The sequence below is a fragment of the Ipomoea nil genome, unplaced genomic scaffold (assembly GCF_001879475.1).
Source record: "Ipomoea nil cultivar Tokyo-kokei standard unplaced genomic scaffold, Asagao_1.1 scaffold2396, whole genome shotgun sequence".
Lineage (NCBI taxonomy): Eukaryota > Viridiplantae > Streptophyta > Magnoliopsida > Solanales > Convolvulaceae > Ipomoea > Ipomoea nil.
The window spans coordinates 40102-104335 of NW_017618824.1; the positions used below are offsets into that span (position 1 = coordinate 40102).

Consider the following 64234-nt stretch of genomic DNA (forward strand, 5'->3'; position numbering starts at 1 on the left):
TTTTTATTAAAAAAAAAAAAAAATTGTCTACACCTATAAACATTGTTGTATGATGTTAATTTTGTTTTTTAACTTTTTTATACCTATAAACATTGTCTACAATAATAAGAGTTGTACTTCAACCACTAATGTGATTTACCATGAAGTTTTTAATAATTTGTAAATAAATTACCGATTAGAATATAATCATTTATTATGTGTCAATTGCAATAGATTGAAATAAAGTGTTTAACATGTAATATGTGTATTTTACATCATAACATCGTGCACAATCATTTAGTTTTAAATAATAACAAAATGTAAAATTAAAATATAATTTATTGACCGTGCATCGCACGGGTACCATGCTAGTATTCATATAAATACTTATATATTTTAATTTTTATATATTCTTTTTAAGTTTATATTTGTAATATATTTTTTTCCTTTTTTTTAACAACAGGTTACTACGAATAGCGAACTACTGTTCGCAACAACAATTTAATTTGGAGTTGCAAATAGTGGCACCTTGTTGTTGTTCATAGTCTCAAATTGCTATTGCAAATAATAGTTCTTTGCGTGATGCCTAGCAATATATATCAAGTATAATTTTTTTTAATATATTATTAATATTAATATTAGATTTTTATTTTTATGAAACCTGTAATTATATTTTTAAATATTTTATTTGATCAATTTTTTAATTATAAATTTTATTGTTCAATATTGTTATGAATTTCTAATGAAATAGTTTTTTTTTGTTGATGTTTATTAATAGTATATATAAGTAATTAGCATATAAGTCTCAGTATACTATGTATAAAAATAATAATGTTGAGAATGTTGATGTGGGTGAAGAACTATATAATAAGAAGAATTTTATGATATATTATAAATGTTTTGTAAGGAAATTATAAATGATAAGAATCAAAATCATTGAAAGTTTGTAAGGATATATATTCAATTTAGAATTTCAATGAATTTTGTAGACTTTTTAAAATAAGAAGTTGATAAAAGTCTATGAATGTTTTTTTATATAGACTTTTATAGAGTCTTATAAAGTTTTAAAATTTTTTGAACGACTCTACGAAAGTCAATCAAAGTTTATTAAAATCTATCATTTTAAAAGTCTTTAAAACTTTACAAAAGTCCTGATTGAATACACTCCCCTCAGTTTTTTATTTATTTATTTTTTTTAATGCTACTGACTCTATTACAAGTCACTATTACATTATAGTATCTGTTCAAATATACTTTCTCAACCTAATGAAGCACAAAGAGTCAACAACGCCTCCTCCATTGAAGCTAGATCTCATGACTCCCACATTGGAGAAGTCACTATATGCCATCTTATTTGGTTAAAAAATCAATATAAGTGTTTGGTTAAATAGCTTTTTGTAATTACTCCAAAATGATAAAATTCAAAAAGCTGCTCAAATCAACTTTTTCAATTAGTTTTTTTTAGAAAGGAAATTATATCAAACAACTATCAGCTAACAGCTAATTTATCAAACATCTTTCTACAATCAGCTAATGTTATCAACTAGTTATACCCTCTAATTAACTCAATCAGCTATCATTAAATATCCATTTACTAAATTGGGCCTAATCTTCTAATAACTAATGTACTTTCCGACCTAAGATGGAGCTGTATTCCACAATTATTTACATATGCATAAGTAAAACTTTCATGGTATTGGGATTGAAGAAAGAAAAGAAAATGAATGAAAACTGTATCCTTTATAAATTAGTCAGGACATGTCAAAGATTAGTGAGAAGAAAGATGAGAATACGTGTGGTATTACTCATATACATATTCTTATAGTCCCACTTTTGATTCAATCTGAACCGTTGGATAGCATCTTCAGTCTCACTCACAGCTCCTATATATAGATGATAATTCGACGTTCGCTACTCACTACCAATTCCTACTTGTATACGCTAATTAAGTTACCTTTGTTAGTCAATCTTTTGTTTTTCCCTTTTTCCCATCAAAACCATCCATCTTTCTCCCTCTAGCTCTTCCATGGACGGCAGTGGTGGTGGTGGTGGTTACCGGTCGTTTTCCGTCAACTTCCCGAACCCCATCCTCCCACCTTTCCCACCGGTGATTGTTCACCGAAGATACAATCATCAAGAGATTCTTCCCTTCCCTGAGAGATTTGGTTCTTCTTCGTTCCATGGCAGCGCAAGCAGTACTAACAGCCTGCTGCCGGCGGCCGATGCCGCGACAGCGTCTTGGCTGAGTCATCTCCAGAACGTGAACTTTGGGGGGAGCCGTGGCAGCTTTCCCCACGGACTGGTGGCGCCGCCGCCGGCGAGCTGGGGTAACCAGAACCCGGAGATGATGAGCGCCGCTGGCAGTCCTGAAGAAACAAGGAGAGAGAAAGGACATGATGAGCGCCGCTCCTCTAATGGCGTCGCCTTCATCAAGGGCCAGTGGACTGAAGAAGAAGATAGGTAAGTGATAAACAACTGATCACGTCATCAGTCAATAATTTTTGTTTTGTTTTATTTTATTTTTTTTACGATGATCGAGGTTTCACTCAACCATTCGACATGTGTGAAGGCTTCTGATTAGGTTGGTGAACGAGCACGGAGATAGGCGATGGAGTGTGATCGCCACCAAGATTGTCGGCCGTGCCGGAAAACAGTGCAGAGAGAGGTGGCATAACCACCTTCGTCCTGATATTAAGGTTTTGTCTGAAACCTAGTTTTTTGTCCTTTAATTTCGATAATTTATGCTTTATTTATCCAAAACACAAGCCTTAATCTGATGAATTTCATATAGATTTCATCAATCACTCCTAAGAATGGAGATTTCAGAAATCCATTCATTAAATTTTTTTTTTCATTAATTACTCTAAATTTCTTCACCATTCAATGTATTTTTTTCCTTAAATAAAAATTATTTCTTTTTTTAGTGTTTAATTAAAGATATCTGCTTTTCGCCTGATTTTGATCGTCTTTTTGCAGAAGGAATCGTGGAGTGAGAGAGACGAGAGGCTGTTGGTGCAAGTGCATGAGCAGCTGGGAAACCGGTGGTCGGAGATCGCGAAGCGGATTCCCGGCCGGTCGGAGAACTCGATCAAGAACCACTGGAACGCCACCAAGAGACGGCAGTTCTCCAAGAGGAGAATGAGGTCGTCGTCGTTGCAGGACGCCGGGAGCAGCCGCGCCGGCGGGAGGAGGAGATCGGTGGTTCTTGAGAACTATATAAAGTTTAAGTACTTCAGTGGCCTCAGCCTCGGCCAGCCCGGAACTTCGCTCGTTCCAGAGCAACCTTCAATCCAACAACAGGTTAACGTCGACATTCCGCCGCCGCAGCCGCTGCCGCCGGCAGCGGCAGCAGCGGCAGCTGCGGCGGGCGATGAGCAAGACAGCCGCGATTCTCCGTCGATCTTGACGGAGACGTACGACGATGAGGTGAACTTCATGCAGAAACTGTTCGGTAACTCGTCGTCATCCTCGACGTCGCCGACGGCGGCTAACAATGGCTCCCGGAGCAATAACACCGCCGAATTCGCCGCGTTTGGGTGGAGGACTAATGAAGTAGACAGCGTGCCGGAGGAGGACAGCTGGAGCACCTATCTGGCGTCCGATCCAAACTTATACGAAATGGGCGGTGCTGATCAAATCAACTCCTCAACTCCACAAGCTCCCGCCGCTAACAACACAAACTCCGGCGCCGGGTATGGCAGCGCCGCCGCTTCTCACTGTGGAGCCCCACCCTTGAACCGCTGGTCTTCCTCCGCCACCGCCGCCGCAATGGATATGGATTTGATGGACTTGGTGTCTGCAGCTTCTTCTTCTCGCTGCCCCCATGGCTATGGAAGCTGCTGCACCAAAACCCCGCGCCAAATGTTCTAATTACTATCTTAATTACTAATTAATGGTGTTTTATGTTGCAATTAGCAGACTTGTAAGCTATATTTAATTTGCTTAATGTGTGTGTATGTATAATATAATTATATGTGTGGATGTTATCTTAATTACCCATATGATCATCTATGACCATCTATCAATGTAATATAATATATATCAATATATGTAATGAAACTAGCTTCTTATTATATAATAATTATGTTTGTATACCCAGTTATCTCCGCCAAAAATCGATCAGACTTGAATCTTAATCAATTGTTTTAAAAAATAAAATTTATAATCACATACACATCAAGTCTCTCGGCTACAATTTGCCAAATACTTAAGACATTTGTTTTAGTGACATGATGTCTCATTTTTTCTTTATCAAAACTACTATATGTACTCTCATTCTCTATTTCTAATTTTTACTCACATTTTTAAAATTTTTTTATGTAGACACATTAACAGAGGTCCACATGAAAAAAATAACATATCAGTGCCTACTACATCAAAGAATAAATTTGAGTGATCCAATAAAGTTTGAGATTATATGTATTACTAACCACAATTTTTCCACTTAGAATCCTATTCAGACGATGCTGTGGAAATTAAATTTAATTGCAAATTTCAATGCTAATGACATCATTATAGTCATCCATTTTGCAGTTGGTAGCAAAAATGATTATTATGACGGTGAATGTATTGCCGGTCAGATGCCTAATCTATATAATATGTATATATTTATGGTAACTAGCTAGCCACCAACGGTTTGTGGTTGAAGAGAACTAGAGAAGTACTGTACTTGCTCTTCAATGGAGTGTGTTGTTACTCAAAATCAACCAAGATATAGTATTTGCTAGATGATTGCACTCAATTAATCCCAAACATTAGATAAATTGTTAGATGTGTTTCAATAGATAATTACGTTTATAATTTACTTTTTTTTTTTTTTTTTTTTTGGTGTAGTTCAATGTTTTCACAGTTGGACACAGTTATTAGGACTCTATGTATATGAGTGTGTTTAGAACTTCTTATCCTTGTCACACTGTGACTCTCTACTTCTTATCATTGTCACACTGTGACTCTCTATTCTATATATTCACATCATCTGATCTCATTGTAAAATCAGAAAATATAATACAATCAGTTCTCATCTGGTATCAGTTAGCTAGGGTTTTGTGATTCATAAAATCAAGAAGATGCAGCGCTGCGATGGCAACCTTAATTACCGTGGAGGTCAGCAACGTGGCTTCGATGATCCGTGTCAAATCTGTAAAGGTTTCGGCCACACAGGAGTCAATTGTTTTTGGCGCTATGATGATCCGTGTCAAATTTGTAAACGTTTTGGTCACACGGGAGCCAATTGTTTTTGGCGCTATAATGATCCGTGTCAAATTTGCAAAAGTTTCGGTCACACGGGAGTCAACTATTTTCGGCGATATTCAGGGGCTCCGGGTTCTCAGGCTAATTTGGTGTTTCAGAATGGTTTAGTTGCTAAAACCTCGTCAAATTCTCATACTTCGGTTCCGGACACTAGAGCCACAAATCATGCAACTCCGAACATCGCTGCCCTTTCTACATCGGAGAAGTACACTGGTAATGACACTTTATGTGTCGGTGACGGTATGGGTTTATCTATTAGTCATGTTGGCCATGCCTCTTTTAATACCCCTTCTAGATCATTTACATTGTCTGATATACTTCAAGTTCCGCGTTTGTCTAATTCTTTATTATTTGTTCAGAAGTTTGCGTCCGATAATAAAGTCTTTTTTGAGTTTCACCCCTCCTTTTTTGTTGTGAAAGATATCAATACCAAGGAAATACTTCTTCGGGGCAATAGTTCGGGGGGACTATACACACTTTCATTATTTAGTTCGTCTCCGTCAGCGTTTATTTCCGCTCGTACCTCAGCTTCCACTTGGCACAATCGTCTGGGTCATCCTCATAACCGTGTTCTTAGCCATATACTTCGTTCTTGTTTGGTTAGTGGGTCTCGTGATAATATTCGTTGTCATAATTCTTTATGCAATGCGTGTCAATTAGGCAAATCTGCCCGTTTTCCCCTCCCCCGTGTTGCTTCCTCTAGTTCTCAAGTCCTAGATCTTATTTAGACAGACATTTGGGGTCCTGCGCCCACTTTATCTACTTCTGGCTTCCGTTATTTTGTGATCTTTGTGGATGACTATTCCCGTTATACACGGTTCTTCCCTATGAAATTAAAGTCTGATCTTTATGTCATCTTTGATAAATTTCGTACTCTTGTTGAACGGTCCTTTAATTGCAAAATAAAGGCCATTCAATCTGATTTAGGTGCTGAGTACAAAAAGTTGCATTCTTTGTTTGTTCAATTAGGAATTCAACATAGACAATCATGTGCCTATACACATGAACAGAATGGTCGTGTTGAACGAAAACATCGTCACATTGTTGAAACTGGTCTGGTTCTTCTAGCTCATGCCTCTGTTCCTTTGAAATTTTGAGATTTTGCCTTTGAGACTGCTGTCTATTTAATTAACAGAATGCCATCTTCTGTATTAAATAACTCCAGTCCTCATCTCCTGTTACATAAATCCCCTCCTTCCTATCTTTTTCTTCGTGTATTTGGGTGTTTATGCTACCCTCATCTTCGACCATATAATCGTCATAAGATGTCATACAGGTCTTCTCCATGTGTCTTCCTAGGTTATCCTGAGTCCTTTAGGGGATACAGATGCATGGACTTACATACTAATAAGATTTACACATGCAGGCATGTCAGATTTGATGAAGAAGTTTTCCCCTTTGCTACTAAAACTTCTTTGCAGGATCTATCTACTCTGTTTTCTGGACCTTGGGCAGAATCTGTTCTCAGTCACAGCACACCTATTCCTGCCGTGTCCAATGATGAGCTGCCAGAACCGCCGCTACCTGCTTCATTCGAACCAGCCGTGGATCCCGGACAGGCTGCCTTGTCGGGTGATCCTGTGGAGCCTGTTGCTCGCCGGCGAGGCCGTCCACGTGGGCGGTCCATCAGGCCCAATGTCCGTATTCACTCTATGGCCACTCACAGCAACGCAGATGCTCCTCTTTTTGCTCTAGCAGCTCAGGTGCATCCCACGGAACCCACATGTCACTCTCAAGCTGTCAAATATCCTGAGTGGCGTGAAGCCATGGACCAAGAATTCAATGCTCTCCTGCATAACCACACATGGTCTCTAGTTCCACCCACTGCCGGTATGAATATTATTGGCTGTAAATGGGTGTTTCGTACGAAGAGAAAGGCTGATGGTGCTATTGAAAGGCATAAAGCCAGGCTGGTTGCGAAAGGTTTTAATCAGGTTCCAGGTCAGGACTTCTTCGACACTTTTAGTCCAGTGGTAAAGCCTACGACTGTAAGACTCCTTCTATCTCTAGCTTTATCATCTGGGTGGTCTATCAAACAGCTAGATGTTCATAATGCTTTTCTGAATGGTAATCTGGCTGAAACAATTTATATGAAGCAATCCCCTGGTTATATTGATGCTAACTTCCCGAATCATGTTTGTTTGTTAAAAAGATCTCTGTATGGGTTAAAACAAGCTCCCAGAGCTTGGTTTAATCGACTACATACGTTCTTACTATCGGTTGGCTTTCAAGCATCCAAAACAGATGTCTCTCTGTTATATTACTCTAAAGACTCTGCTTTGGTTTATCTATTGGTGTACGCGGATGACATTCTTGTAATGGGAAGTGATCAGGGTATTATGTCTCAGCTCTTGTCCAAACTGTCTGCTACATTCAAAATCAGAGATCTTGGTGAACCAAATTTTTTTCTGGGTATTGAAACAGTTAAGAGTGACAAATGGGATTATTTTATCTCAACAACAGTATATGAATGATATTTTAAAACGGGCTGGAATGTCTGAATGCAAACCCCTTTCTACACCTATCTCTGTCTCGAAAACTGTCCCCTTCAATTCAGATCTATATGATGATCCCACACAGTACAGGAGTCTAGCTGGAGCACTGTAATATCTCACTGTCACACGACCTGACCTATCCTTTGCAGTTAATCAGTTATGCCAGCATATGCATGCTCCCACCATATCACACTGGGAGCAGCTCAAACGGGTACTCGGGTATGTTAAGGGAACATTTGATCATGGTTTACGCATACGACGGTGCTCATCTAGAGACATTCATGCTTTCTCTGATTCTGATTGGGCTGGTTGTCCTGACGATCGAAAATCCACGAGTGGTTTTGCTGTTTTCTTGGGGAGTAATCTTATATCATAGGTTTGCAAGAAACAGAGAACTGTTGCCAGGTCATCTACTGAGGCTGAATACAAAGCTCTTGCAGATGTTTGTGCTGAGGTTCTATGGATTATGTCATTATTGCGTGAGATACAGATTCCGGGTATTTCCATTCCAAAATTATGGTGTGATAATCTAGGAGCTACATATATGAGTGCCAATCCAATCCTTCATGCGCGCACCAAGCATGTGGAGATTGATTATCATTTTGTTCGTGATCGAGTAGCTTCGGGCGATATCCAAGTCAGCTTCATCTCCACAAAGGATCAACTTGCTGATATCTTCACCAAAGCTTTGCCTGGACCTAGATTTTCTTCCTTAAGGGATAAGCTACAGGTTACTAGTATACACTGTGCTTGAGGGGGAGTATTAGGACTCTATGTATATGAGTCTGTTTAGAACTTCTTATCCTTGTCACACTGTGACTCTCTACTTCTTATCATTGTCACACTGTAACTCTCTATTCTATATATTCACATCATCTGATCTCATTGTAATCAAGTTCCGAAAATATAATACAATCAGTTCTCATCACAGTGACTTATTCCTTGCTGGATTGTAGGCACTTCTATTGAGTGGACAACTAGCCTGGAGATTTAAGGTTGCTCTATACCCAAAGCCAAGAATCGAACCCTTGACAACTTTGGTTAAGGATAAATGAGTCCATTCTACTCAACCATACTCGGCCCCTAGGTTACATATTCTCTTCTTGGTAGGAATCGAATCTATACCATGCCTGACGAGGGCATATTCTCGTTTTAGAGGAATCGAACCATGCACTATGCTTGCACCCTGAAGTTGCCCGTAAAACAAAACTATTAATTTTTTTGGGTTAGTCGACCAATTTAGCTGTCTTAGTACCCATATAGAGTATTTGTTAATTAGTTCATGATATAGGAAAACACTATATTCTCATGTATGTGCCCAATCAATTTATATGATAGGAAATATCGTGTTCTCACGTGCCAAACCGTTTTACGTAATAAAATATCACGTTCTCATATATCAAAATTTTAATCATAACTCGATAAAGTCATCGCGTTTCAATTCAAAAACATAAATACCACGTTAACATATATATGCCAAACCGCTTTCAAAAAAATAAATACCACGTTCTCATATATATGCCAAACCGCTTAACGGTAAGAGAAAACTATGTTCTCGTCGTCAAAACTTTTATTATCAACCCAATAAAATTTTTGTCAATGGAATAACATGGTTAAATTCGATGAAGCACATAAATGAAGGAGTGAAAAGTTTGTAAAGAATCAAATGTGGGAAGCCATTTGGAGTGTGAAACATAGACAAGTGTTGTTGCCACTCCAACAAATTAAATTAAAATTAAATTAGTTGTGGTGAAAATTAAAGGAGGGAGGGATTAAGAGAACATAATAAGGAAATGAAAACAGATGGCCTTCGATCCATACGATGTGGGGGAAGATTTTTTGCGAGCTTTCTGTTAGTCCATCGTCAATTGCATCCTTTTCTTCTCTTTTCCACTGTCTTTATGCTATTTACTTCCAGCCTTTGATTCCCGGATTTCCGCTGTTTTCAAATGACAAAGAGACAACCTTTTACGCTATTTTATTATTATTATCTTTTTTTTTTTTCATTTGTATTCATTAATCATTCTATGTGCCTCAATGTAAACTTATCTTTATATAATGTAGTAGTATAAAATTACTATATTTTTTGATATGCATGAAAGTCTGCCGCTGCTATCCAAATGTGCATTGCTCATAGCTGATCGGTTCAAACTGAGAAGGTCAATAAACCGCTCACAGAGAGTGGAACTTAGAACGTGCATTGTTATTATTGAGTTAACTGTAAGTATGGCTAACTAAGCTATAATTGTTCCAAAATTACTATATTCTCCACCCATTGAGTTATAGATATCCAATTAATTTAAAAGGTTTAAGTAATTTGTCGACTTAAAACATTTTCTTTTAAAGAATGAATCTTTCTTTTAAAGAATGAATTTTAATTAAAGAGTTGAATTTAACTAAGCGTTAATTGAAGTTCAATAAAGGATTTTTGTTTTTCCGATCCCCTTTCCGTTTGGATTTTAGCAATAAAGAAATTAAAGTAGGAAAAGAATTTCTCTCCAATCATTCTCCCTTTTCACATACACCATTTTATCATTTTATGTGCTCTACCACTCCACATCATTTATTACTTTATTCCCTTTTCTATAATTATAATTTTAAATCCAAATAAGTTTTTTTTTTTAAAAAAAAATACATACATAATTTTCAAATTAAAATTTTATGAATTATTTAATTGAAACAAATAAAATCACATTAAATTAAAAGACGAAAACATAAATAAAAATGAAAAATACATAAAATTGATTGTGAAATTAAAATATCGATCTTCTTCATGATATAGTCACAAACCTTTATGTGGTCTTCTTCCTTTATTTGTGAAGTATCTTTATACAATAATTATATTGAAGACATATTGAGTGTGTTAGGTTCATGAGTTTAGCTATTAGGAATGAGAATAAAAGTCATTGTTATTGTTTGGTTGACAGGTTTCTAGAACAGTACTATGAGATTTGATTACCCCCTTAATTACAAAACTCACTCCTAATAAAATAAGGGTTCCATTCCATTATTCTCCCTCCTAATTGGTAATTTGATTTTTAATTAGTTTGGATTAATGCTTTTATATTTTTGTTTTTATTTTTTATTTTTGTTCATATTGGTGCTTTAGATGTCTTTATATTATAATAAATTGTCTTGATTTTTTGTTATTGTATTTTTAAAACCTTTATCCCCATTATAGAGTCATACATAACCAAACAGCAATATTGGTAATCATTAAAATCCCACCATAGTACCAAACATGCAAAATGCTTTCACCAAAACCCATTACCATTACCAAGTATTTGATTCCCATTCCGATTTTGATTCTATGTGCGAACCAACGCACCCATTGAAAGGAAATAGAAATGTAGAGAAATTTTGAGGGAAAATAAAAGTGTATAGAAATTTTGAGAGTTAAGTAAATAGGGAGATAGAAATTTAATTTAATTTTTTGGGGTAAGAAATTTAATTTAATTTTTTTAAAAAAAGGAATCTTAAACGGCCAATTGACCGTTGAACTCCTCCTCAACGGGGTCAATACGACCGTTGCTTACTGATCGTTCTCAACAATCAATATGACGTTGCTCAATGTCATATTGACCGTTGAGAATAAGTTTTTTTCTTTCTAAAAAAAAAAACGCTAACAGTTCATCAAAGTGGCATGTGCAAGAACCCATTGTGCGTGCCTACAGATGCCACTAGCCTAGGAGATTTAATCTCCCTCCCCCAATCCTTATGATCTCCACTCTTTTTTTCCCACATTGGATCAGAAATGCCACAAGACAATTTCGAGAACACATGTTTAATAAATTTAAGAAAAGAAAATGATATTTTGACCCTTGAATTATAGTGATATAATCTCTGTTGCTCCTTTCAATTGTAGACTTAATTTTTTTTTTCTCAACAGTGTGTATAACCATTCTCAACGATCAATATGGTGTTGCTCAACAGTCATATTGATCGTTGAGGATAAATAATATATATACTTTAAAAAAGAACTGATGGTTCATCAAAGTGGCATGTGCAGGAGCCCATTGGTGTGTGCCTGCACACGCCACTCGCTCAGGGTCATACATAACCAAATAATAATATTGGTAATCATTCCAATTCCACCCTAGTAAAAACATGCAAAATGCTTTCACCAAAACACATTACCATTTCCAAGTATTTGATTCCCATTCTGATTATGATTCCCATGTGCGAACCAAACACACCCATTGAAAGGAAATAGAAATGTAGAGAAATTTTGAGGGAAAATGAAAGTGTAGAGAAATTTTGAGAGTTAAGTAAATAGGGAGATAGAATTTTTTTTTTTTAAAGGAATCTTAAACGGTCAATTGACCGTTGAACTCCTCCTCAATGGTCAGTACGACCGTTAATTACTGATCGTTCTCAACGATCAATATGACGTTGCTCAACGTCATATTGACTGTTGAGAATAAGTTAACAAAAATGCTGACAGTTCATCAAACTGGCATGTGCAAAACCCATTGGTGCGTGCCTGCACATGCCACTCGCCTAGGAGATTTAATCTCCCTCCCCCAATCCTTCTGATCTCCACTATTTTTTCCCATATTGGATCGGAAATGCCACAAGACAATTTCGAGAACACATGTTTAATAAATTTAAGAAGAGAAAATGATATTTTGACCCTGGAATTATAGTGATATAATCTTTCTTGCTCCTTTCAATTGTAGACTTAATTTTTTTTTTCTCCTCAACAGTGTGTATGACCATTCTCAATGATCAATATGGTGTTGCTCAACAGTCATATTGACCGTTAAGGATAAATAATATATATACTTTAGAAAAGAACTGATGGTTCATCAAAGTGGCACGTGCAGGAGCCCATTGGTGTGTGCCTGCACACGCCACTCGCCAGGGTCATACATAACTAAACAGGAATATTGATAATCATTCCAATTCTACCCTAGTAACAAACATGTAAAATGCTTTCACCAAAACACATTACCGTTACCAAGTATTTGATTCCCATTCTGAATATGATTCCCATGTGCGAACCAAACACACCCATTGAAAGGAAATAGAAATGTAGAGAAATTTTGAGGGAAAATAAAAGTGTAGAGAAATTTTGATAGTTAAGTAAATAGGGAGATAGAAAATTAATTTTTTTTTACAAAAAAAGGAATCTTAAACGGTCAATTGACCTTGAACTCCTCATCAACGGTCAGTACGACTGTTGATTACTGATCGTTCTCAACAATCAATATGACGTTGCTCAACGTCATATTGACCGTTGAGAATATGTTTTAAAAAAAATGTTGACGGTTCATCAAACTGGCATGTGCAAGAACCCATTGGTGCGTGCCTGCTCATGCCACTCGCCTAGGAGATTTAATCTCCCTCCCCCAATCCTTCTGATCTCCACTCTTTTTTCCCATATTGGATCGGAAAATGCCACAAGACAATTTCGAGAACACATGTTTAATAAATTTAAGAAAAGAAAATAATATTTTGACCATGGAATTATAGTGATATAATCTTTGTTGCTCCTTTCAATTGTAGACTTAATATTTTTTCCTCCTTAACAGTGTGTATGACCATTCTCAATGATCAATATGGTGTTGCTCAACAGTCATATTGACCGTTGAGGATAAATAATATATATACTTTAGAAAAGAACTGATGGTTCATCAAAGTGGCACGTGCAGGAGTCCATTGGTGTGTGCCTGCACACGTCACTCGCCAGGGTCATACATAACTAAACAACAATATTGGTAATCATTCCAATTCCACTCTAGTACCAAACATGCAAAATGCTTTAACCAAAACCCATTACCATTACCAAGTATTTGATTCCCATTCTGATTCTGATTCTCATGTGCGAACCAAACACACCCATGGAATGGAAATAGAAATGTAGAAAAATTTTGAGGGAAAATAAAAGTGTCGACAAATTTTGAGAGTTAAGTAAATAGGGAGATAGAAATTTAATTTTCTTTTTAAAGGAATCTTAAACGGTCAATTGACCGTTGAACTCCTGCTCAACGGTCAATACGACCGTTGCTTACTGATCATTCTCAACGATCAATATGACGTTGCTCAACGTCATATTGACCGTTGAGAATAAGTTAACAAAAATGCTGACGGTTCATAAAACTGGCATGTGCAAGAACCCGTTGGTGCGTGCCTGCACATGCCACTCGCCTAGGAGATTTAATCTCCCTTCCCCAATCCTTTTAATCTCCACTCTTTTTTCCCACATTGGATCAGAAATGCCACAAGACAATATTGAGAACACATGTTTAATAAATTTAAGAAAAGAAAATGTTATTTTGACCCTTGAATTATAGTGATATAATCTTTGTTGCTCCTTTCAATTGTAGGCTTAATTTTTTTCTTCCTCAACAGTGTGTGTGACCATTTTCAACGATCAATATGGTGTTGCTCAACAGTCATATTGACCGTTGAGGATAAATAATATATATACTTTAAAAAAAGAACTGATGATTCATCAAAGTGGCACGTGCAGGAGCCCATTGGTGTGTGCCTGTACACGCCACTCGTACAGGAGATTTAATCTCCGCCCCTAACCCTTCTCCACTTGTTTTTTTTTCACATTGGATTGAAGATTTCATAAGGCAATTTCGAAAACACATGTTTAATAAATTTACGAAAAAAGAAAAAGATATTTTGACCCTTGAATTATAGTGATTAATCTTTGTTGCTCCTTTCAATTATAGGCACACTACATTTTTATCTTACTTATTCTCAAAGTGACTAATTTTACATAAGCTTAACATAACTATTACATATAGACAAACCTCCACTCATGATTCGTGAATTATCTTCTATATGTGATGTAGTTAGGGGCTTAGGGCACGTGCATGTTCATATCACCAAAGAGTCGGTTTCTCCTAGTATAAACACTATTATTATTTTTATTTGTGCAGATATGGAAATATCATGCATTTCCATCTTCAGTTACCTTTGGAAGTTGGACCTTCAACATATATGGCTTCATCTTCAACAACAAAATATCAAATTAAATGTTTTACTACATACCCCGGAATAGAGACATATACATTTCTTTAATTTGTCTCCTTCGGATGAAAACAATTAGGGCCGTTTACTAACAAAAAACTGTTCTCTATTATTGTTTTCTAGTTTTCAGTTTTCATTTTTTGTTTTCCATTCTCGGATTTTATGTTTAGAAAATTTGTTTACTAACACTTATTTTTTTCAATTTTTTTTTTTTTAGATTAACGTTATAAAATTAAGACAAATTTAATTTCGAGTGATTTTTAGATATTATATTTAAAATATTTTTACATATGTTTGGCTTAAGTGGAATAATTTATTTATTTTTTTACTTTTAAGTCTAATATATGTACGAATTTTTACATTTGATATCCGAACAAAATTTATATCTGTATATAATAAAAAAAAAAAACTAATAAATATATCTGAATCAACCTAAAATTTAGTTTAGATAATATTAATATTTTTGAGCTAATATATATATATATATATATATATATATATATATATATATATATATATATATATATATATATATATATATATATATATATATATATATATATATCTTTTTTGGATATATTCATTTGAATGACATGTATATGATAACTAGCATTTTGTACGCGCGATGCGCGAAAACTTATGCCCAATATTAAAATATTGTTAAGTAACAAAATTTAAAAAATTAGTTAAAATTATATTTCACATTTCCTTAAAGTTATGATACTTTTGAATTATCATATATTTGAATATAGTGATCAAAACAATATATATATATATATATATATATATATATATATATATATATATATATATATATATATATATATATTATATAATAATAATTTACAAATAATACTAAGCTAACATCCACATATATGATATATTGATATGTATACACAACTAATATATATATACATATTATTTATAATTAAAATTTAATATTCATTTAAATATTTAATTAAAATATAATTTATAATTAAATTTATTGTTATATGATAATTTTAATAAAATGATAACTAAAAATAAGAAAAAGATATGATAGATGTAGGTGTATGGTAAGATTGGTGGACATATTAAATACTAACGGTGTAAGAAAATACTGCGTTCTCATATGTCAAAATCTTAATCATGCATCAACTCGATAAAATCTGCATTGATAGACTAACATCGTTAAATTCGATGATACAAAAACACCGTGTTCTCTCGCGTTTCAATTCAAAATAAAAAATAAGAAATAAAAAATACCAAGTTCTCATATGTCAAACCGCTTAATTAATAGTAAGAAATTATCACGTATTCGTCGTCAAAATTTTACTTATCAACTAGATAAAGTTTTCAACGAAGGACTAACATTATTACAGTGGATGAAACAAATAAATGAAGGAGTGAGAAGTTTGTTAAGAATCAAATTTGGGAAGCCATTTGGAGTGTGAAACAGATACAAGTATTTGTTGCCACTCGAACAAAATTAAAGTTGTGAAAAAGGGGGGAGGGATTTGGAGATGATAAGGAAATGAAAACAGATCGCCTTCGATCCATACGATCTGTTAATCCAACGTCAATTGCATCCTTTTCTTCTCTTTTGCACTGTATTTATGCTATATACTTCTGCCCTTTAATTTGCTTCCCGGATTTCCGCTGCGTTCATATGACAAACGGACAACATTTTGCCCAATTTTATTATTATCTTTTTTTTTTTTCCATTTGTATTCATTAATCATTCTATCTGCAGTTCTACACCAATGTTAGATATTAATTACCCTTAGAAAAAAAAAAAAAAAAAAAAAAAAAAAAAAAAAACCCGCACAGACTTTGCTCACCGATTCACTAGACAGTACTTAGGTTCGAACCTCATCAAACACAATGTGGGGATTATGCTCAAAATGGATAAATCCCTTGTGCGCATCTGCATTTGACCCTATCTGCTAAGCATACATCTTCCCCCTCTGTCAGACCTTTGGGTTGGGATTTTTTAAAATTTAAGCTAAGTAACTATATATTTTAATTAATGGAAAGAAAATGATTCACTATTAGGTAAATTAATATGTATACACTCATGTTTATATAATATAGTAGTATAAAATTTCAATATCCTTTGATTTACATGAAAGTCTCCACTGATATTTGAATATGCATTTTGGATGAAACTCGCATCATAACTTTAGTCGGCAAGAAAATACAAGGAGGTAAATTGGTTAAGTGGCCCACAGGTAACTGGCTTAATCGTTATGCTATGGACCCGTGTCCAGCATGAATTGGTTGCACCGTTATCTTCCATTTTTTTTTTTTAAATTTCACGCCGCTTCGTTATAGGAGTATATGTTCATAATTTTATCACTATATGCTCATAATTGTAAGTTCATAATGTCATAGCCCTGTGTTCATAATTCCATAACTGTACATTCATACTTCCATAACTGTACATTCATAATTCCGTAACTGTAGATTCATAATTCAATATAATAACTGTAAATTCATAATTTTTGAAGCTCTATGTTCACAATTTTAGAGCTCTATGTTCATAATTTTATCACTATATGTTCATATTGTAAGTTCATACTGTCAGAGCTCTGTGTTCATAATTCCATAACTGTACATTCATAATTCTATAACTGTACATTCATAATTCCCAAGCTGTACATTCATAATTTTCGAAGCTCTATGTTTATAATTTTATCACTATATGTTCATAATTGTAAGTTCATAATGTCAGAGCTTTGTGTTCATAATTGTATAACTTACATTCATAATTCCATAACTGTACATTCATAATTCCATAACTGTACATTCATAATGTCACAAATAAATAACGCCGTTAACGCCGAGACAAAATCAAATTTTTTTTTTTAACTAGAATGCCGCGTTTTCTCTGAAAACGACGTCGTTTTGGACTCGTGTCCACAATGCATTGTGGACACGAGTCCACAACATAATTTGCGTAACTGGCTCAGACCAAGAAGGTAATAAGCATTTCTCACGAAGTCGAACTTGGAACATTGTGGTTAGTAAACTAATTATCTAACCAATTAAGCTAGAATTGCGCCAAAAATACTATATTATTGCCCCATTGAGATTCAGATGTCCAGTTAATTTAAAAGGCCTAGGTAATTTGTTCACTTAAAAAGTTTATTTTAAAATAATGAATTTTAATTAAAGAGTTAAATTTAATGGAAATTTTCTCTAAGTTATAGAGTACTTGTAGAATTCGTCCATAAATGTTGGTTATATTCACTTTTCGTCCCTAAGTTATTATTGACGTTTCACTTTTTGTTCTTTCGTTCTCACTTTTCGTCCTTGAGTTATACTAAAATTACAAATTTCGTTCTTAATGTTTTATTAGTAAAGGAACGAAAAGTGCAACATTAATGATAACTTAGAAACAAAAAGTGAGTATAATCAACACTTAAGGACGAATTCTACAATTACCTTATAAGTTAGGGACGAAAAGTGCAGTTTTCTCTAAATTTAATTAATCCTTTATTTGAAATTCAATAAAAGGTTTTTGTACCCTTTCCTTTTGGATTCTAGCGATGAAGAACGAAGAAGACATGGGATACAAGGGGTCTTCGATCCACTGTGAATTCTTTCTTTGTTTTCGAATTTTTGGCATTCAAATATTTTTTATTTTGGCTTCTCCCAATACATTATTTTTTATAAAATGTACATTATTCAAAAATACATTTTTTTTAATAAAAAGTACATTATTTTAAAGTATATCATTTGAGTACTGAAACTATATTATTTTGTACAATATCAAATATTGTACATTCAGTACACAAATAATGCATTTTTATTGAGTTCTGTAATTTTGTATCTAAAATTGTGAATATTCAGTTCTAAAATTGTAAATATAGAATTCAAAAATTGAGAATATAGAGGAACGAATTCGGAAGACAAACGGCAAGGAAGGAAGCAATATTTAAAAAATAAAAATAAAAATTAGCCGGCGTCGTTTTGCTTCAAAACGACGCCAAGCTGGACCCGGTCGACATCATAATTTACCTTTTCTACCCATTTTCTGGACTTACTCCTTCACACTCTTAATACATCGTTTATTATTTTATTCATTTTCTTTAATTATTAATTTCAACTTTATAATTATAATTTCTAATTTTAAATATAAATATAATTTAATAAATTAAAAATAAAATATATTTTAATTTTATAAAATTTAAGTTATAAATTTAATTCAAGTAATTTATATATTAAAAAAAAGAGTTAATTACCAATTTGGTCCATCGACTATTACGATTTCACCAATTTGGTCATCAACTACTAAAGTTCTCCAATTTAGTCTCTAACTATGCATTTTTACCCGGAATGGTCCTAAAGTCAAACTATCATTTTAAGGCGTTAAAACTGAGGACAGATTTGTAATTTAGGCTCCACCGAGTAATTTAAATTGAGGAGAGAGTTCCGACCGGCCGCCTAGTTTTCACCTGCATCCATCTCGCCACACCCGCCGACATCCCCCACATACACAACCTTATCCATCAGATGGTCGTTTTCGAGCGTCTCACCCACCTCTTCTCCGCCACCGAAGCCACTCTCTCCACCACCCTCTTCCCTGCCGCTAATCCCATCCCGTCATTTGCCTCTTTCACCGTCTTCGTCTTAGAAGTCTCCCCCAATCCCTTCCTGCTCGCCCCTGAAAACCCTCATTTCACTCCTATCGACAAAATCATTACTCTTGACCTCAAAACCGATGATCCGGATGCCGAAACCTTCCAGTCCCAAGCCTAACGGCGCCACCGTTGCCGGGTACACCCTATTTTTCCCTAACTACTCCTCATTTCTGGCAAAACCTGGGTTCTACATCGAGGATATATTCGTCTGGGAGGCCTACCGGAAGAAGGGATTCGGGTGGATGTTGTTATCAACCGCGGCGGCTCAGGCGACGAAGATGAGGTACGAGAGAGTTGAATGGGTAAGAATACTATTGAAAAACTGGGTTCCTCTCAAAGCGTTCGTCAACGGCAGGTGACCGTCCAATGGCACCCCGTCGGAGATCTCCCACGTGAACTCGTCGGGGAAGGACTGGTAACTGTATTGCTCCACCTCCGTGTCGAGCTTCTTCATCCACCCTAGATCGAGGAAGAGCTTCGTGAAGTCTTCTCCCACTTTATTCCTTTTTTTTTTTTTACGCTGTAGCCGAATTTCTCGTTGTTGTGTTTCTGCGGGGATGAACTGGACCTCTGAGAAGAAGACGTAGCCGCGCTTCTGGGCGGCGTCACCGACCAGAGAAATGAGGAGGCGACGAGTCTCCTCGTTGGCCTACCGGGAGTTCTGGGCAGAGAGGTGTTGCTCTAGGAGGTCGTAGGAGATGGCAGTTTGGGGAGTGAAATTACAAATCTGTCCTCAGTTTTATTGCATTTAAAATGATAGTTTGACTCTAAGACCATTTCTGGTATTAAAATAAAACATTGTTAGGGACTAAATTGAGAAATTTTGGTAGTCGAGGATCAAATTGGTGAAATTCTCATAGTTGAGGAACCAAATCAGTAATTAACTCTTAGAAGAAAAAAAAAGCTCAACGGCAAAATAGCCATTGAGTGAAAGAAATGAAATAAATTTCATTTCAGCCTCAACGACAAAATAACCGTTGAGGCTAATTTTAATTTCTGTTTTTTAAAAATAATTAAATGGAACATTAATGGTGGGAGATAGACTGTCCCCCACCATATGTGAGTGCTTCATAGTGCATGGCATCACGTGTCACACATCATTTTTTTTTTCTTCAAAAACAAGTTCCTCTCTCTGGGGAAAAATCGCGTCATTTGCATATTTACCATTCTCAACTGTCAATATGACGTTATTCAACAGTCATATTGACAGTTAAGGGTAAACAATATATATTCCTTAAAAAAACACTAATAATGGTTCACCAAAGTGGCACGTGCTAGCATACACTAGTGAGTGCCTGGACGTACCACTCGCCTAGGAGATTTAATATCCGGAGATTAAATCTCCCGCAGCTAACCCTTCTTACATCTTTATTCCCATATTGGAGATGTCAAAAGACAATTTTGAGAACATTTGTTTAATAAATTTATGATCAATGATATTTTAATCGTTGATTTATAGTTATATAGTCTTTGTTTCTACTTCCAATAATAAACACACTGTTATAAATATTATTTGTGGACATTATGTATAGTTTGTATAACGAATGTAAAGGTATTATTTATATATGTCATTATTGCTTTCCGTTATGATGATAGTGTATTGATCAAGGGATGCTGATGAATGAAATCTGATTATCCTATATTCTATTGTCTCTTGTCTTCTTTCGCTCTATCATCCAATATTATCTATTCTGCATAAGTTCATCGGTTATGAGCTAAAGGTTATCGGGTATAATCTCCCACAATACGTTATCAACAGGACAAGTCATCATACTTGAGACAAATATAAACGTATATAGTTTTTCATTATATAAAATACTCGGATCCACATGAACTCCAGAAGAGTGATAAAATATTTGTCCAGAAGATTTGCTCCAGTGACAAGTTAGCAAATGTATACCTACAAAATATCCATAAGATTGATATGTGTAGGTAAAGAAAATTATTATATTTAGTGGGAGCAACAAAATATAAACTATAAATAATTTTATTGGTCCAGATGATCATGAGAAAATATGATAAATTCTAATGACAATCTTGAAGATTGTACCATATCTGTAACACCCCCTAAAAACAAGCTATTTAAAAGCCTTAAAACATGCATATAACACAACTAAACAACAAACACAGCGAAAGACTAAAAGATAACTGGATAAACATAAATCCAAGTCATGGGGTGTTATGCCACGTTCACCAACAAGGATGAACGCTACGGCAATATCTGCATTGTTTACAACTATCCAAAGTCTCAAAAGGTCTACAACTAGATCGGCACACAGGCCATAAAACCAACGGGAGAAGCTATGCTAACAGGCACTAGACTGCGCACTCGCCTAGACATCACCTGAAAGAACACAATAAAACATGGGACGACGCCCGGTCAGCAAATAATGCTGGTAACCCACCAATACATGTGAATATCATACATAGATAGATATAAGTTGTAAAGCCATTTTCGAAACGGAATACATAAGTGTATAAGTACAAAACCAAGAGTAATAGTCAACACAAGACTCAACACTCTCAACAAGGATACGGGTACACATCCCAAACCACAAAGGATACCACAACACAAGGATAAAGACACGACTGATGGCAACACATGCCTTTGTGACTACACACGTCACAAGAAGAGAACTCACCACATCGGCTACACAAACCCTCGTGACATCACCCATCACGAGTTGATATGCCTTCCTTATGCCCGGTTCCAAACTTATGAGTACCCCCAACCTTATGTCTAGTTCCAACCTTTACCTCCAGGACCCCTGTACACCAAGTCCAACCTTTTCCCTCCAAGGACCGTCGTCCCCTCTCCAACAGATCTCAAACAGAACCATCGATTTCATAGTACACGAGGGTACCGATCACACACACGGCAACACATGCCACCCAAGAATCACGCTGTAACACCCCGTGTTACGATCCCTAAAACCAATTAATCATTTAACCAATTACCCAAAAGAAAGAATTAAATCACAACAATTAATTAGGAAAGGCCCACCATAGTCCATGGGCCCTTATCCCTAAACCCAATCCTTAGTCCTAAAAGGAATAGAGTTAGCAAACCTATAGTAATTAGGCCCTAAGTAAGACTCTTAGATATATAAATAGGGAACATAAGGAGGCACCTAGAATTCCCACCACAATAATCCTTCACCACACAAGAAGCTCCAAGAATTCCCCTAGGAGAAATCAAGAAAGAAGAAAGCTTCAAGAAAGACCCTTCGTAGCCAAGGAATTAATTAAGGCTAAAAGGTAACCCATGTCTCAACAAAACCTATTTTCATAGCTATGATTCCCCTCTTAGGATTTCCCCATATTATTGTGTATTGATGATTTGTGATATTATTATTGATGATTGGTGGGATGATTCCATGGGTGATCTTGATGAGGAGAGGTTCTTGATAATTATGGTGTTCTTGACGATTATATAACGTTCTTGATAATTATATGGTGTTCTTGATGTTCTTAATGATTATATGAGGTTCTTGATAGTTATATGATATTCCTACCGAATCTTGATTTTGGAAGATGAATTGTGTTCTTGTTGATTTAAAAATAATTAGAACCCTAGGTATATCGTGGAATTCGTATGGTATTATTCTTGGTATATTGGGTGAGAATTCGCATGATTGGGTGTTGATTATGTTTAGAAAAGCATGATAGGTTATGTGTCATATGTTTCTTGATTTTGATCCGTTAATTGTCTACGTGTGTTGTCAATTACGTTTGAAAGTGTCTAAGCATGGTTTCGGGTTCCACAAAGGTTCCCGGGGCATTTTTGGTGAAAAAGAGTCAGTGGGGGTAGGTGGGGGTAGGGGACCCGCCACCTACCCGCGGCCTATTTGGGCAACGCCGGCAGCGGGCAGCCGGCGGGCGGGCAGCTGCCCGGAACAGTGCCGCCGGCGGGTGACCCCTCACCCACCGGCTACCCGCTGGTTTGTACCCAATTTGAGATTTTGGCTTCCCCGTTTGATGTTCCCCCGATCCCCGTGGTGTCCCAACGGACTCCGTCTATCGTGCCTGTGTCTAGTTTGATATTTCGGGTACCGTTCGTAGGTTGTATGCGTCTTATATATTGCATGCTAGTTGAATTGGTATCCTGTTGACCTAGGTGAAAGAAGTATGAACCCCTTAGGATTATTCTTAGTATGTGAAGGATCACGCATAGGTTTTGTTATACGTTTTCTTCCCCTTCCCAATGTGATGATGTGGGTTGCATGTGCTTGCTATGTGTTATGTGTGCATGATACCCCAATCCGGTTGCGATCGGATTGGTTATTCCTGAGCTGCGGTTCAGAAGCTGGCTGCGGTCAGATTTACACTCTCGGGCTGCGGTCCACCGTTTGGTTGCGATCTAACGTTTCTACATGAGCTGCGGTTCATATTTCCTGGCTGCGGTCAGATGACATACTCTTGGGCTGCGGTCCACCGTTTGGTTGCGATCAAACTATGATGAGCTGCGGTTCATCGGTCGGTTGCGATCGACCCCTTCGTGTTGCGATACGGGGCAGGGTGCTGCGGGGCCGTGTCAGAGCTATATGCGCTGACCCTCATGTATGGGCATGCGATTGGTCCTGTGGCGCCAACAAAGTGTGCTATGTGATGAGATATGGATGAGTTGTTGTTATGAGTACCTTGGGGATGCGACTATGGGATTTATACTGGGAATCGTATATGTTGGGTTATGGTTATTAATTGTGCTTATCTTACCTGTCTTGCCTGTTGTAAACTGTATATGCTTGGTATAACTGCTGTCTGTGCTTAGCCCTATCTGTTGAGTCGATCCCTGTTTTAAAAGCTAGAGTCTCGTAGGATATATCTTCATGCTTCAAATTGGTTTTCGTATATCTATATATATGTCTATATGTATTGTATTTCAACGCGTTGGAGTGGGTTACCAGCATCTCTCGCTGAACAGATATATTTGGCTTTCAGGCACAGACGAGTAGATCACTGGAGCGCGCTAAAAGCTTGAGGCGTAGCTTAGATAGTTTTCCCTTTTCGGCCTGCGTGCCATGATTTAGTATTGATACTGATTGAGGTTTTAGAATTTAGCCTGTGCACCCGAGTTCTATAGCTCGGGTGTGGCATAGCACCCCGTACTCTTTGTATCGTATTTTGGGATTTAATGAGATTCTATTCTTATTATATAAGTTTTAAAAGTCTTGAAAATCTGGGGTGTTACACACGTGAACCTTACACAAAGGTCACAACTCCATAATCATGTCACGGCCACCACGAGGACCGCTGCAATACCTTGGTGACTAGTGTCCCATACCACTAATCGTGCAATCCATGTAGAGCCACACACACATCACACCTCAACAGGAATCAATCAACGGATCACAACGAAGATATGAAACCATACTCAGTCAAGGAATGGTTCACAGCCCAACAACAACAACGATGAATAACACAAGTTATCATCAACTCATAGGAAGGTACAAACAACACACATGCTAGCATTTAAACACCAAACTAGCAGGCTTATCAAATGGGTAAACCAAAGATAGTTCCGAAGAACACACAAGACTCATCACAGTTCAACGAAACACGATGTTGAACACTTAGCACGATTCAAGACACCAAAACCTACATGGAATCCTACCATATAGTTCTAGACATATGAAACATCAAGAAGACACTCAAATAGTTCCACAAAAGAACATTGGGAAGTCCAAAGACCAAATACCGAGTCAAAAGAATCACGGGGAACAAATCCCAATCAAACACCACAGTGTTCCCCGCGGGTGGACTCACGGGTAGGCTCCCATCCGTGGTTCCGCCCGCGAGTACACTACCCACCGGCTTACGTTCCCCGCGGGTGGGCGGCGGGTTGGAGCTTTACCCGCCGTTCCGCCCGCGGGTACATACACTTGCACAAATAATCCCTTCGGGGATTTTCATCTCCAAACTCAAATTCAAGTCCAAAACATGCCAAATCTCACCAAATACAACAAAATGACTTGAATCAAAGGAAATGCCAAGCAATGGCACAAATGAACCCTAAACACAAGCTCTAGATATGCATTTTCACAAGATCATGCATCAACACTCACATTTCATAGCAAAACACATGTAGAATCCAAGAAATCACATATAGGTAAGCAAAATAGGTTTTGTAGAGCATGGGTTACTTCTTGTAGACTAAAGACTTCACTTTACACCTCAACAAGCTCCTCACTAGGCTCACCTTCCAAACCCACTTCAAGAACAAACCAAAAGATCATAAAGATCCTATCTTTAAGAAAAGACACCTTAGATAGAACCAAAAACACAAGATGAACTTAGATGATACCCTCCTAGATGCCCAAATATAAGAAAGGTTGAATCTTGGAAGCAACTCTTGAAGTTTTGGCAAGGTTCCAACTTGGCTTGGAAGAAAAGCTACTCACATTTTAGAGAGAGGGTGGAGCTAGATTTTTAGAAAAGTGTAAGGATAGAATGAAGGTGGTCTACTAGGTTAAGTTACATTACCAACAACAAGTGAAAGGTCAAGAATGCCCTTACTAACATAAGGAAGTGTAAGGAACAAGGGAACTCCTTTCAAAGCTCAATGTAAAACTTTGACTTTGGGGTTGACTAGTCAATTACTAGTCCCCAACTATTAAATTTCAGGAATTAAATTACAAATTGAAATAGGATTAATTACTCAATTAATCCCTTAATTGAATTTGGATTTCGGGGTGTCACAATATCCCTTCTCTACAACCTTTTGAAACAATGATTTTACTTTAAGTAATGTAGAATTTGAAGAATGTTATCTTCAGGGGGAGATGAGAAGTACATTCACTCGAATCAATCCTGTAGATTGGACAATTCTGTATATTGGACAATCCTGTAGATTGTGTCTTAAAAGGACTAATAGATTACTTTTTGCCGTGTATACATTCACTCGATTCAATCTTGTAGATTGGTCAATCCTGTAGATTAGGTCTTAAAAGGAGTAATAGTTATACTTTTTTTGGCAGCATATACACACCATGTATTCTTTTCCTTGCTAGGTTTCTCCCATTGAGTTTTGCTAGTGTGGTTTCTAACGAGGTATGAGTATGATATATTAATGGGGGAGTTGTCTTTAAATACTTAAATAGTCACACCCCAAAATCCTGTAGATTTTGTCTTGAAAGCAAATACTTAAATAGTCAAACACCAAAATCCTGAAGATTATGCCTCGAAGGCAAGTACTTAAATAGACAAACCCCAAAATCCTGAAGATTATGCCTTGAAGGCTTATGGTTGTACTCCTTTTCCCTTAACTAAGTTTTTCCCACGAGATTTTCTTAAGTTCAGATTTTTAACGAGGCAATCAGTACTGATAGATACCCCAAATCAAGCAGCTGGTCAGGTGTATAAGGCAAGGCAGTTAAATTCAGGCGGGGATCGATACTTAGCAAATGGGGATGCCATCCATAGTTCCCGTCCACCATATGAGTCGCCTGGGGATTACAGCAACCATCCTCAACAGCCAGCCATCCACAAGAATGCACGTCTACTCCGACGAGGATCGACCGGCTCGAGTAGATTGACTAGGCTCAATAGCCGGCGTGTCCTCGATTGGGTTCATATATGAGACATGGTTGGGCGACCAGCCTTGGTAGTCGGCGTGTCCTTGACTGAATACCTCGCCAGGCTTCGGATGGGCGACCAAGTTCCGCGGGCGGTGTGTCCTCGGCCAGGTACCACTTAGGAACTCAATCGGGCGACCAGGCTCCGCGGTTGGGGTGTCCTCTCCCGAGTACTGCGGACCCCTTTACGCATTTCCTTGGCAATCAGGGCGTCCCTGGCTGGGTGCTCCCCCAGAGGCGGTTATAAGCAGATTTTACGGAGATCTCTTCATTTATTTAAGCAGTTTCCTTTATTGTCTTAGATAGTTATGGTAGTTAATAGGTCGGATTCCTTAATTGAATTGGCTCTGTGTTAGCCCTACTTCCCTTATAGAATTTGCTCTACGTCAGCCTTACTTTCCTTATAAGAATCGTGTACCCTAGTATAAATATCCCCCTGGATCATCATGTAAGGGGGGGGGGGGGGTGGATCTCCGGCACACGAGCGGCCAAAACTGGTATTACAGCAAGCTAAGGGATAAGAATCCCAAGACATATGCTAAGGATATCCAAAGGGCTAACCAATTGGCCGACACAGAGGAGGCGGTCAGGCAAAAGCGCAAACAGGAGGTGTCCTCCCACAAGCGCCTCCGGGCGGATAATCCTCGTGATGGTCGAACGGAGGACGCGGGGAATGTTCGTGTGAGAGCTCGTCGGGTTCAAGACCGGCTGGGAGTTCCTGCCTTTCAGCCGACGGCGCAGCCCGTCCTCGAAGTTCACACCTAGCTACCCCCACCTCCTCCCATCCGACCTGACAATAAACCACAAGTGGTGATAGCCGTCAAAATATGCTAGTTTTTAGGAACTTTTTGAAGGTGTTTTTGCATATTTTTAACCTTAAAGTCTTGCATTTGAGAGTAAATTATCCTAAAAACATGGTTTAGTACAAAGATACCTTCCCAATTGTATTTTGCATGATTATAGGTGTTTTTAGGCTAGAAAAGTGGCAAAAGAGGTTAAAATTATCAAAGCAAGAAGAGAGCGCATACAACGACCAAACACGCTACAACCATGCACGAGAGGAGGAGAAAAGGGGAATTATTTCCCAATTACGCTCGGCCTCACGGCGTGTTGATGGCGTAAAAAGGACAAGGCAAAGCAAGTGCAGAGGAGGATTATTTCCAATTTACGCGGATGCTCACGGCATGAAAGCAGCTTAATTCCAAACTTATGAAGCCGGATGCAGCTAGGCGCGGAAGGGCTTATTTCCCATTTATGCCGGCGTCACGGCGTGACGACATGCGTAAATGGGAGGCCGAATGAAATTTCTATATTTAAGGCAAAATTCTGATTCATTTGGGAGAGTTCCACAATTTTTAGACAGTTTTTAGAGAGATGTCAGAGAGTTTTTAGATCTAGATTAGGTTTACGTTTTGCCTCATGAACTTCATCATCTTTGGCCTTCATCTCTAACTCATATGCTTTAAGATCACTAAATAATTTGTCGGTTGACAATATTCTTAGATCTCGGTGATCTCGCATAGCCATAACCTTCATGTCCCATGTAGATAGTAAGCCTTGTAGGATTTTGAGATTAATTTCCTTTTGGCTAATATTTTTGCCAAGGTCATTAATTTCTCCAAGGATTTTGATCATTCGAGCTTCCATATTAACAATGGATTCGTTTGAGAGCATCTTGAAGTCCTCAAACTTCTTCACAGCAATAGTGAGCTTGTTATCTTTCTCTTGTTCATCTCTTTCTCCGATCTTGATGAGAGTATCCCAAATTTCTTTTGCACTTGTACATTTTCGAACTTTTGGGAATATTGTATCATCAATGGCTTTGAACAAAATATCTTTGGCAATGTTGTCAAGATTGTTCCTCTTTCTATCATCCGATGTCCATTCGGTTTTGACTTTTGTACGAATTGTTGAGCATCCGGTGATAGAAGAAATGCCGTATTTACTTTCAATATTTTGATCGGGCCATTAGAGATAACTTCACACATTTCATCATGTAAGGCCGATAAATGAACCTGCATACGAACTTTCCAATCATCAAATTTATTAAGTGAGAATAATAGATTTTGAGCTAAATCTTTATTCATCTTCTCGAAGAATGTGAGAGATAAATAATCAAATTACACACACTGGGTAAAATGGATCTGCCTAGCAGTCAGAAACAGGTTGACCCAAATAGGCAACATGCTATGATACCACTTGTTGGTATCAGTAAAAAACAAGCTGACTCAAATAGGCTACAGGCTCTGATACCAATTGTTGGTCCCAAAAGAGATAAGGTAAAAGTCTAGAGGGAGGGTGAATAGACTTTTAAACTTTTTAGCACAGTGCAACAATTGCTAAGGCAACAGAGAAACCAAGACTCTTAACTAGATTGTTAGAGTCTGGTGCACAACGGAAATAATAAATGGTACGGTGTGTGTATATTTGTGTCAAGATTATTCTCCTGAGAAGCAAGCAAGAGCAGTAAGTAAAGAAAGCAGTAAAGAACACAAGGCAATTTATAGTGGTTCGGAGGTGGTGTAATCCTCCTACTCCACTTACTCTTATCTCCAAGAGCAATTCACTATATCCACCACTACTTGGTTCCTAGATACAATGAATTCCAAGATCTAGTGCTTTGACCACCAAGCCCGCACTAATCACGGCCAGTGCCACCAACACTGCTGCTTCGGGTTTCACGTCGTCGCACTACTTTCCCAGGATTTAACGACTCCGCGTTACTTTCCCCCCGTTTTCTACGCTCCGGTAGAAACGCTCCTTCCGTGATTTAGTGCTTTGATCACAAAGCCCGCACTAATCACGCCCAGTGTCTCCGACACTGCTGCTTCGGATCTCACAACTCCGTGTGACAATCCAGGATTTCACAACTCCATGCTACTTTCCCACTTTCTCTTGTTTTGCTCCAAAACAAGTTTGCCTTGCTTCCAACTTTGACACTCTGTAGTTGATCTTCAATGACGCACTTAGTCTCTTGTAGTTGATGAAGATTCTAACACTCTCGGATATTTCTTTTGTAAGCTCTGTATCACTCTGAGTGTTTATCTCACTAAGAATATATCAATTTAAGCTCTTGAGATGGAAAGCTCTTTTGAATTTCGTATGTTCTGTTTAGCTTTGCTCTTTGCTCTTGTGTGTTCTTGCTTCTTGCTTCTTCTGTTTCAATCTTCATCCTTTTTATAGCTGGTAATGAGAATCTGTCCGTTGGAAAGAAACGTTCTCATTTTTTAATTTCTTCTATCTATGTAGCCTTTTCAGAGGATAAGATAACGTTGCAGATATGTCAGAGATTCTCTACAAGTTGAGCTTGAAGTTTTCGCAAAAATGGCGTCCCAAAAACTTCATTTGGTGTAGATCACGCCTCTTGGGATTTCTATCTTATTTTTGCTTCTGCAACTTCTTCTTGTATTTCCTCCTCTGTACTTCACGTATGGGTTTGTTCACTGCTTCCAGACTTCATCTTCTTAATTGACTTGGGAAATCTCTTCCCATGTGAACTTCATCCCTTACTATATTTGGAAGTGAAATCTCTTCCCTTCTTGATTTGTCAATTGAAATCTCATCCCTTACTTGATTTGGACTTGCAACTTCATTCCTTCTTGATTTGTCAATTGAAATCTCATCCCTTACTTGATTTGGACTTGCAACTTCATCCCTTGCTATTTATATCTCAAATTGAATTAAAGCCCTTTGCAAATCTCATACCAATTTCAATTACCCATCCCTTCAATTGGAATTGCATCCCAATTTCAATTTTGAGATAATCTCATCCCATAGTCAATTTGAAATCTCTTCCCCATTGACTTTGCAAACTGCTTCCCTTTGGCCAACTCGTCCGTATAACCTTTTAGTCATCGTCTCATTTCACTTGGTGTACTCCTTTCTTTCTATTGATGCTTGATCTTCAAGATAGCTCCATGCAAACTTCAAGTCACGTTCTTTCTTCTTCGGATTTGTTGAGGGATTTCTTGAGGAATTTCTTCTTTGATTTTTTTGAGAGATTTCTTCTTAGGATGAAAGTCTTCATAACTTGTGTACACTTCTTCATACGCATACATCTTCTTCTTCTGTTTGCCATTTTCACTAGACAAATTCTTGATTTTAGGCTTTATATCTTCTTCATCCATTTTCCTCAACTAATGATTTTATTTTTCCCTTTCTTGGTCTATGACTCGACTAGTCTAACCAAAATAAAGTTGGGGTTCTACGATTTACAATTTGGCATATCAAAATCTATTACAATTTATTCCTAATAGCACTTGATATTCTTGATGGTGCAGGGTTCTTGAACTGTAAACCAGTTTGCACGCCCATGGTCCTAGGTGCTCCTCTATCCCATGAAGATGGCACACCTCTCCCCGATCCAAGTAGCTATCGGAGGCTTATAGGGAGGCTATTATAGTTAACCGCAACCAGACCCGGCATCACATATTCTGTGCATCAACTTAACCAATTCGTCAGTTCACCTACTGACAAGCATATGGCGGCTGCTCACCGCGTTTTGAGATACATCAAAGGCTCCCCAGGTCGAGGACTATTCTATCCGGCAAACACCATACTTAAGCTAAAATCTTTTTTAGGTTTGGATTGGGGAACTTGTACTGAGACACGCAAATCAGTCATGGGATTCTGCATTTTCTTAGGTTCATCTTTAATATCGTGGCGTTCAAAGAAGCAAGCCACCGTCTCCAAATCCTCATCCGAGGCCAAATATCGAGCCTTAGCCATGACTGCATTTGAATTACAATGGCTGAATATGCTCCTCCAAGACTTGCATGTCACCACAACCGATCCCGCTGTTGTATTCTGTGATAGCAAGTCTGCCATAGCAATAGCTGAGAACCATGTCTTCCACGAGAGAACGAAGCATATCGAGATTGATTGTCATGTTGTGAGAGAAAGAGTTGCCAGAGGTTTGATCAAACTATTGTCTGTTTCCACTCTCAACTAGATAGTTGATGGCTTTACTAAGCCCTTAACCTCTTCCATGTTCAACACCTTTGTATCTAAGCTTGGTGTCCAAGACTTGCACACTCCAGCTTACCGGAGGGGGGGGGGGGGGGGTATTAGAGGATGAGGGGCAAAAGGGTATTTTGGCAAACACTCAAGATTCATTGTAACTGAATTGCCATCCATGTATATAAGATGGCAGTTTCCCTCTCTGTTGTAACTGATTTTTTCATTCTTCATTCATGAACGTAGCACAATAACCAAGAACTTTCCCTCCTTTGTCTTTTACGCTTCTCGCGTTACTCTAACCACTCTCCTAGAAAGAGTGTTATAGTCTTAGAGCATCACCAACAACAATTTGCAGAGGGAATGGTTTTTTATGGAAAAAATATGCGTGCACCAGCTTCCCCAGGCATGCATGTGCATTGCACGCATCCATTGGGCACTTTTGTACTATTTTTCTTTTTGTTGTTGTTGTTGTTGTCTCCACCCCCACTTCTCCCATTCTCTCTCCTTGTTGGACACAAAACCCTGACAAAAAAAATAAAATAAAATAAAATAAAACCCTCACTCTTGAAGTTACTCTTAGGGTGCGTTTGATTGGCAGATTTAGCACTCAGGTATGAGTATGAAAGTGATTGTTATTGTTTGGTTGAGTGGTTTTTAAAACACTACTATGGTTTTTTATAAGGGTTTCATCCCATTATTCATCCTTAGTCTAATCATCCCCATTCCACCCTACTACCAAACATGCACAATACTTTCACCAAAACCCATTACCATTACTAAGTATTTGGTACCAATTCCCATGTGCGAACCAAACATACCCTTAGTTAAATTATATGTAATAATTTGATGTGTTCCACTACAATTGCAAAGAAAATGCTACTTCGCTTGCACATACTAACATGACTTCAATAAAATTTATATTAATCAATTTATATTAATCAATTATTCATGAATTAATCAATTTTATTACTGTACAAAGTAATTTAATGAAGTTACCTAAATGTGTGTAAAATTATACACAAAATTGCATGTTTTAGTGTTATCTATTGGTCATAAAAACCTCACACACAAAAAAATTAAATGTGTTGGTCAATTGTTAATTACCATTAGCAAATCAGTGTTATGTGTCTTCGCTCAAGATCTAGGACAAAGATGAACCTTCCACTTCGTACGCCATGTGTGAAGCCGAAAGTTTCTTTAGCTCACAAACATTCCATTACGTCCACAGGATCTCTATGCTAGTCCAACCATTAATGAAGATGATAGAGATTGTCATTGGTGTCATATTTTTTGTCGTTGATCGAGATTATCAACATCAAGATATCTCCAATCAAAGAGAAAGAGGGGAGAGAAAAAGAAAAAAAGAAGAGAAAAGAATACAAATGAAGGAGAGAGAAAATTATTCTCATGAGAGAAGTTTCTCTCCAGAGAAAAAAAAAAAAAAAAAAGAGATTAGCACGTGACGCGCCACGCAACGCGTACGTGATGAGAGACAACGTGTCTCTACCCTTATGCTACATTTAATAAAAATAAAATTAATCTAAATTCAGTCTCGACGGCTAAATAGCGGTTGAGGCTGAAATGAACTTCATTTAATAAATATATGTCATTGAGTGTGTATGTTTTTTTTTAATCAGTATATATATATATATATATATATATATATATATATATATATATATATATATATTTAAGATCATATGAGAACACCTTCTTAGGTGAGAATGTGAGAACAAATCGTGTGCATCTATCTAATATTTTTTAATGGTCTAGATTAGATTAAGTGTGCGCGAACGCGTATTAAATGTGTGCAAACGCGATTAAGTGCATTTGCACACATTTAATGCGCATTCGCACACACTTATTCTAATCTATACCATTAAAAAAATATTATATGGTTGCACATGATGTGTTCTCATGTTCTCACCTAAGCACATGTTCTCACTGGAACCCTACCCTATATATATATATATATATATATATATATATATATATATATATATATATATATATATATATAATACTCTTTCATTTTTATTCAACATTTTTTTTACAATCCCACCCTTTCAATAGTTATTTTTTTTTTAATTTCACTTCCTCTCAATATTTTTTTATTATAAATTGCACTTCCTCTCAATCTCTCCCAATTCAAAATGTTGATCTAGTGACCATGAACATTTCAATGATGATAATTAGGATGTTGGAAACTATTTGGTTCAACAAGCATTTCAAATATTGATAAACCAAAGTTCTTCTTCATAATTACTCATTCTCGAAGGTATATCAATCGGCACCGTGAGATTAGTCATGATCGTTTAAGTTGCGATTACTTTAACAATGATCACATTTATCTGGATAATTTCTTCCGTATAGTACATGTTTCCGAATGTGAAACATTTGTTTCTGCGTATAGTTCAAGAACTAGAGGGTGGGTTTGAATTCTTTCAAGAATAGGTTAATGCTTCCAGAAGAAGAATTTTATCGCTACTTTAAAAGTTCCGCCTTTTGATTCGTCAATTAGCATATGGGGTAACCAGCAGATGTAATCGATGAGTATCTACGTATGGGTGAATCGACTCCCATTGCAGGCGTACTAAACTTTTGTCGTGTTGTGTTGTGTAATGGCCAATACTTGCGAAGACCCATTGCAACTGATATCCAATGATTAGTTCACATGCACGAATAGGGGCACGGATACCCGGCCTGGAACGTCGAGACGTCTTGATTGTATGCATTGCGAGTGGTGCAATTGCCCAATAGCTTGGAAGGGACGTGCAATTCACACATGTGATAAAGTGCCAACTATTATGCTTGATGAAGCAGTCACGTCAGACGATTTATGAATTTGGCACATATTTTTCGGGGTTACAGGATCTCGCAATGTTAAACGTCCTTAATGAGTCGCCATTGTTCAATGATGTCTTACAAGGACGTGCACCCATCTACCCGAGGTAAGCTTCAATGTAATTTTCATTTTATTTATGCTTTTAATTTTATTTAATTTATGATTTTGTATTTTTATTTATGTATTAAATTTGTAGTTTAATTTAAATTTCGTAGAAATATTTTTATTTAATTATGAGTTTAATTGCTTGAATTAAATTTATAAATTTTATTTTATAAAATTTAAATATAATTTATTTCATAATTTATTAAATGACATTTATAATTAAAATTAGAAATTATAATTATAAAGTTAAAATTATTAATTTTAGAAAAGTGAATAAAATAATACTTAGATAATTTGTTGGATTATGAAGGAGTAGGGTCCACAAAACGGGGATAAAAGGATGGAGGATTTGAGAGAAAATAAGAGTGGAGATTATAGGGTGATGCGGAATTGGACAGAGAAAATGGGGAGAACCATTGTGGATGCCCTCACGAAGAAAGAAGAATAATAATGAACAATTAATATAATAAATCTATGAGTTGGTTAGGCTTTATATTAATATACTAGTACTTTCTATGCGCAATGCGCAAAAACATATACCCAATATTTATATTTTTAAAATAACTAACAAATTTTTACTAATTAAAATCTAAGTGAAATGAAATTTATTTATTATATTAATCTAATATATATATATATATATATATATATATATATATATATATATATATATATATATATATATATGGATATATATGGATATACAATATAGAAAATATGGATAAGATTCGTGTGCACCATGTGCATAGTGAGCACGTGCTCATAGCATAATTTGCCTATAATGCTAAACTAGTACCTACATATATTGGTATATATACACAAATAATATGTACTACACACACCTAATTTACTACTCATAGAAATTTAATTAAAATATCATCTACAATTAAATTAATAGTTATGAAATGATTACACACAAATAATAGTTATATCATCTATATATGGCAAACTATTGTGTGGACCATAACAAAAAGTACATTTTTAATATACTAAATGTACATTATTCATGTAATGAATGTACATTATACAGAATAATATACTTTCAGTACTCAAATAATGCACATTTTCTGAATACAATGTACATTATTTTTGTACTGAATGTACATTATTTTACAATATAAAAAATATGATCAACACAACTTGTATGGATCATGGTCCACACAATAATGATTGCCAATCTATGAAGTCCAAAGACCCAAACTCTAGTATGTGAAGTCCCTATATATTGTTGGTGATCAATATCCCTATCAGCTATCCATTGACACAATTCACAATCCATACCATATATGGACCAAGGTTCACACATCACTATAGAGTCTGGTTCATATGTATGTATTTTGTGTTGTAACTTTTTGTGTCTTGAGTTATGCTGTATCTTAAACGTATGAATTCTGTACCTATAACAAATTAGCAATTGTGTCTTATGTTATGAATTTTAGTATCTTGTGTTGTGAAATTTTATGCCTATGAACACAAATTATGTGCATAAATGCATTCAAAAAAAAAAAAAAATTATGTGTATAAATCAAATTTGAAAAATAAATAAATATATAACATGTGTCTAGAACTATGATTTGACATTGAAAATTTGACAGAACTAATTGGGCTAATAGTATAGGACCACCTTTTAATTGAGTTATTTGAGCGTATACATCAATTAATTTAGGATATGCATGTTGTTTGTCTAATTAATTTAATTATTTGATAAAGATTTAGTCAAATAGTTAAATAGAATAAATTACGAAAATCGTTTCTCGACTATGTCATAATTCAGAAATTAGTCATCAACTAATAATTTTATCAAATTAAATCCTCAAGTATTCAATGTTCACTCATTTTGGTCATCTAATTCAACTTACGGAAGACTAATTTGTGAATTATAACATAATCGAGAGACGATTTTGGCAATTTTTTCTTTTAAATATTATAGTTGTAATAAGATCATCATAGACATAATAATGACATAGTTCATTTTTTATAATTCTTAGTATTATCTCATTACCACTATACATAGAGGCTTCATTTCATATCATAAATCACACATTGAAGATTAGATTTCTACTGGAAATTAAACCATTTGAATCAGATACCCTTCAACAAAGAGTAGACACTTCTTTGAGAATGAAACCATTTTTAACGATACTCATTCTAACCCAATTTTTGGATTTTTTTTTGTTATATATATACAAATTCCAAATTTCGTGTTTACACCTATAATTAATTAGTTGACAAGTATATCTATTCCCTTAGCTTAGCTGTCAAAAACTTTGTAGTAATCTAGTAATTTGTTAACCCAACTCATGCTTCATCAGGCTCGGTTTGATAAAATAGTTAATTTATAGTCAATTTTGATTTATTTAGCCACTATCAGGGACAGAGCCAAAGGGGGGCAGGGGGCGGCTGCCCCCCTCACCCACCCCCGCCCCCTATATAATCTTTGTATGTATATATGTATATATAGTACAGGTTTTAGTATTAGTATTAAAAAAAAAAAAACTATGAAAGGTTAATAAGAATGAGTTAGATTAGTTGGTAGAATACATATTTGGCAATTCTAAAAGTCAAGATTTCATAGCTAGTATGAACATATTATTTTTACAATGTTTTTCATAGCTTTTTAATATTATTTAATACACACACATATTATATATAATATTCTTTTATATTAATAATGAGATGTGTAATTTATAATGTGTTTTCTATTCAAATTATTTTATCAAATTAATTAATTAATTAATTTTTTTAAAATTATCTCTTTTGTTTTAATGTCACGCCTTTACTGAAAAAATTTTCTGACTCCGTCCCTACTTCTTTGCCCCCTCACATGAATTTCTGGCTCCGTCCCTGGCCACTATTAGCTTTTTGATTTGATTTAAAAATCAATATAAGTGTTTGGTTAAAGTTTTTTGTCTATTGGGAGGAACTTTAATTGAAGTCCTAGGTTTCTCCCTCCTACCTGATCCAAAAAATTAACTTTTTGTAACTCTAAAATGCAAAAATTCAAAAAGTTATTTAAATCAGCATTTTCAATTAGCTTTTTGAGAAAGAAATTATACCAAATAGCTATCAACTAACAGCTAATTTACCAAACACCTTCCTACAATCAGCTAATGTTATCAACTAGTTATAAGCTCTAGTTAATTCAATCAGCTATCAGCTAACAACCATTTACGAAATAGAGCCTACTCTTCTAATAACTAATGTACTTACCGACCTAAGATGAAGCTGTATATATATGTTGTATTCCACAACTATTTACATATACGTAAGTAAAACTTTCTTGGTATTGGGATTGAAGAAAGAAAAGAAAATTAATGAAAACTGTATCCTTTATAAATCAGTCTGGACATGTCAAAGATTTGTACGAAGAAAGATGAGAATACATGTGGTATTACTCATATACATATTCTTATGGCTCCACTTTTGATTCAATCTGGACTGTTGAATAGCATCTCTCCGGATAGTGTCACTCACCGCTCCTATATATAGAGGATAGTTCGTCGTCACTACTCACTACCATTTCTTACTTGTATACGCTAATTAAGCTACCTTTGTTAGTCAATCCTTTGTTTTCCCCTTTTCCCATCAAAACCATCCATCTTTCTCCTTCTAACTCTTCCATGGACGGCGGGCAATGGTGGTGGTGGTTACCAGCCGTTTTCCGTCAACTTCCAGAACTCCATCCTCCCACCTTTCCCACCGGTGATTGTTCACCAAAGAAAATTTGACAGAACTAATTGGGATAATAATATTGGACCACATTTTAATTGAGTTATTTGAGCTTGTACATCAATTAATTTAGGATATGCATGCTATTTGTCTAATTAATTTAATTATTTGATAAAGATTTAGTCAAATTATATGTTTTAATTTTAAATAGGACAAATTACCACAATCGTCTCTCTACTATGCCGTAATTCACAAATTAATCATCAATTAATAATTTTATCAAATTAAATCCTCTAGTATTCATTGTTTACTCATTTGGGTCATCTAATTCAACTTGCGGAAGACTAATTTGTGAAGTATGACATAGTCAAGAGACGATTTTGGCAATTTTTTAAAAAATATTATAGTTATGATAAGATCATTATAGACATAATAATGACATAGTTCATTTTTTATAATTCTTAGTATTATCTCATTACCACTATACATAGAGGCTTCATTTCATATCATAAATCACACATTGAAGATTAGACTTAACTTTCTACTGGAAATTAAACCATTTGACCCTTCAACAAAGAGTAGACACTTCTTGAGAATCAAACCATTTTTAACGATACTCATTGTAACCCAATTTTTTGATTTTTTTTTTTGATATATATATACAAATTCCAAATTTCCTGTTTACACCTGTAATTAATTAGTTGACGAGTATATCTATTCCCTTAGCTTAGCTGTTAAAAACTTGTAGTACTCTAGTAATTTGTTAACCCAACTAATGCTTTATCTGGCTCGGTTTGATAAAATAATTAGCTTATAGATTAATTTTAGCTTATTTGACCACTATTAACTTTTTGATTTGGTTAAAAAGTCAACATAAATGTTTGGTTGATTAGCTTTTTGTAACTCCAAAATATTAAAATTAAAAAATCTACTAAATCAACTTTTTCAATTAGCTTTTTGAGAAAGAAAATTATAGAATAAATACCCAAAATGGTCCCTCGACTATAGCTATATTCACAAATTGGTCCTCGACTTTCAATTTCAACCAATTAAGTACTTAACTTTGTAATTTTAACACAATTTGGTCCTCTGTCTATTTGACTGTTTGTTGATTGTGATTTTTGAGGATATATATGTAATTTAATGGTCCATCGTCGGTTTTTTAAGGTTCTGGTTGCATTTCCAGACCACACTGTTACATTTGAATCCACTGCCGAAAGCAATCTACCAAATCTGGTCGCCTTTCTTCATCCTCCCTTTGGATTCAATGTAATTGAGTTCATACCAGAGCAAAGAAGACGACGTGTTTCCGAACCAGTGCAACATCATCCTAGAGGCCTCCACGTGCTCCGATGAGAGCTGAAGGTTCTTCTGGATATCGTCGATCACAGTCAACAAACGGTCAAATAGATGGAGGACCAAATTGTGTCAAAATTACAAAGTTAAGGACCAAATCGTGTCAAAATTACAAAGTTAAGGACTTAATTGGTTGAAATTGAAAGTTGAGGACCAATTTGTGAATTTAGCTATAGTCGAGGGACTATTTTGGGTATTTACTCAAAATTATACCAAACAGTTATAAAAAGTTAATTTACCAAACATTTTTCTACAATAATATTATCAACTAGTTATACCCTCTAATTAACTCAATCAACTATCAGCTATCAGCTAATATTCATTTACTAAATAGGGCCTACTCTTCTAATAACTGTATATATATGTATTCCACAATTATTTACATATACATAAGTAAAACTTTCATGGTATTGGGATTGAAGAAAGAAAGAAAATGAATGAAAACTGTATCCTTTATAAATCAGTCGGGACATGTCAAAGATTAGTACGAAAAAAGATGAGAATACGTGTGGTATTACTCATATACATATTCTTATGGCCCCACTTTTGATTCAATCTGGACCGTTGGATAGCATCTCTCGGGACAGTGTCACTCACCGCTCCTATATATATAGAGGATAGTTCGTCGTCCCTACTCACCACCAATTCCTACTTGTATACGCTAATTAAGCTACCTTTGTTAGTCAATCCTTTGTTTTCCCCTTTTCCATTCAAAACCATCAATCTTTCTCCCTCTAGCTCTTCCATGGACAGCGGCAGCGATGGTGGTGGTTACCGGCCGTTTTCCGTCAACTTATTTACAATATACGAAATATGATACACACAACTTGTATGAATCATGGTCCACACAATAATGATTGCCAATGTACTGACTCTATTAGATTATGGTCCACACAACTTGTATTTAAATAGTTTTTTTTTTTTCGATTGGTACTGACTCAATTAGATTATAGAAACAAAAAGTCACTATTACATGACTCCCACATAAGAGAAGTCATTACATGCCATCTTATTTGGTTAAAAAATCAATATAAGTGTTTGGTTAATTAGCTTTTTGTAATTACTCCAAAATGGTAAAATTCAAAAAGCTGCTCAAATCAACTTTTTAAATTAGTTTTTTGAGAAAGGAAATTATATCAAACAACTATCAGCTAACAGCTAATTTACCAAACATCTTTCTACAATCAACTAATGTTCTCAACTAGTTATAAGCTCTAGTTAATTCAATCAGCTATCAGCTAACAACCATTTACGAAATAGAGCCTAATCTTCTAATAACTAATGTAGTTACCGACCTAAGATGAAGTTGTATATATATGTATTCCACAACTATTTACATATATGTAAGTAAAACTTTCTTGGTATTGGGATTGGAGAAATAAAAGAAAATGAATGAAAACTGTATCCTTTATAAATCAGTCAGGACATGTCAAAGATTAGTACCAAGAAAGATGAGAATACGTGTGGTATTACTCATATACATATTCTTATGGTCCCACTTTTGATTCAATCTAAACCGTTGGATAGCATCTTTTCCCACAGTGTCACTCACCGCTCCAATATATAGACGATAATTCATTGTCGCTACTCACTATCAATTCCTACTTGTATACGCTAATTAAACTACCTTTGTTAGTCAATCCTTTGTTTTTCCCTTTTTCCCATCAAAACCGTCCATCTTTCTCCCTCTAGCTCTTCCATGGACGGCAGTGGTGGTGGTGGTGGTTACCGGCCGTTTTCCGTCAACTTCCCGAACCCCATCCTCCCACCTTTCCCACCGGTGATTGTTCACCAAAGATACAATCATCAAGAGATTCTTCCCTTCCCTGAGAGCTTTGGTTCTTCTTCGTTTCATGGCGGCGCAAGCAGTACTAACAGCCTGCTGCCGGCGGCCGATGCCGCGACGGCGTCTTGGCTGAGTCATCTCCAGAACGTGAACTTTGGGGGGAGCCGTGGCAGCTTTCCCCACGGACTGGTGGCGCCGCCGCCGGCGAGCTGGGGTAACCAGAACCCGGAGATGATGAGCGCCGCTGGCAGTCCTGAAGAAACAAGGAGAGAGAAAGGACATGATGAGCGCCGCTCCTCTAATGGCGTCGCCTTCATCAAGGGCCAGTGGACTGAAGAAGAAGATAGGTAAGTGATAAACAACTGATCACGTCATCAGTCAATAATTTTTGTTTTGTTTTATTTTATTTTTTATACGATGATCGAGGTTTCACTCAACCATTCGACATGTGTGAAGGCTTCTGATTAGGTTGGTGAACGAGCACGGAGATAGGCGATGGAGTGTGATCGCCACCAAGATTGTCGGCCGTGCCGGAAAACAGTGCAGAGAGAGGTGGCATAACCACCTTCGTCCTGATATTAAGGTTTTGTCTGAAACCTAGTTTTTTGTCCTGTCGATAATTTATGCTTTATTTATCCAAAACACAAGCCTTAATCTGATGAATTTCATATAGATTTCATCAATCCCTCCTAACAATGGAGATTTCAGAAATCCATTCATTAAATTTTTTTTTTCATTAATTACTCTAAATTTCTTCACCATTCAATGTATTTTTTTTCCTTAAATAAAAATTATTTCTTTTTTTAGTGTTTAATTAAAGATATCTGCTTTTCGCCGGATTTTGATCGTCTTTTTGCAGAAGGAATCGTGGAATGAGGGAGACGAGAGGCTGTTGGTGGCAGTGCATGAGCAGCTGGGAAACCGGTGGTCGGAGATCGCGAAGCGGATTCCCGGCCGGTCGGAGAACTCGATCAAGAACCACTGGAACGCCACCAAGAGACGGCTGTTCTCCAAGAGGAGAATGAGGTCGTCGTCGTTGCAGGACGCCGGGAGCAGCCGCGCCGGCGGGAGGAGGAGTTCGGTGGTTCTTCAGAACTATATAAAGTATAAGTACTTCAGTGGCCTCAGCCTCGGCCAGCCCGGAAGTTCGCTCGTTCCAGAGCAACCTTCAATCCAACAACAGGTTAACGTCGACATTCCGCCGCCGCCGCCGCCGCCGCCGCCAGCAGCGGCGGGCGATGAGCAAGACAGCCGCGATTCTCCGTCGATCTTGACGGAGACGTACGATGATGAGATGAACTTCATGCAGAAACTGTTCGGTAACTCCTCGTCATCCTCGACGTCGCCGACGGCGGCTAACAATGGCTCCCGGAGCGATAACAGCGCCGAATTCGCCGCGTTTGGGCAGAGGACTAATGAAGTAGACAGCGTGCCGGAGGAAGAAAGCTGGAGCACCTATCTGGCGTCCGATCCAAACTAATACGAAATGGGCGGTGCTGATCAAATCAACTCCTCAACTCCACAAGCTCCCGCCGCTAACAACACAAACTCTGGCGCCGGGTATGGCAGCGCCGCCGCTTCTCACTGTGGAACCCCACCCTTGAACCGCTGGTCTTCCTCCGCCACCGCCGCCGCAATGGATATGGATTTGATGGACATGGACTTGGTGTCTGCAGCTTCTTCTTCTCACTGCCCCCATGGCTATGGAAGCTGCGCTGCTGCACCAAAACCCCGCGCCAAATGTTCTAATTACTATCTTAATTACTAATTAATGGTGTTTTATGTTGCAATTAGCAGACTTGTAAGCTATATTTAATTTGCTTAATGTGTGTGTATGTATAATATAATTATATGTGTGGATGTTATCTTAATTACCCGATCATCTATGACGATCTATCAATGTAATATAATATATTTCAATATATGTAATGAAACTAGCCTCTTATTATATAATAATTATGTTTGTATATCCAGTTATCTCCACCGAAAATCCATCAGACTTGAATCTTAATCAATTGTTTTAAAAATTAACAATGTATATAAAATTTATAATCACATACACATCAATTTTTTCGGCTACAATTCGCCAAATACTTAAAATATTTGTTTTAGTGACATGATGACTCATTTTTTTTATGGAAAATGCTATATGTACTCTCATTCTCTATTCCTAACTTTTACTCAAACATTTAAATTTTTTATGTAAACACATTTACAGAGGTCTACATGAAAAAATAGCATATCAATATCTGCTACATCAGATAGTAAATTTAAGTGATCCAATAAAATTTAGGAGTATATGTAGTAGAACCACTTTTTTTCCACTTAGAATCCTATTCAGACGATCGATGCTGTTGAAATTAAATTTAATCGCAAATTTCAATGCTAATGACATCATCATAGTCATCCATTTTGCAGTTGGTAGCAATAATGATTATTATGACGGTGAATGTATTGCCGGCCAGATGCCTAATCTATATAATATGTATATATTTATGGTAACTAGCTAGCCACCAACGGTTTGTGGTTGAAGAGAAGTACTGTACTTGCTCTTCAATGGAGTGTGTTGTTACTCAAAATCAACCAAGATATAGTATTTGCTAGATGATTGCACTCAATTAATCCCAAACATTAGATAGATTGTTAAATGTGTTTCAATAGATAATTACGTTTATAATTTGCTCTTCTTTTTTTTGGTGTAGTTCAATGTTTCCACCGCCGGAAACTTATTCCTTGCTGAATTATATGCACCTCTATTGACTGGACAGCTAGCCTGGAGATTTAAGGTTGCTTTATACCCAAAGTCAAGAATCGAACCCTTAACTACCTTTGGTTAAGGATAGATGAGTCTCTTCTACTCAACCATACTCGGCTCCTAGGTTACATATTCTCTTCTTGGTAGGAATCGAATCATATACCATGCCTGACGAGGGCATATTCTCTTTTTGGTACAAATCGAACCATGCACAATGCACTATATATGCTTGCACCCTGAAGTTGTCAGTAGAACAAAACTATTAATTTTTTTGGGTTAGTCGACTAATTTAGCTGTCTTGGTACCAATATAGAGTATTTGATAATTAGTTCATGATATAGGAAAACACTATATTCTCATGTATGTGCCCAATCAATTTATATGATAGGAAATATCGTGTTCTCACATGCCAAACCGTACTACGGTAATAAAATATCACGTTCTCATAAGTCAAAATTTTAATCATAACTCATAAAGTCATCGCGTTTCAATTCAAAAAAATAAATACCACGTTAACATATATATGCCAAACCGCTTTCAAAAAAATAAATACCAGGTTCTCATATATTTGCCAAACCGCTTAACGGTAAGAGAAAACTATGTTCTTGTCGTCAAAACTTTAATTATCAACCCAATAAAGTTTTTCTCAATAGAATAACATGGTTAAATTCGATGAAACACATAAATGAAGGAGTGAAAAGTTTGTAAAGAATCAAATGTGGGAAGCCATTTGGAGTGTGAAACATAGACAAGTGTTGTTGCCACTCCAACAAATTAAATTAAAATTAAATTAGTTGTGGTGAAAATTAAAGGAGGGAGGGATTAAATGAACATAATAAAGAAATGAAAACAGATGGCCTTCGATCCATACGATGTGGGGGAAGATTTTTTGCAAGCTTTCTGTTAGTCCATATCGTCAATTGCATCCTTTTCTTCTCTTTTCCACTCACTGTCTTTACGCTATTTACTTCCAGCCTTTGGTTCCCGGATTTCCGTTGTTTTCAAATGACAAAGAGACAACCTTTTAGGCTATTTTATTATTATCTTTTTTCTTTTCTTTTTTTCATTTGTATTCATTAATCATTCTATGTGCCTCATGTAAACTTATCTTTATATAATGTAGTAGTATAAAATTACCTCATGAAAGTCTGCCACTGCTATCCAAATGTGCATTGCTCATAGCTGATCGGTTCAAACTAAGAAGGTCAATGAACAGCTCTCACAAAGAGTGGAACTTAGAACGTACATTGTTATTACCGAGTTAATAAGTATGGCCAACTAAGCTATAATTGTTCCATGTAGGGTAGCTATTAATAGTTTCGTTTACTGTTTGCTTTGTTTTATTTCTAGAGCTTTAAATTTACATGCGCATACTCTCGCTAGATTAGCCTATGATCAGGATCACTCTATGTATTGGAATTTAATCCCTCTGGACTCTATCGTTCAGTTTCTGATTTAATATATTGGTATGCCATATTTCAAAAAAAAAGTTATAATTGTTCCAAAATTACTATATTCTCGACCCATTGAGTTATAGATGTCCAATTAATTTAAAAGGTTTAAGTAATTTGTCGACTTAAAACATTTTATTTTAAAGAATGAATTTTAATTAAAGAGTTGAATTTAACTAAGCGTTAATTGAAGTTCAATAAAGGATTTTTGTTTTTCCGATCCCTTTTCCGTTTGGATTTTAGCAATAAAGAAATTAAAGGAGGAAAAGGGTTTCTCTCCAATCATTCTCCCTTTTCACATACGCCATTTTATCATTTTATGTTCTCTATCACTCCACATCATTTATTACTTTATTCCCTTTTCTATAATTATAATTTTAAATTTAATTTTAAATCCAAATAAGTTTTTTTTTTTTAAATACATACATAATTTTCAAATAAAATTTTATGAATTATTTAATTGAAACAAATAAAATCACATTAAATTAAAAGACGAAAACATAAATAAAAATGAAAAATACATAAAATTGATTGTGAAGTTAAAATATTGATCTTCTTCATGATATAGTCACAAACCTTTATGTGGTCTTCTTCCTTTATTTGTGAAATATCTTTATACAATAATTATATTGAAGACATATTGAGTGTGTTTGGTTCATGAGTTTAGCTATTAGGAATGAGAATAAAAGTCATTGTTATTGTTTGGTTGTCAGGTTTCTAAACACTACTATGAGATTTGATGATTACCCACTTAATTACAAAACTCACTCATAATAAAATAAGGGCTCCATTCCATTATTCCCCCTCCTAATTGGTAATTTGATTTTTAATTAGTTTGGATTAATGCTTTTATATTTTTGTTTTATTTTTTATTTTTGTTCATATTTGTGCTTTAGATGTCTTTATATTAGAATAAATTGTCTTGATTTTTTGTTATTGTATTTTAAAAACCTTTATCCCCATTATAGGGTCATACATAAACAAACATCAATATTGGTAATCATTTAAATCCCACCATAGTACCAAACATGCAAAATGCTTTCACCAAAATCCATTATCATTACCAAGTATTTGATTCTCATTCCGATTTTGATTCCATGTGCGAACCAAACACACCCATTAAAAGGAAATAGAAATGTAGAGAAATTTTGAGGGAAAATAAAAGTATATAGAAATTTTGAGAGTTAAGTAAATAGGGAGATAGAAATTTAATTTTTTTTTAAAGGAATCTTAAACGGTCAATTGACCGTTAAACTCCTCCTCAACGGGGTCAATACGACCGTTGCTGACTTATCGTTCTCAACGATCAATATGATGTTGTTCAACGTCATATTGACCGTTGAGAATAAGTTTAGAAGAAAAAAAAAAAAAAAAAAAAACGCTGACGGTTCATCAAAGTGGCATGTGCAAGAATCTATTGTGCGTGCCTGCAAATGCCATTCGCCTAGGAGATTTAATCCCCCCCCCCCCCCCACCACCCAATCCTTCTGATCTCCACTCTTTTTTCCCACATTGGATTGAAAATGCCACAAGACAATTTCGAGAACACATGTTTAATAAATTTAAGAAAAGAAAATGATATTTTGACCCTTGAATTATAGTGATATAATCTTTGTTGTTCCTTTCAATTGTAGGCTTAATTTTTTTCCAGTGTGTATGACCATTCTCAACGATCAATATGGTGTTGGTCAACAGTCATATTGATCGTTGAGGATAAATAATATATATATACTTTAAAAAAGAACTGATGGTTCATCAAAGTGGCACATGCAGGAGCCCATTAATGTGTGCCTGTACACACCACGCGCCCAGGGTCATACATAACCAAATAGCAATATTGGTAATCATTCTAATTCCGCCCTAGTAACAAACATGCAAAATGTTTTCATCAAAACCCATTACCATTACCAAGTATTTGAGTCCCATTCTGATTCTGCTTCCCACGTGAGAACCAAACACACCCCTGGAAAGGAAATAGAAATGTAGAGAAATTTTAAGGGAAAATAAAAGTGTAGACAAATTTTGAGAGTTAAGTAAATAGGGAGATAGAATTTTTTTTTAAAAAAAAAGGAATCTTAAACAGCCAATTGACCGTTGAACTCCTCCTCAACGGTCAATACGACCGTTGCTTACTAATCGTTTTCAACGATCAATATGATGTTTCTCAACGTCATATTGACCGTTGATAATAAGTTAAAAAAATGCCGATGGTTCATTAAAGTGACATGTGCAAGAACCCATTGGTGCGTGCCTGCACATGCCACTCGCCTAGGAGATTTAATCTCCCTCCCCCAATCCTTTTGAATTCCACTCTTTTTTCCCATATTGGATTGGAAATGTCACAAGACAATTTTGAGAAAACATGTTTAATAAATTTAAGAAAAGAAAATGATATTTTGACCCTTGAATTATAGTGATATAATCTTTGTTGCTCCTTTCAATTGTAGGCTTAATTTTTTTTCCTCAACAGTGTATATGACCATTCTCAACGATCAATATGGTGTTGCTCAACAGTCATATTGATCGTTGAGGATAAATAATATATATACTTTAAAAAAGAACTGATGGTTCATCAAAGTGGCACATGCAGGAACCCATTAGTGTGTGCCTGTATACACCACTCGCCTAGGGTCATACATAACCAAACGACAATATTGGTAATCATTCCAATTTCACCCTATTAACAAACATTCAAAATTTGTTTTCACCAAAACCCATTACCATTACCAAGTATTTGATTCCCATTCTGATTATGATTCCCATGCGAACCAAACACACCCATTGAAAGGAAATAGAAATGTAGAGAAATTTTGAGGAAAAATAAAAGTGAAGAGAAATTTTGAGGAACAATAAAAGTGTAGAGAAATTTTGAAAGTTAAGTAAATAGGGAGATAGATTTTTTTTTTTAAAGGAATCTTAAACGGTCAATTGACCGTTGAACTCCTGCTTAACGGTCAATACGACCGTTTCTTACTGCTCATTCTCAACGATCAATATGACGTTGCTCAACGTCATATTGACCGTTGAGAAGAAGTTAAAAAAAATGGTGACGGTTCATTAAAGTGGCATGTGCAAGAACCTATTGGTGCGTGCCTGCACATGCCACTCGCTTATGAGATTTAATCTCCCACCCCCCCAATCCTTTTGATCTCCACTCTTTTTTCCCATATTGGATCATAAATGCCACAAGACAATTTCCTGAACACATGTTTAATAAATTTAAGAAAAGAAAATGATATTTTGACCCTGGAATTATAGTGATATAATCTTTGTTGCACCTTTCAACTGTAGACTTAATTTTTTTTCCCTCCTCAACAGTGTGTATGACCATTCTCAACAATTAATATCGTGTTGCTCAAGAGTCATATTGATCGTTGAGGATAAATAATATATATACTTTAGAAAAGAACTGATGGTTCATCAAAGTGGCACGTGCATGAGCCCCTTGGTGTGCCTGCACACTCCACTTGCCAAGGTCATACGTAACTAAACAGCAATATTGGTAATCATTCCAATTCCACTATAGTACCAAACATGCAAAATGCTTTAACCAAAACTCATTACCATTACCAAGTATTTGATTCCCATTCTGATTGTGATTCCCATGTGCGAACCAAACACACCCATGGAAAGGAAATCGAAATGTAGAGAAATTTTAAGGGAAAATAAAAGTGTAGACAAATTTTGAAAGTTAAGTAAATAGGGAGATAGATTTTTTTTTTTAAAAAGGAATCTTAAACAGTCAATTGACCGCTCAACAATTCTTTAATTTGTCTCTTTCGGATGAAAACAATTAAGGCCATTTACTAACAAAAACTGATCTCTATTTTCTGTTTTCTAATTTTCAGTTTTCATTCTTCGTTTTCCATTCTTTGATTTCTGTTTCGAAAATTTGTTTACTAACACTTATTTTTTCAAATTTATATTTTTAGATTAACGTTATAAAATTAAGACAAATTTAATTTCGAGTGATTTTTAGATATTATATTTAAAATATTTTTACATATGTTTGGTTTAAATGGAATAAATTATTATTATTATTATTTTTACTTTTAAGTCTAATATATGTACGAATTTTTACATTTGATATCCGAACAAAATTTATATCTGTATATAACATAAAAAAAAACTAAAAAATATATCAGAATCAACCTAAAATTTAGTTTAGATAATATTAATATTTTTGAGCTAATATTTAAAATATATATTTTTGGATATATTCATTTGAATGGCATGTATATGAATATATAATTTTTACTTTGAATTCTAATAAATGTGAGATTTCAATATCCGATATCCGGATCGAACTTGTATTATGATATAACATAATAACTAAAAATATCTGAACTAATAATCTATTGAGTTCAATCAAAATCTAAAACATTGTATAGAGTTTAATTCTTAATTTTGACAATTTGAATAATGTCTAACTTTAATGTGTAAGAAAATAAGTTATGTTTAAATAAGTAAAGTAAGTAGAAAAGATAGAAGATGGTGATAAGTAAAAGAATATGATAGTGAATGTATAGTAATCATAGTAATGTGGTTATTGTGACATATAACCAAACATATGATATATGATTTTGTTTTCCATTTAGAAAATATTTTTAAGAATGTTTTATATTTGCAGTTTTCAAAATGGAAAATTGTATTGGTAAACATGTTTTCGGTTTCCTATTCTCCAATTCTTCAGTTTTTCAGAAGACTGGAAATTTTCTCCCTTCTGCAAGCTGTGATAGCAAACTTATGAACACTTAAATATGCAATCTTTAACAATTAAATATGCAAATTTAGTAAATTTTATAAAATCAATGAAAAATTAAATATTAAATCTAAACCATAAATGCTACTATGCTAGATGCTAAGCAGTAAAAAGTGAACCGCTAAATCAAATAAAACCAAAAACGCAGTTATAAACTCTAAAATTCAAACCCAAAGTGCAATGTACTTTTGCATTTTTGCAAGTGCAGTCTTTTAATACTAAATGTGCAAAATGTTAATGTTAAATGTGCAAAATGTTAATACTAAATGTTCAAACATGGAAAATTATGAAAATTACAGATTTTAGGGTCCGTTTGGAAACTCGAAAAATAACTTCTGAAAAATATTTTTCGGGTTTCCAGTGTTTGGACGCGATAGGAAAATCCAGTCAACGAAAACATAGGCATTTTGACGAAAAATGACTTTCGCCAAAATTTGGTGGAGTTCATTTTCCGCAAACACTCAAAACATGGTTTCCGTCGAAATCGACGAAACCATAAGTATGGTTTCCATCGGAAACTTTTTTTTTTAATTTTTTTTTATAAATAATATTATATTTAATATTGTTATAAATTTTTTTATATTCTAAATAACAAATTTAAAATGTTTAATTATACAATTTTACTCGTTTTCCATTAAATGAAGCAAACACACCAAGACAGCTTTTTAGAATGCAGCCAAACATTGGAAAGGAAAATGTTTTCTAAAAATTACTCATTTTTCAGAAAACATTTTGCATAACTCATTTTCCTACTTTCCAAACGGACCCTTAGTGTTCAAGTTTACACAGTAAAATTTGTGATAATTACGAAAATACCATGTCTTTTTTTTTTTTTAAATTAGATCTGGTCCATCCAATTTGTGAGATTAGTTCTTAATTTTCTCCTAAGAACTTATTCTCATATGATCCAATACCTATTATATATATATATATATATATATATATATATATATATATATATATATATATATATATATATATATATATATATATATATATATATATATATATATATATATATATCGGATTGCGTTCAAACGACAACGGTGCGTCTAGGAGAGAACTCAGAACGCATGACATCGGTCCACGTGTCCAGATCTAACGGATGAAAAACACTGATTTTTTTTTTAAAAAAAAAATACGGTGGCATTTTCGTAAATAATTGAACATCGAAGTGCAAGTAGTAAAAGAGTAATACCCAAAATGGTCCCTCGACTATAGCGAAATTCATAAATTGGTCCTTGACTATCAAGTTTAGCAAAGAGTAAATACCCAAAATGGTCCCTCGACTATAGCTAAATTCACAAATTGGTCATCAAGTATTGATTTCAACCAATTAAGTCCTTAAATTTTCAAATTTGACCCAATTTCGTCATCCGTTGAACCCGCCGTTTACTAACCATTGAGCAGCCTGTTTTCTACACTCAAACAACTTTATAATTATTTGTTTTCTCACAATCTCCATTCAATTGATGAGTGGACTGTCCCTTGCATCCTTTATCATTGCATTGAAGGACTCACAAATGTTATTGACAAGCATATCAAATGTGGCAGCTGTGTTGAAATGTGATATGGATCACTCACTTGGGTGTTTATCATTCAACCATTGAAATGATGTGCTGTCTAGATCCCTTAGCTCTCTCATTGCCTCTGTAAATGTGCTGACAGTTGTAGCCCTAGCTGCTTTCACGGTTAGTAAACGGTGGGTTCAATGGAGGACGAAATTGGGTCAAATTTAAAAATTTAAGGACTTAATTGGTTGAAATCAATACTTGAGGACCAATTTGTGAATTTAGCTATAGTCAAGGCACCATTTTGGGTATTTACTCTTTAGCAAATTAAGTCCTCAACTATTCAATCATTACTCAAGAAGGTCCTCATCAACTTTTCAATTCTTACTCAATAAAGTCATCAACTATTCAACTCTTACTAAATAAGGTCCTCAACGAAGGATTAATTTGTGAATTATTGAGTAAGAATTGAATAGTCAGAACTTAATTGGTAAAATTGATAGTCGAGGACTAATTTGTGAATTATGGCATAGTCGAGGATTTTTTTTTAAAAATGCGGTGGCATTTTTGTAAATAATTGAACATCGAAATGCAAGTAAAATGTATTACAAGTGCAAGTAAAATGTATTACAGGTGCAAGTAAAATTTACATTTAGCATCAATACTAAGTACAGTGCACCTAACGTTATAATTAGTTGCACCTAGGTACACGAATGTTCACAAAGTAAATTACTTGCACTTGTAAGTAAAACTAGGTGCACTTGTAAGTGATTTTACTTGCACTTATAACACATTTACTTGCACCAAGTTAAAGTTCAGGTTATTAAGTTATTTACAAAAATACCACCGCGTCATTTTTAAAAAAATTACATCTGATTCGTTGATCTGAACACGTGGACGACTGTGAGTGGTTCTTATTTCTCATTCCTTAGATGTGGACACATGAATAGCGTTGAATGGTTCTCACTTCTCTACTGGGTGAGCAGTTCACACCTGAACGCGATCCTACGTATGTATGTATGTATGCAGGTGCGGACCCAGTGCGGGGCAGTGGGGGCAGTTGCCCCCACTCCCCCACCCCACCCCTTTATATATATGTATGTATATGTGTGTGTGTGTGTGTGTCTGTGTGTGTGTGTATATGTGTGTATGTATGTATGTATGTATGTATGTATGTATGTATGTATGTATGTATATATATATATATATATATATATATATATATATATATATATATATATATATATATATATAGGGGTGATAACATGTGGTCATGTTGTTAGGTGTGGTCATATGGTCAATTATATGCCATTAGATTAGATAGATCCAATGAATCATATTAATCAAGATTTTTCCAGTATTTTCGCGCACATTCTCCTACCCAGCGAACTGCAAGGGTAAACTCGTCATAAAACACCAGAATAGGGAAAATCACATTGTTGTGTGTTTTATTACACTATTGGTGCATGTGGTATACAAGTTTATAATATACTTTATTGTATTCTAATTAATTTAGAAAAATTGATCTAACTAAAAGAAATTAAAATTTAAAAGTATTTATGAATATATTGTCTTTCAAATTATTTTATCTAATTGATTATGTTTCATATTTTCTCATAAATATATTGTATTTTATAATGTATTTTGTATTTTAACCTTATTATAGTTGTTTGATATTTGTCATTGACATTTCTAACTTCATTTAATATTCGTCCACACTCAAATGATTTTCTGAATCCGTCAATGTATGTATGTATGTAAGTATTTGTGTGTAATGAAACTTCTTATTATATTATTATGTCTTGATTCCTAATTGTGGTTACGGGAAATTGATTACACTTGAACTTCGATTAGTTGTCTAAAAAATACTCCGTAACATTTTGTAGGTCTGTATATAAAATTTATGAGCACACATTGAGTCTCTCGGTTACACTTAGCCAAATACTTCAGACTTTTATTTTGGCATATCAAGCTATGGCATATGATAATTAATCGACAGGATTTGAATTTTAACCAATTGTCTTAAAAAATAATACTCTGTATATAAAATTTATAAGCTAAGCACACATCGAACCTCTTGGTTACGGTTACGGTTACGGTTCGCCAAATACTTGAGACTTTTTCTTTATTTATTTATTTATTTATTTTGGGTATGTAACATAACCGTACGTTTCTGAAATCATTTTTCACTAAGAGTTGTATTCAAACGACGGTGCTGATCTAATAGTCATCCATCTTGCAGCTGGTAGCAACAATGATGATGTATGAAATTGAATGTATTAATTACCGAATGCCTAATCCATAGAATATGTATTAATGTATATATTTATGGTATCTAGCTAGCCGCCAACGGTTTGTGGTTGAATAAAAGTACGCACAGTACTTTCTCTTCAACTCAAAATCAACCAACATATATAAGATAAATTGTAAGAAAATACGGCGTTCTCATATGTCAAAATTTTAATCATGCATCAGCTCAATAAAATTGGCATTGATGGACTAACATCGTTAAATTCAATGATACACATATAATATTCGATAGTTCATGATATATGATAATATTACTGTATCAAATCATTTTATGATATAAAAACACCGTGTTTTCTTGCGTGTCAACTCAAAATAATAAGAAATTATCATGTTCTCGTCGTCAAAACTTTACTTATTAATTAGATAAAGTTTTCAATGAAGGAGTAACATCATTACCGTGGATGAAACAAATAAATGAAGGAGTGAGAAGTTTGTTAAGAATCAAATTTGGGAAGCCATTTGGAGTGTGAAACAGATACAAGTATTTGTTGCCACTCGAACAAAATTAAAGCTGTGAAAAAGGGGGGAGGGATTTGGAGATGATAAGGAAATGAAAACAGATGGCCTTCGATCCATACGATGTGGGGAACTTTTTTTTTTTTTTTTCTTATAATTTGCCGACTAAATTAAAGCTTTCTGTTAATCCAACGTCAATTGCATCCTTTTCTTCTCTTTTGCAATGTATTTATGCTATAATACTTCCGCCCTTTAATTTGCTTCCCGGATTTCCGCTGCGTTCATATGACAAACGGACAACATTTTGCCCAATTTTATTATTATCTTTTTTTTTTTTCATTAATCATTCTATCTGCAGTCCTACACCAATATTAGATATTAACTACCCTTAGAAAAAAAAAAAAAAACCAACCCGCACGAACTTTGCTCACCGACACTGTTGCAAAAATCGCGTTTAGGCGCCGATTAATCGTACTTAGGCGGTCCCCAGGCGCCTAGCGATTTTTTCAACATTGCTCACCGATTCACTAGACAGTACTTAGGTTCGAACCTCATCAGCCACAATGTGGGAATTATGCTCAAAGTGGATAAATCCCTTGTGCGCACCTGCATTTGACCCTATCTGCTAAGCATACATCCTCCCCTGTCAGACCTTTGGGTTGGGATTTTTTAAAATTTAAGCTAAGTAACTATATATTTGAATTAATGGAAGGTTGGGAGTTTTTAAAATTTAAGCCAAGTAACTATATATTTGAATTAATGGAAAGAAAATGATTCACTATTAGGTAAATTAATATGTATACACTCATGTTTATATAATGTAGTAGTATAAAATTACAATATCCTTTTTTTTCCTTAAACATGAGGGGGTTACCCAAAGAAATTACAATATCCTTCGATTTACATGAAAGTCTCCCACCGATATCTGAATATGCATTTTGGATGAAACTCGCATCATAACTTTTATTGGCAAGGAAATACAAGGATCATAACTTTAGTTGGCAAGGAAATACAAAGAGGTAAATCGGTTAAGGGGTCCACAGATAACTGGCTTAGACCAAGAAAGTAATAAGTATCTCTCGCATACAAAAAGTTGAACTTGAAACATTGTGGTTACTAATTAATTATCTAACCAATTAAGCTAGAATTGCGCCAAAATTACTATATTATTGCCCCATTGAGATTCAGATGTACAGTTAATTTAAAAGTTCTAGGTAATTTGTTCACTTAAAAAGTTTAGTTTAAAATAATGAATTTTAATTAAAGAGTTAAATTTAAGGGATATTTTCTCTAAGTTATACAGTAATTGTAGAATTCGCCCTAAATGTTGATTATATTCACTTTTTGTCCCTAAGTTATTATTGACGTTGCACTTTTCGTTCTTTCGTTCTTACTTTTCGTCCCTGAGTTATACTAAAATTACAAATTTCGTTCTTAATATTTTATTAGTAAAGTAACGAAAAGTGCAACATTAATGATAACTTAAAGATAAAAAGTGAGTATAATTAATACTTAAAGATGAATTCTACAATTACATTATAACTTAGGGACGAAAATTGCACTTTTCCCTAAATTTAATTAATCGTTATTTGAAATTCAATAAAAGGTTTTTGTTTTTACCCTTTCCTTTTGGATTCTAGCGATGAAGAACGAAGAGGACATGGGATAGAAGGGGTCTTCGATCCACCGTGAATTTTTTCTTTGTTTTCGGATTTTTGGCATTCAAATATTTTTTATTTTGGTTTCTCCCAATACATTATTTTTTAGGGATAAAGTACGAATAAGCCACTGAACTATTTGAGAAATAGCAATTAAGCCATCGAATTCAAATAATACTCAAATAAGCCATTGAACTCGAGGAAAAAGAGCAATTAACATATGTTAACTCAAGACTTTTACTGATTGAATTGCCAAATGTTTATTTTATTTACATTTCTTTAATTATAATCCACCTACATAGTAATATATTTTAAAGTAATTACAATCAAAATAGTTTTGTCTTGTCTACATCTAATTTATTTATTTATTATTATTTTTAAACAGAAAATTCAGTGAAAAAATAATAATAATCAATCAATCAATCAAATCTCGACAAGATAAAACTATTTTGATTATAATTAGAGGATTATAATAAAAGAAACGTAAATAAAATAAACATTTGGCAATCCAGTCAACAAAACCGTAGAGTTAACCTGTTAAAAATTTTAATTGTTTTTTTTTTTTTTTGTTTTTAATGCAATGGCTTATTTGCTCTTTTTTTTTTTCGAGTTCAATGGCTTATTTGGGGGTTATTTGAGTTCGATGGCTTAATTGCTATTTCCCAAATAAAAAGTACATTATTTTAAAGTATATCATTTGAGTACTGAAAGTACATTATTTTGTACAATATCAAATATTGTACATTCAGTACACAAATAATGCATTTTTAGTATATTAAAAATATAATGTAACTTGTATTCATGGAAAATACATTATTTAAGTACTGAAAATACATTATTTGAGTACTGGAAGTAAATTATTGTATATACTATATATCAAATAATGTAAATTCAGTATACAAATAACGTGCTTTTAGTATATTAAAAATGTACGGATGTACGGAGTAACTTATATTCATGGTCTATACAGCTGTGTGGACCTTGGTCCACAAAAAAGTTGCCGCCTGACAATCCTTATAAATGGACCAGGACCCATACTTCATTGTAGACCCTGGTTCATGTATATGTGTTTTGTGTTATAGACTTTTTGTTTTATTGACTTTTTTTGTCTTGCATTATGAAATTCTGTACCTTAAGAGTAGAAATTCTGCGTATCTGAAATAAATTAGTAATTGTGTCTTATGTTACGAATTTATCTATCTTGTGTTTTGAAATTGAGTGTATATGAACACAAATTATGTACATAAATCAAATTTGAAAAATAAGTAAATATATAACATGTATATAAACTATATATACATATTTTGTGAATATAGTGTTCAAAAATTATAAATATAAATTCAAAAATTGTGTTATACTGTTGATATAATTGTGAATATAGATTTCAAAAATTGTGAATATAGAGTTCTACAATTGTGAATATTGAGTTCTGTAATTTTGTATATTGAGATCTAAAATTGTGAATATTCAGTTATAAAATTGTGAATATATATATAATTCAAAAATTGGGAATATAGAGGAACGAATTATGAAGACAAACGGCAAGGAAGGAAGCAATATTTAAAAAAAAAAAAAAAAAAATTAGCCAGCGTCATTTTGCTTCAAAACGACGCCAATCTGGACCCGGGTCCACATCATAATTTGCCTTTTCTACCCATTTTGTGGGCCCTACTCCTCCACACTCTTAATACATCTTTTATTATTTTATTCATTTTCTATAATTATTAATTTCAACTTTATAATTATAATTTCTAATTTTAAATATAAATATAATTTAATGAATTAAAAATAAAATATATTTTAATTTTATAAAATTTAAGTTATAAATTTAATTCAAGCAATTTATTTATTAAAAATAGAGTTAATTACCAATTTGGTCCCTCGACTATTACGATTTCACCAATTTGGTCATCAACTACAAAAATTTCTCAATTTAGTCCCTAACTATGCATTTTTTTACCCTAAATGGTCCTAAAGTCAAACTATCACTTTAAGGCATTAAAATTGAGGACAGATTTGTAATTTAGGCTCCACCGAATAATTTAAATTGAGGAGATAGTTCCGATCGACCATCGAGTTTTCACATGCATCCATCTCGCCACACCCGCCGACATCCCCCACACATACACAACCTTATCCATCATATGGCTGTTTTCGAGCGTCTCACCCACCTCTTCTCCGCCACCGAAGTCACTCTCTCCACCACCCTCTTCCCTGCCGCTAATCCCATCTTGTCATTCGCCTCTTTCACCGTCTTTGTGCTAGAAGTCTCCCCGAATCCCTTCATGCTTGCCCCTGAAAACCCTCATTCCACTCCTATCAACAAAATCGTTACTCTCAACCTCAAAACCGATGACCCGGATGCCGAAACCTTCTAGTCCCAAGCCCTAACCGGCGCCACCGTTGCCGGGTACACCCTATTTTTCCCTAACTACTCCTCGTTTATGGCAAAACCCAGGTTCTACATCGAGGATATATTCGTCCAGGAGGCCTACCAGAGGAAGGGATTCGGGTGGATGTTGTTGTCAGCCGTGGCGGCTCAGGCGGCGAAGATGGGGTATGTGAGAGTTGAATGGGTGAGAATACTATTGAAAAATTGGGTTTCTCTCAGAGCGTTCGTCAACGGTAGGTGACTGTCCAACGACACCCCGTCGAAAATCTCCCAAGTGAACACGTCGAGGAAGGACCAGTAATTGTACTACTCCACCTCCATGTCGAGCTTCTTCATCCACCCAGATTGACGAAGAGCCTCGTGAAGTCTTCTCCCACTTTATTCCACATTTTTTGGACGCTGTTGCCGAATTTCTCGTTGTTGTGTTTCTGCCACAGGGAGTCGATGTACCAGAGGTTATAGGCCCTGAACTGGACCTCTGAAAGGAAGACGTAGCCGCGCTTTTGGGCGGCGTCGCCGACCAGAGAAATGAGGAGGTAACGAGTCTCCTCGTCGGCCTGCCGGAAGTTCTGGGCGGAGAGGTGTTACTCTAGGACGTCGTAGGAGATGGCGGTTTGGGGAGTGAACTTAGAAATCTGTCCTCAGTTTTATTGCATGACGTCGTAGGAGATGGCGGTTTGGGGAGTGAACTTAGAAATTTGTCCTCAGTTTTATTGCATTTAAAACGATAGTTTGACTCTAAGATCATTTCTGGTATTAAAAAAAAAACATTATCGGGGGACTAAATTGAGAAATTTTGATAGTCGAGGATCAAATTGGTGAAATTATCATAGTTGAGGGACCAAATTGGTAATTAACTCTTAGAAAAAAAAAATCTCAACGGCAAATAATCGTTGAGTGAAAGAAATGAAATAAATTTCATTTCAGCATCAAAGACAAAATAACCGTTGAGGCTAATTTTAATTTCTATTTTTTTTTAATAATTAAATGGAACATTAATGGTGGGAGATAGACTATCCCCCACCATTTGCGAGTGCTGCGTAGTGCATGGCATCACGTGTCACACATCATTTTCTTTTTTTTTTTCTTCAAAAACAAGTTCCTCTCTCCGGGGAAAATCGCGTCATTTGCATATTGACCGTTCTCCACTGTCAATATGACGTTATTCAACAGTCATATTGACAGTTGAGGATAAACAATATATATCCCTTAAAAAAACACTAATAATGGTTCACCAAAGTGGCACGTGCTAGCACACACTAGTGAGTGCCTGCACGTACCACTCGCCTAGGAGATTTAATATCCGGAGATTAAATCTCCTTCAGCCAACCCTTCTTACATCTTTATTCCCATATTAGAGATGTCAAAAGACAATTTTGAGAACATGTGTTTAATAAATTTATGATCAATGATATTTTTAACCGTTGATTTATAGTTATATAGTCTTTGTTTCTACTTCCAATAATAAGCACACTGTTATAAATATTATTTGTGGACATTATGTATAGTTGTATAACGAATGTAACGGTAGTATTTATATATGTCATTATTGCTTTCTGTTATGATGATAGTGTATTGATCAAGGGATGCTGATGAATGAAATCTTATTATCCTATATTCTATTGTCTCTTGTCTTCTTTCGCTCTATCATCCAATATTATCTATTTTGCATAAGTTCATCGGTTAGGAGCTAAAGGCCATCGGGCATAATCTGACACAACACGTTATCAGCAGTACAAGTCACATACATGCAATGGGACAAATAAAAACATATATAGTTTTTTCATTATATAAAATACTCTGATCCACATGAACTCTAAAAGAGTGATAAAATATTTGTCCAGATGATTTGCTCCAGTGACAAGTTAGCAAATGTATAACCTACAAAATATCCATAAGATTGATATGTGTAGGTAAAGAAAATTATTATATTTAGCGGGAGCAACAAAATATAAACTATAAATAATTTTATTGGTCGAGATGATCATGAGAAAATATGATAAATTCTAATGACAATCCTGGAAGATTGTACCATATCCCTTCTCTACAACCTTTTGAAACAATGATTTTACTTTAAGCAATGTAGAATTTGAAGATTGTTATCTTTAGGGGGAGACGAGAAGTACATTCACTCGAGTCAATCCTGTAGATTGGACAATTCTGTATATTGGACAATCATGTAGATTGTGTCTTAAAAGGACTAATAGATTACTTTTTGCCGCGTATACACTCACTCGATTCAATCTTGTAGATTGGGTCTTAAAAGGAGTAGTAGTTATACTTTTTGCAGCATATACATACCATGCATGTATTCTTTTCCTTGCTAGGTTTCTCCCAATGAGTTTTGCTAGTGTGGTTTAGTTTTGCTAGTTTGGTTTTAACGAGGTATGAGTATGATATAATAATGGGCGGAGTTGTCTACAAATACTTAAATATTCAAACCCAAAAATCTTGTAGATTATGCCTTGAAGGAAAATACTTAAATAGTCAAACCCCAAAATCCTGAAGATTATGTCTCGAAGGCAAGCACTTAAATAGACAAACCCCAAAATCCTGAATATTATGCTTGAAGGCTTATGGTTGTACTCCTTTTCCTTTAACTAAATTTTCCCCACGAGATTTTCTAAAATTCAGGTTTTTAACAGGGCAATCAGTACTGATAGATACCCCAAATCAGGCAGTCGGTCAGGTGTATAAGGCAAGGCAGTCGGATTCAGGCGGGGATCAATACTTAGCAAATGGGGATGCCATCCATAGTTCTCGTCCACCATATGAGTCGCATGGGGATTACATCAGCCATCCTCAGCAGCCAGCCGTCCACAAGAATGGGCGTCTATTCCGACGAGGATCGACCGGCTCGAGTAGATTGACTAGGCTCAGTAGTCGGCGTGTCCTCGAATAGCTTCATATATGAGACACGGTTGGGCGACCAGCCTCGGTAGTCGGTGTGTCCCTTACAAATACCTCGCCAGGCTTTGAATGGGCGACCAGGTTCCGCGGGTGGTGTGTCCTTGGCCAGGTACTACTTAGGAACTCAATCGGGTGACCAGGCTCCGTGGTTGGGGTGTCTTCGCCCAAGTACTACGACCCCCTTTACGCATCTCCTTGGCAATCAGGGCGTCCCCAGCTGGGTGCTTGCCCAGAGGCGGTTTAAAGTAGATTTTACGGAGATCTCTTCATTTGTTTAAGTAGCTTCCTTTATTGGCTTAGACAGTTATGGTAGTTAATAGGTTGGATTCCTTAATTCAATTGGCTCTGCGTTAGCCGTATTCCGTTATAGAATTTGCTCTACGTCAGTCATACTTTAATTGTAAGAATCTTGTACCCTAGTATAGATATCCCCGGGATCATCATGTTACGGGGGGGGGGGGGGGGGGTGGGGGTGGGGGGATCTCCGGCACAAGAGTGCCGAAACTGGTATTACAGCAAGCAACGGGATGAGAATCCCAAGACATATGCTGAGGCTATACAAAGGGCTAACCAATTGCCGACACAGAGGAGACAGTCAGGCAAAAACACAAACAGGAGTTGTCCTCCCACAAGCGCCTCCTGGCGGATAATCCTCGCGACGGTCGAACGGAGGACGCGAGGAATGTTCGTGTGAGAGCTCGTCGGTTTCAAGACCGGTTGGGAGCTCTTTCCTTTCGGCCGACAGCGTAGCCCGTCCACGAAGTTCACACCTATCTACCTGTAACACCCTTTTCTTAATCTTAATTACAATTATAAACCAAAATTAATATAACAACTTAATAAATAAACTAGTGGAATGTCACCGCCACAACCACCACTCCATGATGATTGCACAGGCTAAGGATGGAACTAAAGCAATAAACCAAACTAACATTCAAATTACTTAACTTAAAGTCATTTGGGGAAAAAACCCCGATGTCAATCATCAAACTTGAACATCATAGGTCTACAAATTCATCGAAACAAACATCATAATAAAAATACTAAGAGTTTGGACTACTAGATCTACTAAGCTAGTCTAACTCGATCACTTCTCAACGTTGGGCCCACCTGAAAGGGGTTTTGCAAACAACACATAGACAAATATGAAAACACCCGTTAGCACGAAGCTAAGTATAACCACACTCAACCCTGTAAAGTACCACAGTATATACTTTGGAAATACATTTATTCACAAACTCTAATCAAGCAATCTCGACACTCAGACAACTTTAAGATACATTACAGACTTTCTATATGCTTGCAACCTATAATATCAACAGGCATGCTTCAAATATATATAAAACTCATCAACATAAACACTCCAACACATATTTCTCATAACAAATCTCATCACAACGAACTCAAGCTATCAATCAATCTCATACTATCAACCAATACGAAATTGTCTTCATGCTTTCAAGTCCTCATCACGTAAACTAGATATATAAGGCATCAAAATGCAACTAAAGCAATCATGCTCAGTATACAATCCCGATTAATCATACTCATTATGCAATCTAGTGTAATACTATACTCAAATGCAATCTCGTGCAAACATTCTCATTATGCAATCTCGTGCAATACTATAAGTATACTCATACACTCGTTTGAAAAATAGAATACTTTTATGGGGAGGTTTCTTAGAGTCACGATGACTAGCTTTCTTTCTCTTGAGTCTCTTGACTCGATATCTTTCTTGCTCAAACTTTGTCATACTTCTCATTTCTCTTCTTGTGTGAGGTAGGTACTCTGCCGCAGCGAAGCCCTAGCGTACGGTGCAATTTCGTGCATCCGCTACATCCATAACTACGGAACCTCTAACTCGTGGGGAGGTAGGTCTTCACGAATCGTGAATGGACCTAACCGGCTCGACAATCTAGTCGGCCACATACTCAACTCGCCCACAGAACCACTCTCTTGGTTCTTTATCTTTCTTTCTTTCTTGCTTTCTCTGTGGAATCAGGTATCGTACTTTTAGTGTGCACACCCCCTAACCAGGATTCCAAGCCTGGCGGGCAGTCTCCAACCTCGTAACGTGGAAATACACCGCGTTACATGATAAATCTGTCGGATCGCAATGTCCGTTACTTTCTCTTTTACTTCGAAAGGACATAGTCCCAACGAGTCCTCCAAAACCTCACTTATATAGATATATATATATATATATATATATATATATATATATATATATATATATATATATATATATATATATATATATATATATATCATGCAACTCTTCTACTTATGCAAACTTATGCATGTCACTTCTCAACAAATTCTTAATGCAACAAGATAAAGACTTTCCACATGCTCATGAGTTTTGGAAAATAATACTTAGGCTCACGTTGGCCACT

The 64234-nt window shown here is 35.5% G+C and overlaps 3 protein-coding genes and 2 pseudogenes across 3 annotated transcripts; all 5 read left to right on the plus strand.

Annotated features, from left to right (window-relative positions):
• Nucleotides 1-2005: 2005 nt before the first annotated feature.
• Nucleotides 2006-3983, plus strand: LOC109152177 (myb-like protein A). Its single transcript, XM_019299745.1, has 3 exons — nucleotides 2006-2439; nucleotides 2549-2675; nucleotides 2956-3983. The coding sequence occupies exons 1-3, from the start codon at nucleotides 2006-2008 to the stop codon at nucleotides 3847-3849; spliced, it is 1455 nt and encodes a 484-aa protein (XP_019155290.1). The 3' UTR covers nucleotides 3850-3983.
• Nucleotides 3984-13759: 9776 nt separating this feature from the next.
• On the plus strand, nucleotides 13760-19695 carry LOC109152178 (annotated as a pseudogene).
• An 11695-nt stretch (nucleotides 19696-31390) lies between these two features.
• Nucleotides 31391-31861, plus strand: LOC109152179 (uncharacterized mitochondrial protein AtMg00810-like). The gene has a single exon (XM_019299746.1). It carries the CDS (start codon nucleotides 31391-31393, stop codon nucleotides 31859-31861), a length of 471 nt encoding a protein of 156 aa, XP_019155291.1.
• Nucleotides 31862-41543: 9682 nt separating this feature from the next.
• LOC109152180 (myb-related protein A-like) lies at nucleotides 41544-43486 on the plus strand. The gene is made up of 4 exons (XM_019299747.1): nucleotides 41544-41977; nucleotides 42087-42213; nucleotides 42490-42825; nucleotides 42886-43486. The coding sequence occupies exons 1-4, from the start codon at nucleotides 41544-41546 to the stop codon at nucleotides 43108-43110; spliced, it is 1122 nt and encodes a 373-aa protein (XP_019155292.1). The 3' UTR covers nucleotides 43111-43486.
• Nucleotides 43117-59937, plus strand: LOC109152181 (annotated as a pseudogene).
• The last annotated feature ends 4297 nt before the right edge of the window (nucleotides 59938-64234 follow it).

What these genes read in the sequence shown, in the direction of transcription:
- LOC109152177 (XM_019299745.1), top strand. Translation starts at nt 2,006, where the DNA reads ATGGACGGCAGTGGTGGTGGTGGTGGTTACCGGTCGTTTTCCGTCAAC. An exon ending in TGGACTGAAGAAGAAGATAG is followed by an intron (nt 2,440 to 2,548) that starts GTAAGTGATAAA and finishes ACATGTGTGAAG; the next exon opens with GCTTCTGATTAGGTTGGTGA. An exon ending in ACCTTCGTCCTGATATTAAG is followed by an intron (nt 2,676 to 2,955) that starts GTTTTGTCTGAA and finishes GTCTTTTTGCAG; the next exon opens with AAGGAATCGTGGAGTGAGAG.
- LOC109152179 (XM_019299746.1), top strand. Translation starts at nt 31,391, where the DNA reads ATGGCGGCTGCTCACCGCGTTTTGAGATACATCAAAGGCTCCCCAGGT.
- LOC109152180 (XM_019299747.1), top strand. Translation starts at nt 41,544, where the DNA reads ATGGACGGCAGTGGTGGTGGTGGTGGTTACCGGCCGTTTTCCGTCAAC. An exon ending in ACCTTCGTCCTGATATTAAG is followed by an intron (nt 42,214 to 42,489) that starts GTTTTGTCTGAA and finishes GTCTTTTTGCAG; the next exon opens with AAGGAATCGTGGAATGAGGG. An exon ending in AACAACAGGTTAACGTCGAC is followed by an intron (nt 42,826 to 42,885) that starts ATTCCGCCGCCG and finishes CAAGACAGCCGC; the next exon opens with GATTCTCCGTCGATCTTGAC.